This window comes from Zea mays, chromosome 3, assembly GCF_902167145.1.
Source record: "Zea mays cultivar B73 chromosome 3, Zm-B73-REFERENCE-NAM-5.0, whole genome shotgun sequence".
NCBI lineage: Eukaryota > Viridiplantae > Streptophyta > Magnoliopsida > Poales > Poaceae > Zea > Zea mays.
Window position 1 is genome coordinate 33,679,935 of NC_050098.1, and position 71,560 is coordinate 33,751,494.

A 71,560-nucleotide genomic window follows, 5' to 3' on the forward strand; every position below is an offset into this window, starting at 1 on the left:
TACTAAAATGACCCCCGAGGAAGTAATCGGGCATTTTGTAAGTTTTGAGTGCATGATCGAAGGCTCGAGGAAGATCAACGAGCTTGATGATCCCTCGACATCCGAAGCTCAACCCGTCGCATTCAAAGCGACGGAGGACAAGAAGGAGGAGTCTACACCAAGTCGACAACCAATAGACGCCTCCAAGCTCGACAATGAGGAAATGGCGCTCGTCATCAAGAGCTTCCGCCAAATCCTCAAACAAAGGAGGGGGAAAGACTACAAGTCCCGCTCCAAGAAGGTTTGCTACAAATGTGGTAAGCCCGGTCATTTTATTGCTAAATGTCCTATATCAAGTGACAGTGACCGAGGCGACGACAAGAAGGAGAGAAGAAAGGAGAAGAAGAGGTACTACAAGAAGAAGGGCGGTGATGCCCATGTTTGTCGGGAGTGGGACTCCGACGAAAGCTCTAGCGACTCCTCCGACGACGAGGACGCCGCCAACATCGCCGTCACCAAGGGACTTCTCTTCCCCAACGTCGGCCACAAGTGCCTCATGGCAAAGGACGGCAAAAGGAAGAAGGTAAAATCAAGATCCTCCACTAAATATGAAACCTCTAGTGATGAAAATGCTAGTGATGAGGAGGATAACTTGCGTACCCTTTTTGCCAATCTTAACATGGAACAAAAAGAAAAATTAAATGAATTAATTAGTGCTATTCATGAAAAGGATGACCTTTTGGATTCCCAAGAGGAGTGTCTAATTAAAGAAAACAAGAAACATGTTAAGGTTAAAAATGCTTATGCTCTAGAAGTAGAAAAATGTGAAAAATTATCTAGTGAGCTAAGCACTTGCCGTGAGATGATTGACAACCTTAGGAATGAAAATGCTAGTTTAAATGCTAAGGTTGATTCACATGTTTGCAATGTTTCAACTTCAAATCCTAGAGATGATAATGTTGATTTACTTGCTAGGATTGATGAGTTGAATGCTTCCCTTGCTAGCCTTAGAATTGAGAATGAAAAATTGCTTGCTAAGGCTAAAGATTTTGATGTTTGCAATGCTACCATTTCCGACCTTAGAAGTAAAAATGAAATATTGCATGCTAAGGTTGTAGAACTAAAATCTTGCAAACCCTCTACATCTACCGTTGAGCACACTTCTATTTGCACTAGATGTAGAGATATTAACATTGATGCTATACATGATCACATAGCTTTAATTAAACAACAAATAGATCATATAGCTAAATTAGATGCTAAAATTACCGAGCATAACTTAGAGAATGAGAAATTTAAATTTGCTCGTAGCATGCTTTATAATGGGAGACGCTCGGGCATCAAGGATGGCATTGGCTTCCAAAGGGGAGACAATGTAAAAATTAGTGCCCCTCCTAAAAGATTGTCCAACTTTGTTAAGGGCAAGGCTCCCATGCCTCAGGATAACGAGGGTTACATTTTATACCCTGCCGGTTATCCTGAGAGCAAAATTAGGAGAATTCATTCTAGGAAGTCTCACTCTGGCCCTAATCATGCATTTATGTATAAGGGTGAGACATCTAGCTCTAGGCAACCAACCCATGCTAAGTTGCCTAGAAAGAAAACTCCTAGTGCATCAAATGATCATAATATTTCTTTTAAAACTTTTGATGCATCTTATGTTTTAACTAACAAATCCGGCAAGGTAGTTGCCAAATATGTTGGGGGCAAGCACAAGGGCTCCAAGACTTGTGTTTGGGTACCCAAAGTTCTTGTGTCTAATGTCAAAGGACCCAAAACCATTTGGGTACCTAAAGTCAAGAACTAAACTTGTTTTGTAGGTTTATGCATCCGGGGGCTCAAGTTGGATACTCGACAGCGGGTGCACAAACCACATGACTGGGGAGAAAAAGATGTTCTCCTCATATGAGAAAAACCAAGATCCCCAAAGAGCGATCACATTCGGGGATGGAAATCAAGGTTTGGTCAAAGGTTTGGGTAAAATTGCTATATCTCCTGACCATTCCATTTCCAATGTTTTTCTTGTTGATTCTTTAGATTACAACTTGCTTTCTGTTTCTCAATTATGTCAAATGGGCTACAACTGTCTATTCACTGATGTAGGTGTCACTGTCTTTAGAAGAAGTGATGATTCAATAGCATTTAAGGGAGTGTTAGAGGGTCAGCTATACTTGGTAGATTTTGATAGAGCTGAACTCGACACTTGCTTAATTACTAAGACTAACATGGGTTGGCTCTGGCATCGCCGACTAGCCCATGTTGGGATGAAGAATCTTCATAAGCTTCTAAAGGGAGAACACGTTTTAGGACTAACCAATGTTCATTTTGAGAAAGACAGGGTTTGTAGCGCATGTCAAGCAGGAAAGCAAGTTGGTGCTCATCACCCACATAAGAACATAATGACGACCGACAGGCCACTGGAGCTCCTGCACATGGATCTATTCGGCCCGATCGCTTACATAAGCATCGGCGGGAGTAAGTACTGTCTAGTTATTGTGGATGATTATTCTCGCTTCACTTGGGTATTCTTTTTGCAGGAAAAATCTCAAACCCAAGAGACCTTAAAGGGATTCTTGAGACGGGCTCAAAATGAGTTTGGCTTAAGGATCAAGAAGATAAGAAGCGACAACGGGACGGAGTTCAAGAACTCTCAAATTGAAGGCTTCCTTGAGGAGGAGGGCATCAAGCATGAGTTCTCTTCTCCCTACACTCCACAACAAAATGGTGTAGTGGAGAGGAAGAATAGAACTCTATTGGACATGGCAAGGACAATGCTTGATGAGTACAAGACTTCAGATCGGTTTTGGGCCGAGGCGGTCAACACCGCTTGCTACGCCATCAACCGGTTATATCTACACCGAATCCTCAAGAAGACATCATATGAACTCCTAACCGGTAAAAAGCCCAACATTTCATATTTTAGAGTCTTTGGTAGCAAATGCTTTATTCTTGTTAAAAGAGGTAGAAAATCTAAATTTGCTCCTAAGACTGTAGAAGGCTTTTTACTTGGTTATGACTCAAACACAAGGGCATATAGGGTCTTTAACAAGTCCACTGGACTAGTTGAAGTCTCATGTGACGTTGTGTTTGATGAGACTAACGGCTCTCAAGTAGAGCAAGTTGATCTTGATGAGATAGGTGAAGAAGAGGCTCCATGCATCGCGCTAAGAAACATGTCCATTGGGGATGTGTGTCCTAAGGAATCCGAAGAGCCTCCAAATGCACAAGATCAACCATCCTCCTCAATGCAAGCATCTCCACCGACTCAAAATGAGGATGAAGCTCAAGTTGATGAAGTAGAAGATCAAGCAAATGAGCCACCTCAAGATGACGACATTGATCAAGGGGGAGATGCAAATGAGGAAGAGGATGAGGAACAAAGGCCGCCACACCCAAGAGTCCACCAAGCAATACAACGAGATCACCCCGTCGACACCATCCTCGGCGACATTCATAAGGGGGTAACTACTCGATCTCGTGTTGCCCATTTTTGTGAACATTACTCGTTTGTTTCCTCTATTGAGCCACACAGGGTAGAGGAAGCACTCCTAGATTCGGATTGGGTGGTGGCGATGCAAGAGGAGCTCAACAACTTCACTAGAAATGAGGTATGGCATTTAGTTCCACGTCCTAACCAAAATGTTGTAGGAACCAAATGGGTCTTCCGCAACAAGCAAGACGAGCATGGTGTGGTGACAAGGAACAAAGCTCGACTTGTGGCCAAAGGATACTCCCAAGTTGAAGGTTTGGATTTCGGTGAAACCTATGCACCCGTAGCTAGGCTTGAGTCAATTCGCATATTATTAGCCTATGCTACTTACCATGGCTTTAAGCTTTATCAAATGGACGTGAAAAGTGCCTTCCTCAATGGACCAATCAAGGAAGAGGTCTATGTTGAGCAACCTCCCGGCTTTGAAGACAGTGAGTATCCTAACCATGTCTATAAGCTCTCTAAGGCGCTTTATGGGCTCAAGCAAGCCCCAAGAGCATGGTATGAATGCCTTAGAGATTTTCTTATTGCAAATGGATTCAAAGTCGGAAAGGCCGATCCTACACTCTTTACCAAAACACTTGAAAATGATTTGTTTGTATGCCAAATTTATGTTGATGATATCATATTTGGGTCTACTAACGAGTCTTCATGTGAAGAATTTAGTAGGATCATGACACAAAAGTTCGAGATGTCTATGATGGGGGAGTTGAAATATTTTCTAGGATTCCAAGTGAAGCAACTCCAAGAGGGCACCTTCATTAGTCAAACGAAGTATACACAAGACATTCTCAACAAGTTTGGGATGAAGGATGCCAAACCCATCAAGACACCCATGGGAACCAATGGGCATCTCGACCTCGACACGGGAGGTAAGTCCGTGGATCAAAAGGTATACCGGTCGATGATAGGTTCTTTACTCTATTTATGTGCATCTCGACCGGATATTATGCTTTCTGTATGCATGTGTGCAAGATTCCAAGCCGACCCTAAGGAAGCTCACCTTACGGCCGTAAAACGAATCTTGAGATATTTGGCTTATACTCCTAAGTTTGGGATTTGGTATCCTAGGGGATCCACATTTGATTTAATTGGTTATTCCGATGCCGATTGGGCGGGGTGTAAAATCAATAGGAAGAGCACATCGGGGACTTGCCAGTTCTTGGGAAGATCCTTGGTGTCTTGGGCTTCAAAGAAACAAAATTCGGTCGCTCTTTCCACCGCCGAAGCCGAGTATATTGTCGCAGGCCATTGTTGCGCGCAATTGCTTTGGATGAGGCAAACCCTGCGGGACTACGGTTACAAATTAACCAAAGTCCCTTTGCTATGTGATAATGAGAGTGCAATCAAAATGGCTGACAATCCCGTCGAGCATAGCCGCACTAAGCACATAGCCATTCGGTATCATTTTCTTAGGGATCACCAACAAAAGGGAGATATCGAGATTTCTTACATTAATACTAAAGATCAATTGGCCGATATCTTTACCAAGCCGCTTGATGAACAATCTTTTAACAAACTTAGGCATGAGCTAAATATTCTTGATTCTAGGAATTTCTTTTGTTAACTTGCACTCATAGCTCATTTGTATACCTTTGATCATATCTCTTTCATATGCTATGACTAATGTGTTTTCAAGTCTGTTTCAAACCAAGTCATAGGTGTATTGAAAGGGAATTGGAGTCTTCGGCGAAGACAAAGGCTTCCACTACGTAACTCATCTTTCGCCGTCACTCCAAGCAACTCTCCATTCTTGGGGGAGAAAAGCATGAGCATCAAAGAAAAGGACTTTGTCTTTGGGGGAGAAAGAAAGAAGCCCAAAGCAAAAGGACCGGACTTCGTCTTTGGTATAATCTTAACTCATTTATTTATGACCAAAGAGGAAGATAGCACTTCGAGGGCTCTAATGATTCTGTTTTTGGCGATTCATGCCAAAGGGGGAGAGAGTAAGAGCCCAAAGCAAAAGGACCGCACCACCACCAAATTCAAAAACTTAAGTGTTGAATATTTTCAATTGATATCCTATTGTGTTCAAAAGGGGGAGAAAGTAGTATTTCAAAATGATATATCAAAACCCTCTTGAACACTAAGAGGAGGATCTCATTTAGGGGGAGTTTTGTTTAGTCAAAGGAAAAACATTTGATACAGGGGGAGAATATTTCAAATCTTGAAAATGCTTCGCAAAATCTTATTCATTTACCTTTGACTATTTGCAAAAGATCTTTGAAATAGATTTACAAAAGAATTTGCAAAAACAAAACATGTGGTGCAAACGTGGTCCAAAATGTTATATAAGAAAGAAACAATCCATGCATATCTTGTAAGTATTTATATTGGCTCAATTCCAAGCAACCTTTACACTTACATTATGCAAACTAGTTCAATTATGCACTTATATATTTGCTTTGGTTTGTGTTGGCATCAATCACCAAAAAGGGGGAGATTGAAAGGGAATTAGGCTTACACCTAGTCCCTAATTAATTTTGGTGGTTGAATTGCCCAACACAAATAATTGGACTAACTAGTTTGCCCAAGTGTATAAATTATACAGGTGTTAAAGGTTCACACTCAGCCAATAAAAAGATCAAGTTTTGGATTCAACAAAGGAGCAAAGTGGGAACCGAAGGCCCTCTGGTCTGGGAGCACCGGACTGTCCGGTGTACACCGGACAGTGTCCGGTGCACCACCGGACAGTGTCCGGTGCACCAGAGGACTCCAACTCGAACTCGCCACCTTCGGGAATTTCCAGAGGCACTCATGCTATAATTCACCGGACTGTCCGGTGTACACCGGACAGTGTCCGATGCGCCAAGGAAGAGCGGCCTCAGGAACTCGCCAGCTTCGGGAAACTCCAACGGCTAGTCCGCTATAATTCACCGGACTGTCCGGTGTGCACCGGACTGTCCGGTGCGACTCCGGAGCAACGGCTATCTCCGCGCCAACGGCTACCTGCGGAGCATTAAATGCGCGCGCAACGCGCGCAGAAGTCAGGCGCGCCCATACTGGCACACCGGACAAGAAACAGTGGATGTCCGGTGTGCACCGGACACCCAGGCGGGCCCACAAGACAGAAGCTCCAACGGTCAGAATCCAACGGCAGTGATGACGTGGCGGGAGCACCGGACAGTCCGGTGCACACCGGACTGTCCGGTGCACCATCGAGCAGACAGCCTTCCAACGGCCACATTTGGTGGTTGGGGCTATAAATACCCCAACCACCCCACCATTCATTGCATCCAAGTTTTCCACTTCCCAACTACTACAAGAGCTCTAGCATTCAATTCTAGACACACCAAAGAGATCAAATCCTCTCCAAATTCCACACAACGCCATAGTGATTAGAGAGAGTGATTTGCTTGTGTTCTTTCGAGCTCTTGCGCTTGGATTGCTTTCTTCTTTCTTGATCCTTTCTTTGCAATCAAACTCACTTGTAATTGAGGCAAGAGACACCAAACTTGTGGTGGTCCTTGTGGGAACTTTGTGTTCCAAGTGATTGAGAAGAGAAAGCTCACTCGATCTGTGGATCGTTTGAGAGAGGGAAGGGTTGAAAGAGACCCGGCCTTTGTGGCCTCCTCAACGGGGAGTAGGTTTGCAAGAACCGAACCTCGGTAAAACAAATCTCCGTGTCTCACTTGCTTATTCGCTTGGGATTTGTTTTGCGCCCTCTCTCGCGGACTCGTTTATTTATTACTAACGCTAACCCGGCTTGTAGTTGTGTTTGTATTTGTAAATTTCAGTTTCGCCCTATTCACCCCCCCTCTAGGCGACTTTCACTACCCTTGTACCGCCTCTTAAGGAAGGCCGAGCGCTTCACTTGGACCCCCGAGGTCGAGGAAGCCCTCGGAAACCTGAAGGCACTCCTTACAAATGCGCCCATCTTGGTGCCCCCCGCTGCGGGAGAAGCCCTCTTGATCTACGTAGCTGCAACCACTCAGGTGGTCAGCGTCGCGATCGTAGTTGAGAGACGAGAAGAAGGGCATGCACTGCTTGTCCAGAGGCCGGTTTACTTCATCAGTGAAGTGTTGTCCGAGACCAAGATCCGCTACCCGCAAATTCAAAAGCTACTGTACGCAGTAATTCTGACGCGACGAAAATTGCGACACTACTTCGAGTCTCATCCGGTGACTGTGGTGTCATCCTTCCCCCTGGGGGAGATCATCCAGTGTCGAGAGGCCTCGGGTAGGATAGCAAAGTGGGCAGTGGAACTCATGGGCGAGCCAATCTTGTTCACTCCTCGGAAGGCCATAAAATCCCAAGTCTTGGCAGACTTCGTGGCTGAATGGGTCGACACCCAATTGCCAACAGCTCCGATCCAACCGGAACTTTGGACCATGTACTTCGATGGGTCGCTGATGAAAACAGGAGCAGGTGCTGGCCTGCTCTTCATCTCACCCCTCGAGAAACATCTCCGCTACGTGTTGCACCTCCATTTTCCGGCATCAAACAACGTGGCCGAGTACGAGGCTTTGGTTAACGAGCTGCACATCGCCGTCGATCTAGGGGTTCGGCGCCTCGACGCTCGTGGCGACTCGCAGCTTGTCATCGACCAAGTCATGAAGAACTCCCACTGCTGCGACCCGAAGATGGAGGCCTACTGCGACGAAGTTCGACGCCTGGAAGACAAGTTCTACGGGCTGGAGCTCAACCACATCGCTCGACGGTACAACGAGACTGCGAATGAGCTAGCGAAAATAGCCTCGGGGCGGACAACGGTTCCCCCAGACGTCTTCTCCAGAGACAAACGTCAACCCTCCATCAAGATCGACGACACGCCCGAGCCCGAGGGGGCCTCGGCCCAGCCCGAGGTATCCCCGGCCGCCGAGGGTGAGGCCCTGCGCGTCGAGGGAGAGCGGAATGGGGTCACGCCTGACCCGAACTGGCAGGCCCCGTACCTGGAATATCTCCTGCGAGGAGAGCTACCCCTCGACAAGGCCGAAGCTCGGCGACTGGCGCGGCGCGCCAAGTCGTTCGTCTTACTGGGTGATGAAAAGGAGCTCTACCACCACAACCCCTCAGGCATTCTCCAACGATGCATATCTGTCGCCGAAGGACAGGAGCTATTGCAAGAAATACACTCGGGGGCTTGCGGTCACCATGCAGCACCTCGAGCCCTCGTGGGGAACGTCTTCCGACAAGGTTTCTACTGGTCGACTGCGGTGGCCGACGCCACTAGGATTGTACGCATCTGCCAAGGGTGTCAATTCTACGCAAGACAGACGCACCTGCCCGCTCAGGCCCTGCAGACAATACCCATCACCTGGTCGTTTGCCGTGTGGGGTCTGGACCTCGTCGATCCCTTGCAGAAGGCACCCGGGGGCTTCTCGCACCTGCTGGTCGCCATCGACAAATTCTCCAAGTGGATCAAGGTCCAACCCCTTACCAGCATCAGGTCCGAGCAGGCGGTAGCGTTCTTCACAAACATCATCCATCGCTTTGGGGTCCCGAACTCCATCATCACCGACAATGGCACGCAGTTCACTGGGAAGAAGTTCCTGGACTTCTGCGAGGACCACCACATCCGTGTGGACTGGGCCGCCGTAGCTCACCCCATGACGAATGGGCAGGTGGAGCGTGCCAACAGTATGATTCTGCAGGGACTTAAACTGAGGATCTACAACGACCTCAACAAATTCGACAATCTGTGGATGAAGGAGCTACCCTCGGTGGTCTGGAGTCTGAGGACGACGCCGAGCCGAGCCACGGGTTTCTCGCCATTCTTTCTAGTCTATGGGGCCGAGGCTATCTTGCCCACAGACTTAGAATACGGTTCCCGAGGACAAAGGCGTACGACGACCGAAGCAACCAGACCAGCCGAGAAGACTCGCTGGACCAGCTCGAAGAGGCTCGGGACGTGGCCTTACTACACTCGATGCGGTATCAACAGTCTCTGCGACGCTACCGCGCCCGAAGGATTCGGCCCTGAGGCTTCCAGGTGGGAGACTTGGTACTTCGGCTGCGACAAGACGCCCGAGGGCGCCACAAGCTTACCCCTCCCTAGGAAGGGCCATTCATCATCGCCAAGATTTTGAAGCCCGGAACATACAAGCTGGCCAACGATCAAGGCGAGGTCTACAACAACGCTTGGAACATCCAACAGCTACGTCGCTTCTACACGCGAAGCAGGTGGCGTGCAACAGCACCGCAAGTGGCGCACCCCTTTGGCTTCGACGCATCCGGCATGGAGGCCCAGGCCCACACGTCATGTAATTGGTGCGCCGGTTACTGCGTGCAAGAAACCGCACCGCCACTTGCGCCAATGCCGCGCCTTCTCGACTGCGAAACCGGTACCGCGACTCGAGGTAGCCCTGCGCATGACCCAACAGTGCCAATCGAGCACAACGATCACGGGTCAGTCAGCCGCGGGAGGAGGCGCGACGATTGATGTGGACAAAAGTGGACCGGTAGTAATGGCGGCAGCAGACGAGCGGAAGCAGCGGTCAAATCGCCTGCAGGCTCGCGTCCCCTCCTGAAGCGGCAGGGGAGCCCTCTCCCACGGCGTGAAGACGACGTGCCCGTGTTACGTTCCTCGAACGACCCGCGCACGCGGCCGCCCCGCGAATCGACCGTCCCGTCGCATTTACTCCTCGGCAGGGCAAGCGACACCTTTGGCACGCGAAGCGGGCGTCGTTTCACCTCCGCCATGATGATCACGTCAAAAAAGGTGTGCCACACCATTTAAATTCATATCCCTCTCTCTTGCTAACATGGACCGGGAAAGGGGATATTTCGAAAGGGATCCTTCTCCGCGAAGGAAGCGGACCCCGAGCCCTCCTACTGATCAGGGGTTCGAAGGCTGGCCCTTCGGAGGGTTCGACAGCCGCCCCAGAGCACTCGGGCTCCGCGCCCACTACTGATCAGGGGTTCAAAGGCTGGCCCCTCGGAAGGGTTCGACAGCCGCCCCAGAGCACGCAGAGTGAGGGATGACTCTGGGTACGTCCGTTACATGGCCGAGGCTCGAGCTACGCTCCCGAGGTACCCTAGGACATTTCCGAGACCAGCAGGAGCGATTTTGTAACGGAATCCCACCAGAGGGAGGCATCGAGCCCTCGGACCCTATCGAATGGGTCCGGGTCCGGCAAATCACCTGCAGGTACTTTTGGAGCGTGCCTCTGGGCCACTAGCCGACCCTTATCGAACGGGGCACAGGCGTCCACTCGGATCACCCGTTAGCAACTCACTGGAGACACCATGTCCGGCGCCCTCCGAGGGCAACATGGCGCTTTCCCCCCTTCCTCCTTGCGGAAAGGCGACGAAGGGGCATATAATAAAAGTCGAGACAGTCCTTGATCGTCCTCTCGCTCCGTGCAAAGGCTCGAGGGCTGCTCTCGCAACCCAGCTACGGCCAAACCGTTGACAACGTCAACAAACCAGCCTAAAAACTCGGAACCTGACCATGCACCCAGGCTACAATCAGGTCGCATGAGGGAACAACCAGGCCGGCCAGGGCAGCACGAAAGGCATTAAGACCTCAGAGGAGTCAAACCACTCCTCCGAGGCCTCGGGGGCTACACCCGGCGGGTGCGCTCGCGCGCACCCACCAGAACAAAGTATAACCGAGAAAGGTCGATCCCCTCGCAAAAAAGTACGGCAAAGCCTCCAAGCGAGTACCAACACTCCCTTCGAGGCTCGGGGGCTACTGTCGGGTACCGTAATTAGGGGTACCCCCAACACTCCTAAACACGGCTGGTAACCACCATCAGCACAAGCTGCAGAGACTGATGGGCACGATTCAGGTCAAGGCTTCGTCTACCCAAGGGACGCGATCTCGCCTCGCTCGAGCCCAGCCTCGGGCTGGAACTGTAGTCCCGGACGAAGTTACGTCTCGCCCGAGGGCCTCCTTAGGCAGTGGGCGCACCCTCGGCACGCCCGAGGCCCAACTCGGGCAGGCTTCGTCGAGAAGCAACCTTGGCCAAATCGCCTCTCCAACCGACCGTATCGCAGGCGCATTCAATGCGAGGATCGCCTGACACCTTATCCTGACATGCGTGCCTCAGTCGGCAAGGTCAAAGTGACCGCAGTCACTTCGCCCTTTCGCTGACCGACCTGACAGGAAAACAGCGCTGCTCACCCCGCTCCGACTGTTGTGCCAGCCACCCGGGCAAGGCTGACAACAGCAAGTTCAGCCTCAGGCGCAACAGGAAGCTCCGCCTCACCCGACCTTAGGCATCGGCCTCGGGAGGAGGTCTCCGCCTCGCCCGACCCCAGGGCTCGGCCTCAACCTCGGCCTCGGAAGGTGGTCTCCGCCTCGCCCGACCACAGGGCTCGGCCTCAACCTCGGCCTCGGGAGGAATCGCGTCCTCGCCCGACCCCGGCCTCGGCCTCAGGAGAAGTCTCCGCCTCGCCCGACCTTGGGCTTGGACCGACCGCGCCACGGGGGATACATCATTACCCTACCCCTAGCTAGCTCAGGCTACGGGGGAACAAAACCGGCGTCCCATCTGGCTCGCCCCGGTAACAAGTAATGATGGCTCCCCGCGTGTGTCCATGACGACGGTGGTTCTCAGCCCCCTACGGAAGCAAGGAGACGTCTGCAGGATCCCAGCAGCACCGCCAGCTGTGCTTCTACAGGGCTCAGGCACTTCTCCGACGGCCACGTTATCGCATACGCAGGGCTCAAGCACTTCTCTGACAGCCACGTTGGCATGTACACAGGGCTCAGGCACTTCCCTGCCAGACACGTTAGCGCCTAGCTACACCCCCCATTGTACATCTGGACCCTCTCCTTGCATCTATAAAAGGGAGGTCCAGGGCCTTCATGCGGGAGGGTCACGCGGGAGAACGAGCTAACGAATAGGCTCTCTCTCTCTCTCTCTTGCGAACGCTTGTAACCCCTACTACGAGCACACCCCTCTAGTGCGAGATAATACGAGCCGCGTTTCTCCCTTGTGTTCCATCTCGCGCCAACCCATCTGGGCTGGGACACGCAGCGACAAATTTACTCGTCGGTCCAGGGACCCCCCGGGGTCGAAACGCCGACAATACGTATTTGTCATACTCTCAAATGTACTGCACATATTTTAGTTTTGCTAAACCGGTTGTTTAAAGTATTCAAATGGATAGAGAACCGTTTAAATAAACTCTATATATAGAAGATCCAGCAACGTCCTCTAAATAAATTTAGAAGACCGTTTACAGGACGCTGCTGGAGGAAATATAGGACGACCTTATCCTCTAAATTTAGGGTACATAATCCTTTAGAGATTCTTGTTGAGCTAGTCGAAGTACACTATTCAATACCATGTCTAGTACCATGTCTAGTGTCCGGTAAGTACTTTATCTCTCACGTAATTTACAACCTCATTGGGTATCCTATCTAATACCATACCTAATGGTCCACCAAACATGTTTAATGAGTCTAAGAACTTATCTACAAGCTCTCTGGCTGGCCTGTCCGATACACCATGTCCAATGCACATTAGTGCTTTCACCTATTCTCATTAAGCCATTCCCCTACCTGATGCCCCATATCCAATACGCGCCGAACTCATATGATGCTACTATAGTACCACCGACTCATTTGTTTCCATCAATCTTCGAGTTGATCTTTATTTTTATTTCATTTTTCTCATGGGTTTACCTAACACTAGTTACCACAAGTGTACATTATTTTTAACTACGATCGAATCCTCTGCAGTCACTGCAGCAAAGGGCTATCGTGACTGCAGGTGTGTCCTGGCACCCTCGTCGGCGAGAAATTTGCTATTTTGCCACTCTCAATTTTGGCTGTCTGTTATTATGCCATCCCGTGTCTATGACTAGTGGGACCGTCTGTGTCTATGATTTGTGGGTCCGATGGCATACTGGCGAAGCCCACAAATGATAATGGCAAAATTGCCAATGGCTCGTCGTCGGCCCACCTAAAAGCCTATGCATTTGACTGCAAAGGATCTCAATCCCTTCTAACTATACTGATCAAGTTACTCGTGCACGCGTCCCTTTATAGAACTACCAAAGATCATATCACTACTACAAATATAAAGGTCATATCCCTTTATATAAAAGTCATATCACTACTACAAATATCAAATAACTCCATTGACACTAGAAACTAGCAAATACTTAACCTTTCCGTTCAACCGTTAAAATCCAACAATTGATTAGAGGCACAAAGACCATATAAGCCAATCAATCTATATTATCGTGACCTAACTCATTCTTTCTACGAACACACTTTAGTCATTATAATTCAATAATCTTATATTACTATTAATCACCAAAACTCAACTAGGAGCTAGACGCCTAGACACTTTCACTTTTCATTCTTTTATAGGCGTGGTAGGCATGCCATGCACAAGCCACTCTACCGTCAAACCCTCGATATCATAAATACAGTAATTGAGGACATGATACCCTGCCAAATGGGAATAAAAAAACAATGACACCACCAGAAATACAACCATTCAGTGGACTTGATTTCTTTTCTTTAATTCCACAGCTTCATCTGTTGTTTTCAAGTATAATATGTACAGATTGCCTGAAACAAGGCAACCACAGATACGTCAACCATCTGCTATATATTCCCACCTATAAGATGTACAACAGAACCATTGCGTGCCCAGCCCAGTCTGCCAGCAAATTGACGCACAATGTCAGAAGATGCACAACATACCTTGCAATCCTGAATAATGCCGGATCTTGGACATGTACCATACTTCAGGTCAATACTGATCCAGCACACCTAGATAGCAATGCATGATGGAGAAATATCTAGTTTTTTCTACAAGGGAAGTGCAGGTTCTTCAGCTTTCTTTATCATCACTAGAGCCACCTTTCAATGACTGTGCTTCAAACATAAAGGTAGAACACTCAGAAACCACCTTAAAGTGGACAGTGCAGATGTTTAGAAGAAAGAACTAAACGAATGAAAAACTACTAAATGTGTGTGTGTGTGTGTGTGTGTGTGTGTGTGTGTATTAAAAAAAATAATTACCTTGTACAAGTACTTCTTCCTTAGCTTGATTGCCAAGCGTACACATCTTTTTACATTTATTTTGAGCACATTATCATTGAACATCTAAGAAAAAAACATGAAAATAAATAACTATAACTACCATTACATAGATGCAATGATTAAAATAAAATGGAATAAATTACCACTTGAACTTGCCTTGATCGCATCATCTATTGAGTGAGTCCCTCTTATTATCTTCTGGCGGTTAATTATCAAGATAGCCGCCACACAGAATATAGGAAGTTCATAATCTCCACCCTTTGCTAGCACACTTGCACTTGGATGTGGCATCTGCTGAGGTCTTGCCCATATTGTAGCACCGGACAAGCCACAGAGATGATTTCTTGTACTAGATTTCATTCCAGGGTGGCAAGCTCCACAGATTTCACCATTTCTACTATGGCATTTCCTGGTTCTGGGTTTTCTTCTTGTGGAACTGTTGATCCGATGCACTTCTTTGACTTCAGATGATAAGCCATTGCTCAGATCTACTAGCAATGGTTCTAGGCAGTTCTCTTCTAAATGCCTGACTGCTTCTTCATCAAAATCAGCAGCCCACATCATCTGAACAAGAACACCATTTGTCAAACATAACAAGATTCTGATTCAATAATACAAAAAGGGACAGACCCTGAGGCTCCCACATGAGTAGGTTCTGGAAAAAGGATAAGCCGAGGCAAGCCTTTCCCGCAGATGCGGAGAGGCTGCTTCGAACCCGCGACATGGTGGCTCAGTGAGACAGCTCTCACCACTGCACGAGGTCTACCCTTCTTGATTCAATAATATAATCATCAAAATAAAACAACCATTTTAAAAAGCCATTTCATTGTGGCTATATCTGGTACCAAACATCACATGGTCTCATACAATATCTCCACGTTATACAGTTCAAGTAAATTACCGTAGCTATATTGCTACAAAGCTATATATCTTCTTTTGAACTATTTAGGCATCTTGAAGATTTTAAGTACAAAACTACAATTAAAGATTCACCAAATTTCACCTGCCTGTTTCAAAGAACACTCATGTTAACTTAACGCAACAACTAGTGCAGTAGTTCACTACAAAATGTCCAAAATAAGACGAGTATCTTGAAGAGCCAGACCTCCCACATGATAAGTGATTCCTCAAAGGACAGCTCTCGACGAAAAAGGACTAGCAGCATCCGAAAAGCAAAATGAAGGCTTTCAGCACCAATTGCCGAAAAATGTTCAAATAATTCAGCATCTGTCAGTTCCATTATCTTCCACAATGCTTGCAATTGCTTCATAACTCCTGTTGGTCCCTCCATCTGGAAATTTTCACGCTGAGGAGCAGCAGAGATTTACATTATTCATCATGATTATTAATGTAAATGCCAAATAAATGGACATTGTACTGTAATTTATGTCAGAGGCAAATTACCATCCTTCTCAGTAGCATCTCAAAGCACCAAAAGGCATCTGCATCATCCTCATATATGACAACAAAAGGTGACAGCAGATCACTCATACCTATAATTACTTAGAATTTTAGATACATCAAGAATAATCAAATAATAGTACAAAATAAGGCTCCTCGAAATATGCAAACCTTGACAGTATCCAGTGGAAGGATCAACCCATGCATAAACAGCAAGTATATCAGACATTCTAGCCATATTCCTTGATTCTCCATAGAAATCAAGGTGGCTATCTGTTCTCACCACATCAACCACTGCATCAAAAGTTTTTTTTATCCCTAACTAGAATACAATCACAAGAGACCACTGCAATTGTGTGAATTAAGAATATAAACATACCAATTCGATGCAGTGTCCAAAGCCATTCAGAGACTCTATCTTTGTCAGCTATTGAACCATTTGATTTCATTCCATCAACTAAATCTGATTCTGGTGCATCAGATATCCTCAAGGAATCTATAATTTCTTCACTATAGCCAGTATCGTCTAACCATCTATCATGCTTGTACGCATCTGAGTGAAAGATGGCTGAGTCACTACTGCTAGGTCGAAATATATCATTGGAGAATGTATTTGACTCTATTATGAGATCTATGTTATTATTGATCTGGAAGCTGTGCATGTGTTCATCATGGGGCCTTACTCTATGTTCAGAGACCAAGAAATTGCAAGGATTTTCTTCAACTCCATTGCTATCCCCGTCACCATTTGCGACCAAGTTTGTACCAGTTAGGGAAGGAAAATCGATGAAGGCATCACTGTCATACCTTGGTTCACCAATGACATCACAATCTCCAGAACCTCTAGAGTTATCATTATGTTGATTGAAACCAACTGTTTCAGCTGATTTACTACAAATTTTCCTTTTATGGGGCCGCGTTGTGCAACCAGAACCATAAATCAAATTCGAATTTTCTGCTAAACTGCAAGGCACTTCATGTTCAGCTTGCTGACTTGTGCTGACTTCTCCACCTTCAGTTTCTTTGGGCAAGGTCCTGACATCCATCAGCTTTGATCCAACAGCATATGCAAGCTCACCTGTACCAATGCTTGTATGCATGCTCTGGCATTGCTTAATTAAATAACGATATTTCTCCCTAAATAGAAAGGAAAGAAGCACAATGTTAGAGCCTTCAAGATTTCCAATAATGCACACAGGTGTAGAACCACAAAGGAAAACACTGGTCTCCAAGGTTAAAATCAATACTGCTAATCAAAAGTGGGGACGAGAGAAAGGGAGGTGTTCCAAAAACATTAGGACAATATCACAATAGCAAAGAATATGAATAAAATAGAGTTGTGATAGTTACATCAAATGGGTCAGAGAAGTCAAAAAAAAGTTGAGTGGATTGACAAAATCCAATTTATCCCCTAAAGAGTGTGCATAGGAGGTGTATTAAGGAAAATGGAAGGAGAAATATGAGCAAAATGAGAGTATCTTGGAAACTAGTTCAGGCCTTGTTCGGTTACAAAGGAGGAAATCCCACCATGGATTTAATCTGGGTCTGGATTGGGTGAATCCATACCTCACACTCAATCCTATGGTGGGATTAAATCCATCATTTAATCCATGTATCTCCCAGAGCTAGTTATTATTTTGATCCATGGATTCTAATATAAACTTGTGCAATATCTTCATTGATTTGTTCCATACCTAATGAGCTATGGATAGGATCAATGCCTTCCATAGTTTAAAAAAACTCCCAAACCCTTGAGTTATAATCCATGATGGGTTTCACCAAATAAAAAATTGTGTAGGCTTCGATTATTTTGGGGCATGGATTGTGACATGGATTTAATTCCAATCCATGCTAATCCAGAGCTAGATTGGTGTAACTGAACAAGGCCTCAAAGGGTCAATACTTAATCCAGAGACCACACAAGGATGGTGAGACATCATTTTTTACTACAGTTTCCTATGTTCTGCAGTAGCTGTAAATGTAAGGTGAACACTAATTTGGCACTAAAGCTTATGTTTCATATATAGGTGAACATAAAAATAAGAAGGCTAGGATTTTTTTGTTACAGCAGTTTATTTACCAATATAAAAGTAACCAAACTGATGCCTACCACAAGATTCTTTTTTAGAAAATAAAATGTAAACATCATATTACGAGAAGACAAAAGAGAAAACTTCAAACCTTCGAGCAGCTCTTAGTTTTCCCCTATATTCCGCTGTAGTACTTAAGGTGTAGCAGCCAATAAGAAATTCCCAAACTTCCGCTCGAATAGAAGGATCCACACCCTGCACATCATCAATAGAGATAGAACTTATTACATGGCCATTTTCATGCATTTTTCATAATTCAGCATTCTGTTGATAACAAAAAAAAACACTGATGCAAGTGGCAACACCAATGGGTAGATTTGAGTCAATTTATTAGTTCAATACTTCAATTCTATCCCATATCCCCATTTACTTGCCTTTAAATCCAGATTAGTGCAATTAAATTAGTTTTGAGTTGACCCAATGGCCCAGAGAAAGCAAAAAATGACCTTAGCTACAAAAGAACTGATACTAGTATGTGAATCTAAAGCTTGAAGGACGAAACAACAAAAAGAATATGAAAAGGTAAGTTCCTGAAATAAAGTATATAGTTAACTCACTCCTAAGACAATGAACTTAAGGGCTTTACGGAAACATATAGCCTTCCCGTCACTGTCAAAACACGCGTGCCATCTTTCTGGTTTCAGCATTCTGTTTCCCTGCACGGTTGCGGATAGAAGAAAACATTGTCAATAGTGAAGGAGAGAAGTTAAATGATGTGACATGTGTTGATACTTGCTAATAGTTTCATGTACTCCTGTAGCCAAATTGATGTGACCATTCTTTTATTATGGTTTATAGTTCACCTAGATTATAATTTAATTGGATGATGGATACTATTGTCATCCTCAGCTTTCTGGTTCCAGATTAGTAGTGTTCAAGATGTGCCCTCCTTAAAAATTGCAATTCATATTAAAATATGAATTATAATAAAGGGATGAAGCGAGTGCATCATTGATCCCACAACACTCTATTTGGGGTTACAGATGAATGGGAGAACATCTATAACATCCTAAATAGCAATTCAAATTTAGGAATGATTTTACCCTGCGAGGTATCTTATGCCGCAATAAATGTTGTAAGTGATCAGTGATTCTATAAGCAGCACAAATGCTATTGTAAACAAGGCATGATGTCTCAATAGTGTCATGGAAAAATACTAAATATAGGCAATACAAGTATGAACTCAACGATAAAAAGAAGGTTGTAAGGCTGTCTCCAGCAACGAACCCTAAATAGTCCTGTACTCTAAATTTAGAGGATGAGACGTCCGCTATCGGCTCCAGCAGCAACCTGTAAATGGAACTGTAAAATAGCGGACGACTTTGACGAGCGCTAAAGCCAGAGCGTACTTGTTCATCCGCTATCCTGCTCTCACATGCAGTCCAGCCTCTTCCTCTCTCTACTTTTTCTCCTGCGCTTGTCAGATGCCGTGCAGATGCCATGCAAATTTGTCTGCTATTGCTTGGTTGTAGTCGGTTTTAAAAATTAATTAGTCTCTAATTAATTCTTGGATCACATGAATGATTTTTTGTTTCCGTGCGTATGATAGGAAATACATAATACATTTTTTTGTAAATAATATGATCGATGAGTAATTTGTATATAAAATGAAAATGTATTGTAAGAAGTATTTTTATTTCGCAACATAAGTTAATTAATTTTTTATAAGTGACATGTAAAAATAATGTGTATTATAAAATCCGGTACACTATAGATATAGAGGACCGAATTTAGGGGACGTTGTTGGAGATGAAAAAGATATAGAGAATAGAATCTTTTAGAGCGTGCTGTATAGGACAGAGAATATTCCTTTAGGGGATAGAATTTAGGGGACGTTGCTGGAGATAGTCTAAACCCTGCTACTCTAGGCACCATCTATACCATGCGCACTGATTACCAAATAGTAACAATGAGCTATCACTATGCAAGATGTGATTAGTGCCATGTCATTAAAGGAATGTGACCAATACATTCCTTGCCGAGAATGATCATCACACAAGGCTTACAAGCGGTGTAGTGGCACCGGTTGGGGGTGTCAGCCAATGTCACTGACAAGGGAGCAACAGATACATTGGCATTGTCACCGGCATGGAGTATTGATACCTATCAAGCAATCCATAGTATATAGTACTACTACTAAACAGCAGAACTAATTTACTATAAGGGTCAATAGCAACCTTAACTGGGGAGGGATTGAGGCAGGGGTCGCTGATGTCACGAACAAGGGAGCCCACCCCGCGGTGGAGGCTGGCCATGGCGCCGCCCGGGCGGCCGCCGGCGCCGCACATCCACTTAATGTAGTCCCCGCCGGCGCCATCGTAGCTGGACTTCACTTGGGGCATCGGGGTTCCAGTAACTCTAAAAGCCTCCGGACAGCCAAACCGCGCCCGGCACCTCGGCTAAACTGATCTTGAGCGCTGAAGACGAAGGCGAAGCGAATCGAACCCAAGCAGGATTGTTTGGATTGCCGGGCGGCGCACCAAAGTAAGCAAATCCGCAACCAACTCTGAATGGTGAGAGAAGAAGATTTAGATTAGGTTGCGAGAAAGCCAGTCCCTAGTGCAATCCGTCCAAGCAACCTCGAGGGGCGGTTACCGACACGAGAAGGAAGAGATCGTGGCAAGTGCGGGTGGATGGATCTCCACTCCACGCCAGTCCAGGCGCAGCAGAGGGCAGCGACGAAGTAGAGGACGGGGATGCCTCCCCACAAGAGAAGGCTGTAGCTCAAAGCCCCGGTTAGCTGTATAATAACCGCGTGGTCCGCGCCGCAGGCGGCAAGGTCGCCGACGACGCCGCACGACTGATTATAGCGGCGTAGAATAGAATCGCGGGGAGGGGCAAGAGAGAGAAGACGGAGAGGAAAACCCTCGTGTCGAGTCGAGTCGAGTCCCCCTCGGACTCGCAGAATTCCGGTTTTGTCCCTATGTCCACGGCATAACAATGGTGCAGAGGTTAGTGGGTGTAGGGGGGTTTATGTCATGAACAGATCCACACAGCACCCATGGTACGGTTCGGCCAGATTGGTCTGGCCGTCTGGCTGGTCCGAGCGCGTGGTTCACTTCTCGCTGTCGTTGGGAGTTTTTTTTTCTTTTTGAAAAAGACGCGACAGATAGTTAGGAACTACTATCCGCAACGATTTCTCTATGTCGGTCTCTAAATTTTATATCATCCTCTCAAATTCAGTCCTCCTAAAGCTCCCGCAGCTTCCCTCTAAATTCATCCCTCTACACAATGCACTATATTTCTAATACCTTTTAAAATATATTTTTCACATATATTTGTTATAGTCTGAAATGGTGTGTACATATTGATATTGGTTTTCTTTTTAATTCATAGTTTAGAGTATAAAAAAATTAAGGGGAAAACAACACCTTAAGGGCTAGTTTGGGTACTCTAGTATTGAAGTGGTTTTGAAGGATCGAAGAGTGTATAAATCCCTAATAGATCAAAAACTCCCACAATACATCTGAATCCACTCTAATCCCTTTTATTAATAGAGTACCCAAACTAGACCTAAAGGTTGGTTTAATGACAAGTAAATTGCATGGGTCATCACTTACTATTCAATTGAGGAGGGCATACTCCTAAATTTAGCTAAATTTAGGATATTCTTTATGACCAATTGATGCGACTTTAGTATGGCCCTAGAGCTTTAGGTTCTTTTGAGGTTTTGTGGTTAAATATAAAGTATATAAGTTATGTTAGTCTACATATTATCATATTAGAACATGGTCAAAATGACAAAATTATGTTTATCATATATATAGACATATATTATATTTAAAATTCTATATCGACGAACAAACATGGTATGTGCGAGAAGTATCTATAACCTGCATTGAATCATGGCACAAAAGAAGTGCCTCGGTGCGGGTTTCATCTGCTCTTCCAACGGTTGAGAATCATTATGTCTTCCTTTTCGTTCTCTATAAAACTCTTATCTTCCGTCTTTTATTAATATTGTTGTGAATTGCTATTTTTATGAACTGTCAATCTATTTAATGTCCACTAGTACAATACATGTATATTGCGACGGCATACCAATGTATAGTGTAACAGGCGAGAAGATATGAGTTGAAAAAAAATCACGTGCCCCTTTTTATAACTCGATTAACCGCTCATCCTTCTTCAGCTAGCAAAGTGATACTATATAGGAGTGTTGTGTTGTGTTGCGTTGTGTTGTGTGTGACTTTTTTATCGGGTTAGGCTTAAGTGTTTTCAAGTGAAATCTAGTAGGTAACAACCCACGTCATTTGATGATGCACGACAATGGTGGCATGTGGAAACTAGTGCTTTATAGGAGTATTAGCAAAGTATTTGTACGTTGCTATGTTTTTTATTTATGCTTAAGTATAGTATATAAAATTCAAAGAAATATGTGTTGTGTTAGCTAGGTAAGTGTGGATAAGTTTGGAGCTAAAAATTATGGTTCGAATCTTTATTTATATATAATTTTATCTTTTTATCATTCAAATGCAGGGGGCACAATAACAGTGGACGTCAAACATAAAAACTGGTGTTACATATAATGTTTTATATAGTAGAGAATGACACTTTCACTAAGATCGGTCCAATCATATATACTTTGCAATTGTCTACCGCTCAATTCTTATTATGCTCCATTTGCATATCGATAATTAGAGGACGTGGAATTGAATTGGGTTCAATTACAAATCAGTCATGGTATTGAAATGAGTTGCAATTTCAATTCTGTTGTTTGGATGTCACTGAATTGGAGTTTCGGATTGTGTTCCTTGTGCAACCAAATAATAGAATTCTAGAAAGCCTATTCCAATTTATAATTCTATGCTTCAATATCTACATCCAAACAAGGTTATATACTTTTTGTGGCAACAGTATTCAGATACTATACTACTCGAATTTTGTTTTGACTTTGGACCCATGCTATGAACATAAATGTATGTGCAAAGTAAAAAATTAATAAACTATTTGTATACATAGACAAGAACTATTATAAATCAAGTTTGCTATACAATTGCTATATAATTAGGCCACCAAGAATTATTAAAAATTCTTTAAAAATAATATAGATCTACTTTACTATTTACTCTACTAATATATCAAATCTTAAATTCTAACTCATCTTATATTAGCAGATATAAAAGGAGATATTATATCCAATATATAATTAAAAAATTAAAACTTTATTTTTTATATCTCAACATATAACGAACTTGAACTATTTGTGCCGTAAATAATAAAACACATCTATAAATATTTTGAGACTTTTTTTTGACTTTTGATGGTTTGGTTTCACAACGATTATACAAAAAGATAGATTCCATGACAGTTTTTTCTATTAATATATATACATGGAAAGACAACAAAAATCCAAGCACCATGAGTATCCGGATCGGACATATTTCCAGGCTCACGTAAAAGACTTCACGGACATGTGTCATCAGCCGTGCAAATTAAGGCATACCCATAACATGCTCATTTCTATCCAGGTGAAAAATTGCAGTGTACGAACGTCCATTAGACGTGCGTCCAGGTCATTATCAGGAGGGGAGAACGGCGCAGAAATGGATATGCACACTAGCTGCTCCCTTCTGTCACGCCTTGTCGTGCTTGCCATATGCCAACATTCAGATGCATAACGCTGCCATACATCATCCTCGTTCCATCATGTGACACTTGTTTGAGATGCATAATGCTGTGATAGCGACACGCAAAAAAAATGCATATAACATATATTCAGCTGATTCAGCCAACTGACTTTGTTTGACTTCAAAGATTCAAGGACAAGTTGTTTACAATTACCAATCAAATCAGCCTGAATCGTATAGACAATTCAGAGGTGTAATCATTTTGTTAATGGAAAGCAATTGGGAGAGTCATGGATATTTCTCACACGCCTGATTAGTTCCGGTCATAGAGGCAAAAGGATAGCGTGAGCATGGGCCAAATGATACCAATTGGAGCACACTAATGGTGCCCACGCATCTTATTCCAGATACATTTATTATGCTGTTTAAAGTGACGGCTCCGTCATGGCTCAGGCTGCATGTTCTCGCATTCTTCTCTTATGGACTGATAGAGGACAGATGAAAGGTACCTCTCGCCAAAACTCGGAAACACAACCTGAACCAAAACAATGTGAGAACATAAATTTATAATCTAGCCAGGTGTCAACATCCATACTTCAGGTAATGTTAGTAATCACAAAAGGGTTATAGAAGAGGCATTTCTGCACTTGCCACTATCAACTTTCCAGCATTTTCTGGTCTTTTCGCAACCTTTATGGCAGCGGCAGCAGCTGCTCCAGAGGAGATTCCAACCTACAACAGTATTCACTCATCTTTATATGGCACCAGATTTTTTCTGTTTCATTTCAAAAGAAAAATTGATGCTCTTGGCTGAAACAAAGCTACCGAACGAGACATTACTTGAAGATGGCTGTTATGGATGGCCGTGTGCTACAGTACCCACGGTGATACAGTAGGTACTGTCCAAAAGGTGGGGGCTGCGCTGGTTAGAGGGCGACGGCTAGGGTTAGGGACGCTAGGGACGCTGGCCGCAGGGATTTTCTCACGGACGGCAAGAGAGAAGGGATTTCCTTCTAATCTCTTGTTTACCTTCAATTGATACAATTCCTCTCCATATATAGAGAGGGTTACTTGATCTCTAAGCACTAGATCTAATCTTATCGCTAATTCTAATATTATCCAAAACTAGTCTTATCTTTATGTAACCAACCTGAGGGTGTGCTACAGTACCACCGCCACTGTAGCGAGCCCTCTTGGGCCCTGACAATACACCCCTCTAACCCTCTTGGACAAGCAGGTCGTCCTCGAGCTGCAACCTAACGATGACTCCGCTAGACACAAACCCGACATCTAAAAATAAGTCTTTTACATCTCGGCTTATTTTATTATTATGAATCTGAATTAGACCACGACTCTTTATTTTTGACCCTTTAAGATAAGGTGGACACCCTCCGTGCATGGACCTGCACGTGTGCAGCCACCTGGATTCCATGGACACCATCTGGACTAAAGGGGAGCACATGGATGGCCAACTGGAATAGGTCGCAACAATGACCAGCGCAGGCGCCCTCGTGGCGGCCGGTAGTGGAATGTGGTGGCGCTAAGCAGTGCACCCTTGCCGATGACAAGGAGGGGAGCGCCTTCCCTACCGTCGTTGTCGTAAAGTTAGACTTCATCGCCTGCGAGACACGCACCATGCTCGCACTTGGAGACAGCAGGCCTGCGCGGCTACTGATGGCCGTCCGACAGGGCGAGGTCGCGCCCCTGTGTGCAGAGGTCAACCGCCACCAAGGTTGCCTCGAGTATCTGCCGGCGCACACCCTACAGCTGCCAACGCACTAGGAGGCCACGTGCCACAGCTTGCAGCAGCACCGTCGCTGACACCTTGCAGGCACTCGCCCGCACAATCGCCTTCCTCTCCGTGAGCTGCTGCAAGGTTGATGGGTCGACTGGGCGCCGCCGCTTGAAGATGGGGCACTTCCTTGCCGGCGCGCTAGGCAGCGTGCCGCCGCCTATAGCTGCGTCGTCGATGCCCGGATGCCATCCACACCCCTATAGAAGACGTCATCGCAGTGCTGTTGTGGCGGCACAGACATGGGGGCAGTGAATGATGGGGTCGATGAAGGAGACGTTGCCATCGTGAATTTCGGCGCCACCATTGATGAGAGGGCGTACGATGGAATTGACGATGGTGATGGTGGCATGGAGATGAGGTAAAGGGGTAGGCCACCCTAAGGGATGATTGTGCCTGATGTCACAATCTGTGTTAGCGGCAAAGACATGGTGTACCAGGCCCCCCCCATGCCATGGCGTATGATGGAATAGGGGAAGGCGACGGTGGCATGTGCAACAAATGAATGGGCAGGCATGGTGTCACCGGGCGCTAGTACGCGGCATGCCATATGATGCCAGCGGCAGTGGCTGATGCTGCGAAGGAAGAAGGGCGGCTGCCAATGTCGCCTGCATGGTTGCCACGGATCGTGTGAGCTCATGGACGGCTGCTGCCAAGGACTCTCGCGTGAGGGGAGGTGGAGGTGCCATGGATGAGGATGTGACGGGTCTGGGCACCGACGGTGTGGAAATTGGCAGCGTGGCGGAGAAGGCCGACGACTGGATGGTGGTGGACAAAGGGCCTGACATATCCGATACCAGATTGTTATAAATGGTTGTGGTGCTACAGTACCCACGGTGCCATAGTGTCGCGGGTGCTGTTCACAAGGTGGGGGTTGTGCGGGTTAGAGGGTGACAGCTAGGGTTAGAGGGCGACGACTAGGGTTAGGGGGCTGGGGAGGCCGGTCACAGGGATTTCCCCACGGCCGACAAGGGAGAAGGGATTTCTAGTTCTAATCTCTTGCTTAACTTCAATTAATACAATCTCTCTCCTTATATAGAGAGGGTTACTTGACCTCTAATCACTAGATCTAATCTTATCGCGGTACTGTAGCGGGCCCTCTTGGGCCCTGGCAATGGCTCTGTTAGTTCCTAAGTTCATATAATGTCACAGATCTTGCTAGTCAATTCCAACTGTTCTACTTTGTGTTTGTTTTTAATATAACAGTGAAAATTGACAAGAGAACCCTATAGTTTTAACAAAATATCAGGTTTGAGCAAGTTAACCATTAAAAATACTGTTTTTAAATAAACACATAAGGTAAGGCTAAAAAATGGTGCCCATAAATTGATTCAATCCACATATTTGAGAAGCGAGTGCATGCACTTAAATTCAACACAAGGAGAAGAAGGACATTAGCAGGCCTGTGTTGCCTGCACCTAAAAATATGAATGCTTGTGAATCAGGGATGATGCCTCAAAAAATCAATGATATGTCAAAACAATGTCCTAGGCACAATACAAAAAGAAGCAACATTTCAAAATTATAATACCAGTAATCCTTCCTGAACAGCCAACTGTTTTGCTGTCTCAACAGCTTCATCACTTGATATCTGCAACATAAACAGTAAGGTATAAACGACTAGAAGTAAAGAGGAACAAACATAACCTTGTAACAATCCACACAACTCTTCTGTACAAGGCAGAGTGAAAGGATAGGATTGTTACCCTACCCCAAGGGAAGAACCATAACAATGTAGTTAGCTTAGGCGAGTATACTTCTGTAAATACTGTTCTACGGCATATGCAGATATAGTGCAATATCAGAAACGGATAAGTTGATTTTGACAAGAAAATTAACTCTGTTTCGTTCTTTTGCATTAAAAAACGTTCAAGAAAAGAAAAGATAAGAAAAGAAAAATGTCAGATTATACACAACAAATATAACATTGGTTTAAGCTCATACCTCAATTACTTCATCAAGAATATCGCTATCCAAGTTCCTTGGAACAAATCCTGCACCAATTCCCTGAATCTTATGTGGACCTACAAAAGTGGATAAACAGATACAATTTGTAAGTAAAGAACCAAAAGTTTGACAGCTATTAAAAAACAATACTCACAAACATACCAGGTTTTCCACCGGAGAGTATGTTACTTTCAGAAGGCTCAATACCAATAACCTAAATACATGTGACCATATATAATGATAAGGACTACAAAGCACATATAATAGCGGAGATTTTACTGAGTGAAATGTAAAGAAACCTTAATTCCAGAATTTTTCTCCTTGAGGAAACGGCCAGCACCAGATATTGTCCCACCTGTTCCAATTCCGCCAATGAGTATATCCACCTTCCCCTTTGAATCCTCCCAGATCTCTGGGCCAGTGGTCTCATAATGTACCTGTTTTTGAAAACAAATGAAGACAAACAATGGGCAGGCAGGTTAGAAACAGAGTGCACATATAGGTAGAGCCAGACGGTGGTTCTCATCATTACCTTAGGGTTGGCAGGGTTATCAAACTGTTGAAGCATGTAAGAATTGGGTGTCTTATTTAAAATCTCTGTAGCCTTATCTACGGCCCCTTTCATCCCTTTTGCAGCATCAGTAAGGACAAGTTCAGCACCAAAAGCTCTGAGTAGGACTCTTCTCTCCATGCTCATTGATGAAGGCATTGTTAATATCAACTTATATCCTTTGGAAGCAGCAATAAAGGCAAGACCAATGCCTGTATTTCCACTTGTTGCTTCCACTAAAACACTCTGAGAAGAAACATAGGACAGGAAAACAAGTCATCCAGAGTACAAGGAAAGGCAGAATGAGAGGCTGTTGTCATGATCCTATTTTCAACAGTGATCAGAAACATCACTGAGGCACCTGTGGCTAGCTCTATACACCAATTCCACATTGGACATGTGTCTTCACATTTGGTCAGTACTCTTGTTTCAATGATGAGTATAAAATATTTCGACAATTCTACTCATATCAGTATAACTAAGCAAGGAAATATGTGAATGAAGCCAAAATGTGCCTATGCTTACAAATCACCTTTCCAGGAGTAATCAAGCCCTTCTGTTCAGCATCATTTATCATACTGTACCCTATCCTGAAACCAAATGGGTTTGGAAGTGTTTAGTTATAGCAAAAGATTGGCTTCCAATAGGAGAGGACGACAAAAGGATACCTGTCCTTGACGCTACAACAGGGCTCCATAATCTCAAGCTTAGCAGCAACATTGGCGACAGAGCCCTTGACGACATTGTTGAGATATACCATTGGTGTCTTGCCGATGAGCTGCAATTGGACAGTCAATCGTCAGAACAAAATTTTGATGTACCCTTCTTATTGCTACATGTGTGGCATCTAATGGTCAAAATTTTGAGCTGCAATTTTGATGTACATGTGTGGCATCTACAGGGTGCCACCGCCCGTGTCAGTCAGCGTGAAGTACCGTGGACCGTGCCAGTTGCCATCATCATGCTCGTGTCCCCTAGAGTGCCTTGGACTTCCAAGAGTTCTCTGTCACAGCATCGATCACATCGCACTCCAGCAGCAGCTCATCCAAGTGACACGCCCAGGCCAAGGCAGCGATCTCCTCCATCTCTAGCGCGGCAGCCGTGGTCGTCACCACCGTGGCGCCGTGAGTCGCAATCGTGTCACCAAGCTTTACATCAGCATCAAAGTGTGTGCTCTAAAACCATGTCAACTCACTCTGTTCATTTAATTTCTTGTTTATCTTGCAGATTTTGGATTAGTCTGTTTGTTGCAGATAGGCTTAGTAACTTAATTCCAATTGAAATTCCACTGACTGAACATTGTCAATATATTTACTGAATTCAAACTAATTCTGAAGTTTTGCTAAATTGAACCTAACTGATTATTCCATGAACACTCACACAATTGAATATTATGTGGACTGAAATTTTGCCAGATAATATCTTAACCCCAATAAGGTTAGGTTGAAAGTTGAATTGTTCTCATAGCACCACAAAGTAATGATAGTTTAAGCTCATTTCACAAGTGTATTGAAAGATAAACAGACATGACTGCAAATAAACATTCTTAGTTCGTACCCCTATATAATTTACTAGAGCGTTGTGGTCTCTTCACAGAACAATGAGCTGATAGAGCCATTTGTGCATTTTTCTGATGTACTCAATAGGGAGACAGCTAGCTTCAGTTGGTAGCAACAGTGAAATAATTCATCTGAACAGAAAGAGCATTTCCTATAACTACAGTTCTGAAGGATAGCTTCAGTTGTAGGGATGTTGATTTCGAATGCTACTAAGTTAGTATAGTGAACATTAGATCAAAACAGCCTGCAGCTGTGTGAGTTTAAAATATGTTAGCAAGGTTGCCAGAGCTCAAAAAGGGGCCGCACAAGTTTCATTCTAGGATCAGGAGCTACATGGATTTGCAACTGCAAAATCAATTCCTTTTATTAGGTGTCATTCAAATAGGAACACTACAAATTATTGTGGTATATGACTGGGAAATCATTTATCCAACAAATCAGACTACTGCACATGAGCCTTAGGCATGGTGATTTTAATGGACTGTTCTATTAGCATATGATTACTTTTGATCACTTGCTTTCTTTTAGATCAAATCTACACGTGCCTTAGCCAAAGTCGTGCCGTCGACTTGATGCTATATATCTCCATAAGATACCTACCTCCCTAAGTCTGTCCCAAGATGCGGTCGATCTTGGCGTTCATCTCACAGGATCGAACAGGGTGCTGACATGGAAGTCATTGATACCAAATTGATGTGGTGCTAGCGATATGAAAAGCAAAGGGGAGAATGAAGGAAAGATGGGACTAAGCTTGAGTGCAGAGGGCAGCGAGGCAATAGTGTGGTGCTGTGGTGGTTTCAGCGCCGGTGACCACTGCTGAATCGCCGGCAACCACCGTCGAAAAGAAACCCACCCACCTAGGGAGGTTTATTCCTTCTTCGATAATCCAATTACATTCCTAAGGTTCCCTTTATATACTAGGTGCACTTTCCTAACAAACTCAAATCAATCTCCTAAATATCATCCATCTATTCCTCTTTCTAAAACAGGCCAACCTCCACATTTGGGCCTTGCTGGACGCCTAGGCCAGCGCCTGTACTAGCGCCCTATCAAGGCGTCCACAACACATTGTGTGTAGCCATGTTTACTAGGTCTATGATTTTTCTTTTAAGTTAATTTTGTGTTTATGAAGTTACCACCTTGCTTTATCATGTTTGAAAACTACTGCGATTACTAAAATCCTGTCAAGATGCAGCATGTGGTGTTTATGTGATCTCTTTAGTGCCATCGAAGTGGCACTGTGGCTGCAGATGAAGACCTTGAGCACTATCATGTAGTGATGTGATGCTAAGGTAGGAGCATGGCAAGCCATCTCTAACGTTCTCTAGTGTCTGGTGGTCACAAATTTATAACGGCTATCCAACGTTTGTGCTATTAGTGATAACACCTGCATACCTTACCACTCAGCCTTCAGTGCCCTCGAGATGTTTCATAAAATGGACATGCAATGTATGTGTGTATTTTGGGGGGGGGGGGGGGGGGGGGGGGGGGGGGGGGTGCATACACAGTGGCACCGTACCCATGTGTGACGGCACATTGACGTTCTTTGGCAAATAATGTCTTTTGGATTTTATTGCGTTGAAAATTTGTTTCGTTCCTGTGGCAACGCACGGGCAAAAAAATAGTGAATCATGCAGGCGCTGAAGATTGTATGTAACCTGGCTGACGTGGTTGGCGATGTTGAGGCCCTCGACCTCGGCGGCTACGGCGCGGCACCGCGAGGAAGAGGAGCCGGTGTGCGCGAGGTGGCCATGGCCACGGCCGTCCGGGTGGGGCCTGAGGACGAGCGTCGAGGCGGGGGTTCCGCGGGCGAGCGACGGATACGGCACGAGCCGCTGCGCTCGGCTCGGGAAGGGGCCGAATCGGGCGCCCGAGGCGGCGGCGGCGGATGAGGGCGACGACCACGACGACATCCTTGTCGGCGTGCGGTAAAGGTGACTGTGACTCGCGGCCTCGGGGGCTATGGTAGGCTGCAGTGTTTTAGTTTTGGGGTCAAGTAGAATAGCGGAGTGTAGTGGACCGGGGTGGCTGCAGCGTTGAGTGTTCCGTTATTGGGTCAAGTCAAATGGCCCTTTCGCTAGCGACCGGCCGGGCACAAATATCCTTTGGATGACAATAGGTACTCCAAACCACATATTCGGTTGGTAAAAACTCGATTAAAACAAGAATATGACAAATTTTAATGTCTATGAATATTTTATTGAATCATTTACTATACCTATGGTATATGTGGTTATGTATATATTCTCTTATATCCCATACCCGCTACTCGATAAAAACACATCAACATATGTCATGTGAGCTCAGAATATTAAGTATCCTATATAAAAATAAATGCCAAAACCCTAGCCCTAAATTCAATAGCTTACATGTCTTAAATATTAAGTATTATGTACTAAACAATTAGATAATTATCCTAATGTTGTATGTCATCATTGAAAACTCTATTTTGGGCTATGAATGCTATATTTTATATGATTGGATGGCATGATGCTACTATTTAATGTTAAATGTTGCTGAATTTATGATAAAATTATGTTGAGTTCGATAAATTTGTCATGTTGGACACAAAGTTAACATGCTATTTTAGTATCTTTCATTATTGGTGAGGTATGTGGCTTCAATATTTTATATTTGGTAATTTTGCGATTAAAATAATCATGTATACAAGAATGTCTTAGGTATGGGTATTTGATGGATATCCACTACCCGATGGTGGGTGTCGGGTACCATAATTAGGGATACCCCCAATGCTCCTTAATCCGGCTGGAAAACATCTTCAGAACAAACCATACACGGCTGATAAAGTGCGGTTCAAGTCAAGGCCACGTCTGCCGAGGGACGCGACCTCATCCGAGCCCAGCCTCGGGCGGGAACAGTAGTCCCGGACGGATTCACGCCTCGCCCGAGGGTCCCTCAGTCAGCAGACGCACCCTCGGCTCGCCCGAAGCCCAGCTCGGGCAGACTTTGTCGTGCAGCGACCTTGGCCAAATCACCTTACCAGCCGACCGTATCGCATGCGCATTTAATGCGGGGATCGCCTGACACCTTATCCTAACACGCGTGCCTCAGTCGGCAAGGTCGAAGTGACCGCAGTCACTTCGCCCCCTTTACTGATCGATCTGACAGGAAAACATCGTTGTTCGCCCTGCTTCGGCTACTGTGCCAACCACCAGGGTAAAACTGAGTCACGATCTCCCACGAGTTCGGCCTCGGGCGCAACAGGGAGCTCCGCCTCGCCCGACCCCAGGCCTCGGCCTCAGCCTTGGCCTCGGGAGAAGGTCTCCGCCTCGCCCGACCTCAGGCCTCGGCCTCAGCCTCGGCCTCGGGAGAAGGTCTCCGCCTCGCCCGACCTCAGCCTCGGCCTCAGGAGAAGCCTCCGCCTCGCCCGACCTGGGCCTCGGACCGACTACGCTACAAGGGATACATCATTACCCTACTCCTAGCTAGCCGCCTCAGGCTACGAAGGAACAAGACCGGTGTCCCATCTAAGGTTACTCCGGTAACAGGTAATGATGGTTCCCCGCGTGCGCCCATGACATCGGATTGCTCTCAATCTCCTACGGAAGCAAGACAACGTCAGCAGGATCCATGCCACACCGACAATTGTGCTTCTACAGGGCTCAAGGCACTTCTCCAACGACCACGATAGCTCGTGTACAGGGCTCAAGGCGCTTCTTCGCCAGCCACGTTAGCACATAGCTACACCCCATTGTACAGCTGGGCATCTCCTTGTGTCTATAAAAGGGGATATCCAGGGCCTTCCTAAGGCAGGTTGACGAGGGACAACGGGGGGTTGACGTTCACGTTAACACACGTCTAGGTGGGGCAGACGAGACATGCAGAGATGGACGCACGCAGGGACTCTTTCCCTCTCTCTCGCTCTCGCCCTCGCTCCCTCGCGACGCTTGTAACCCCTACTACGAGCACCCCGGTGCGAGATAACATAAGTCTCATTTCCCTCTTGTGTTCCATCTTGCATCAACCCATCTGGGCAGGGACACGCAGCAACAAATTTACTGGTCGGTTGACGGTCCTCGCGGGTCCGAAACGCCGATAGTTGGCGCGCCAGGTAGGGGCTCGCTGCGTGTCAGCGAACACTTTCCCGTTGAGTTCCAGATGGGTAGCCTCCAGTAGCCTCTTCAGCCAGGGACGGTGCTCCGCTTCGGAAGTCTCGAGTTCATGTCCCTTGACGGCAGCTACGACATGGTACTCCTCCCCCCGCAGCGCGACAGCAACAACGGTCGTCGACTCGCCCGGCGGTGGCGAACTCGACGATGACTTCCCACCGTGGCAGAACAGGAACACCCGCGTCTGGCCCGCCACCCTCCTCGCCGGAGGAGGAGGAGGAGACGGGGCAACCGTGGCCATGTAGGAGGCGGCACCTCATCGGCTGTCGGGCCAGAGCGAGTCGACAACGCCGGCACCCCTGCGGGGGCCATGTCGGGTGTTGTCCTCGCACCTGAGACAACGACGGGTGTCGCTTCCCCGCAACGTGCCAACCCCAAGCGGACTGATGACGCCAGCACCCTCGCAAAGGACTCGCTTGGCGTTAGCCTCGTACCTGAGATAACGGTGCAGTCCGTCCCCGACGCGACTTCACCATCGTCCATCGACCGAAAGGTACCGTCCGTTTTCCACCCTGTCCCTTTTAGATTCAGCTTCGACCCACCAAGCGACCCCGCTTCGGTGAGCGCTTTCGCAAGGGCATACCCTGACCTTCCAGGGTATCATATGTGGTCATCTTGGGACCGACTGACGGCCGTCTCATCCTCCAGACCCGCGGGTTCCGAGGAAGACGACGACTCCGACTTCGGTTGGGATTTCTCCGGACTCAGTGATCCCAGTGCCATGCGAGACTTCATGTATGCATGTGACTACTGCCTCTTCGGCTGCTCTGACGATGGCCACAGCCTCGGCGACGAGGGTTGCGACCCAAGTCGCGAGTGTTTCCACATCGATCAGGGGGATCACGGCGAAGACAACCACCTCGGCATGCCGCAAGAAGACAACGCCTCTGTGCCTGCGTCTCGCGTTGACATCCCGCGGGAGCTAGCTGTGGTCCCAGTCCCTGCGGGGGGTCAGGACACACAGCTCGAGCAATTCTGCGAGATGCAGGCCAAGCTCGACGAAGAAGCGGGGCGGCTTGTGCAGCTCTGACAAAACATCGAGCAGGAGTGGGCAGGCCGAGCACTTGCTGGAGGAGCTCCTCATCAGGCCCAAGACGTCCAGCGCCGTATCGTTGATGACGCCAGGGCAGGGCTGCCCTAGCCTTCAGCGGGGTCGGCCATAATCTAGCTGCAGCGGCGATGCTACTCCGAGCGATGCCGGAGCCATCCACCACCGAGGGGCGGCGTATCCAGGGCGAACTCAAGGGTCTCCTGGAAAACGCAGCAGTCCGACGAGCCGAGAGCTCTGCCTCTCGTAGGCAAGGGTGCCCCTCGGAGCATCGCGCAACGTCCTCCCGACTCATGCGGGAGGCCTCGGTCCACACTGGGCGCACGCGGGACGGGACGCCTGCAGCCCCGGATCACCTCGGTGACGAGCACCACCGACGCGACCGTTGAGCCCGCCTCGATGAGAAGGTGCGTCGAGGCTACCACCCTAGGCGCAGAGGACGCTACGACAGTGAGGAGGACCGGAGCCCCTCGCCCGAACCGCCAGGTCCGAGGGTCTTCAGCTGGGCCATACGACGGGCGCCGTTCCCGGCCCGGTTCCGAGCCCCGACTACCATCACCAAGTACTCAGGGGAGACAAGGCCGGAGTTGTGGCTTGCGGATTACCGACTGGCATGCCAGTTGGGAGGGACGAATGACAACAACCTCATCATCTGCAACCTCCCCCTTTTCCTCTCCGATGCTGCCCGGGCATGGCAGGAGCATCTTCCTCCTGCGCAGATCTCCGACTGGGACGACCTGCTCAAGGCCTTCGCGGGAAACTTCCAAGGTACGTACGTGCGCCCTGGGAACTCATGGGATCTCCGAAGTTGCCGCTAGCAACCAGGGGAATCCCTGCGAGAGTACATCCGGCGGTTTTCAAAGCAGCGCACCGAGCTGCCCAACATCACCGACTCGGACGTCATCGGGGCATTCCTCGCCACCACCACGTGCCGGGACCTGGTGAGCAAACTGGGGCGCAAGACTCCCACCAAGGCGAACGAATTGATGAACATCGCCACCAAGTTTGCCTCTGGTCAGGAGGCGGTCGAAGCCATCTTCCGAAAAGGACAAGCAGCCTCAAGGAAGACAGAAGGAAGACACCCCCGAGGCATCTGTCCAACGTGGCTCGAAGAAGAAGGCCAAGAAGAAGGCACAAGCAAAGCGCGACGCCATTGACGTGGATCTCGTCGCTGCCGCAGAGCACAGGAATCCTCGGAAGCCTCCCGGAGGAGTCAACACATTTGACAAGATGCTCAAGGAGTCGTGCCCCTATCACATGGGTCCCATCAAGCACACCCTTGAGGAGTGCGACATGCTCCAGCGTTACTTCATCAAGGCGGGACCCTCGGCAGAAGGTGGCAAGGACCAAGGCAACAACAAGAAGGGAGGCGACAAGGAAGAGGAGTTCCCGGAGGTCCGCGACTGCTTCATGATCTATGGCGGACAGGTGGCAAACGCCTCGGCTCGGCACCGCAAGCAGGAGCGCCGGGAGGTTTGCTCGGTGAAGGTAGCGACGTCGGTCTACCTAGACTGGTCCGACAAGCCCATCACCTTCGACCAAGGCGACCACCCCCACTACGTGCCGAGCCCAAGAAGGTACCCGCTCGTCGTCGACCCCGTCATTGGCAACGCCAGGCTCACCAAGGTCCTCATGGACGGAGGCAGCAGCCTCAACATCATCTACGCCGAGACCCTAGGGCTCTTGGGGATAGATTTGTCCATGATCCGGGCCGGTGCAGCACCCTTTCACGGGATTGTCCCCGGTAAGCGCGTCCTGCCCCTTAGGCAACTTGATTTGCCCGTCTGCTTCGGAACTCCCTCCAACTTCCGCAGGGAAACCCTCACGTTCGAGGTGGTCGGGTTCCGAGGAACCTATCACACGGTGTTGGGAAGATCGTGCTACGCCAAGTTCATGGCCGTCCCCAACTACACGTACCTCAAGCTCAAGATGCCAGGCCCCAAGGGAATCATCATCGTCGGATCCACGTACCGCCACGCTTACGAGTGCGATGTGGAATGCGTGGAGTACGCTGAGGCCATCGCCGAGTCCGAGGCCCTCATCGCCGACCTAGATTGCCTCTCCAAGGAGGCGCCTGATGCGAAGCGCCATACTGGCAACTTCGAACCAGCCGAGGCGGTTAAGACCATCGCCCTCAACCCCAACAACAACGCCTGCAAGCAAGTCAGGATCGGCTCCGAGCTCGACCCCAAATAGGAAGCAGTGCTCGTCGACTTTCTCCGCGCAAATGCCGAAATTTTTGCGTGGAGTCCCTCGGACATGCCGGGCATACCGAGGGATGTCGCCGAGCACTCGCTGGATATCCGAGCTGGTGCCCGACCCATGAAGCAGCACCTGCGCCGTTTTGATGAAGAGAAGCGCAGGGCCATAGGCGAGGAGATCCACAAGCTGATGGCTGCAGGGTTCATCAAAGAGGTATTCCATCCCGAATGGTTAGCTAACCCTGTGCTTGTGAAGAAAAAAGGTGGGAAATGGAGGATGTGCGTAGACTACACTGGTTTAAACAAAGCATGTTCGAAGGTTCCCTACCCTCTGCCTCGCATCGATCAAATTGTGGACTCCACTGCTGGGTGCGAAACCCTGTCATTCCTTGACGCCTATTCAGGTTATCACCAAATCAAGATGAAAGAATCCGACCAGCTCGCGACTTCTATCATCACACCCTTTGGCATGTATTGTTATATTACTATGTCATTTGGCTTGAGGAATGCAGGTGCAACCTACCAAAGGTGCATGAACCATGTGTTCGGAGAGCACATCGGCAGAACGATCGAGGCTTACGTCGATGACATCGTTGTCAAGACAAGAAAAGCCTCCGACCTCGAAGTGACTTTCGGGTGCCTACGCGCAAAGGGCGTAAAACTCAATCCTGAGAAGTGTGTCTTCGGAGTCCCCCGAGGCATGCTCCTGGGGTTCATCGTCTCCGAAAGAGGCATCGAGGCCAACCCGGAGAAAATTGCAGCCATCACCAACATGGGACCCATCAAAGATTTAAAAGGAGTACAAAGGGTCATGGGATGCCTTACGGCTCTGAGCCGCTTCATCTCGCGCCTTGGCGAGAAAGGATTACCCTTGTACCGCCTCTTAAGGAAGGCCGAGCGCTTCACTTGGACCCCCGAGGCCGAGGAAGCCCTCGGAAACTTAAAGGCACTCCTTACTAACGCGCCCATCTTGGTGCCCCCCGCTGCAGGAGAAGCCCTCTTGATCTACGTAGCCGCAACCACTCAGGTGGTCAGCGCCGCGATCATAGTCGAGAGACGAGAAGAGGGGCATGCATTGCTCGTCCAGAGACCGGTCTACTTCATCAGTGAGGTACTATCCGAGACCAAGATCCGCTACCCACAAATCCAGAAGCTACTGTACGCAGTAATTCTGACGCGACGAAAGTTGCGACACTACTTCGAGTCTCATCCAGTGACTGTGGTTTCATCCTTCCCCCTGGGAGACATCATCCAGTGCCGAGAGGCCTCGGGTAGGATAGCAAAATGGGCAGTGGAACTCATGGGAGAAACAATTTCATTTGCCCCTCAGAAGGCCATAAAATCCCAAGTCTTGGCGAACTTCCTGGCTGAATGGGTCGACACCCAATTGCCGACAGCTCCAATCCAGGCCGAACTTTGGACCATGTACTTCAATGGGTCGCTGATGAAAACAGGAGCAGGTGCTGGCTTGCTCTTCATCTCACCCCTCGGGAAACATGTGCGCTACGCGCTGCGCCTCCATTTTCCGGCGTCAAACAACGTGGCCGAGTACGAGGCTTTGGTTAACGGGTTGCGCATCGCCATCGAGCTAGGGTCTCGGCGCCTCGACGCTTGGGGCGACTCACAACTTGTCATTGACCAAGTCATGAAGAACTCCCACTGCCGCGATCAAAAAATGGAGGCCTACTGCGGCGAAGTTCGGCGCTTGGAAGATAAGTTCCACGGGCTAGAACTCAACCATGTCGCTCGGCGGTACAACGAGACCGCGGACGAGCTGGCTAAAATAGCCTCGGGGCGAACGACGGTTCCCCCGGACGTCTTCTCCAGGGACATATATCAACCCTCCATGAAACTCGACGACGCGCCCGAACTCGACGAGACCTCGGCCCAGCCCGAGGTACCCTTGGCCGCCGAGGGTGAGGCCTTGCGCATCGAGGGAGAGCGGAATGGGGTTGCACCAAACCAAAACTGGCAGACCCCGTACCTGCAATATCTCCTCCGAGGAGAGCTGCCCCTCGACAAGACCGAAGCTCGGCGACTGGCTCGGCGCGCCAAGTCGTTCGTTTTACTGGGTGATGAAAAAGAGTTGTACCACCGCAGCCCCTCAGGCATTCTCCAACGATGCATATCCGTCGCCCAAGGACAAGAGCTCTTACAAGAAATACACTCGAAGGCTTGTGGTCACCATGCAGCACCTCGGACCCTCGTCGGAAACACTTTCCGACAAGGTTTCTACTGGCCGACCGCGGTGGCCGACGCCACTAGGATTGTACGCTCCTGCCGAGGGTGTCAATTCTACACGAGACAGACGCACCTGCCCGCTCAGACCCTGCAAACAATACCCATCACTTGGTCGTTTGCCGTATGGGGTCTGGACCTCGTCGGTCCCCTACAGAAGGCACCCGAGGGCTTCAAGCACCTGCTGGTCGCCATCGACAAATTCTCCAAGTGGATCGAGGTCCAACCCTTAACCAGCATCAGGTCCGAGCAGGCGGTGGCGTTCTTCACAAATATTATCCATCGCTTTGGGGTCCCAAACTCCATCATCACCGACAATGGCACGCAGTTCACTGAGAAGAAGTTCCTGGACTTCTGCGAAGACCACCACATCCGTGTGGACTGGGCCGTCGTAGCTCACCCAATGACAAATGGGGCAGGTGGAGCGCGCCAACGGTATGATTTTGCATGGACTGAAGCCGAGGATCTACAACGACCTCAATAAGTTCGGCAAGCGGTGGATAAAAACGCTACCCTCGGTGGTTTGGAGTCTGAGGACGACGCCGAGCGGGGCCACGGGTTTCTCGCCGTTCTTTCTAGTCTATGGGGCCGAGGCCATCCTACCCACGGACTTAGAATACGGTTCCCCGAGGACAAAGGCTTACGACGACCAAAGCAACCAGACCAACCGAGAAGATTCGTTGGACCAGCTGGAAGAGGCTCGGGACGTGGCCTTACTACACTCGGCGCGATATCAGCAGTCTCTGCGACGCTACCACGCCCGAAGGGTTCGACCCGAGGCTTCAAAGTGTGAGACTTGGTACTTCGGCTACGACAAGACGCCCGAGGGCGCCACAAGCTTACTCCTCCCTGGGAAGGGCCCTTCATCATCGCCAAGATTTTGAAGCCCGGGACATACAAGCTGGCCAACAACCGAGGCGAGGTCTACAGCAACGCTTGGAACATCCAACAACTACGTCGCTTTTACCCTTAAAATGTTTCAAGTCGTTTATGTACCTCGCTTTCTTTACATACATAAATAAAGTATAACCGTCAAGGAAGGATCAGCCTTGCCTCGGCAAGGCCTGACCCTCCCTTGGGGACTAGAAGGGGGAACCCCCTCTGCGTCAAAATTTTCCTCGAAAAAGTCTTTTGCCAGAACGTCTTTCGCGCTTTTCGACTACGTCGATAACAGAATCCTAAAGACGAGCGAGAGAGACCTTGAACGGCAAGGCCGACCGAGCTGAGGGACTCCTACGCCTTCGGGATACAGATTCCTCACTCATCACCTTCCGCGAAAAGTAACTCACGCTCGGATAAGCGATTCTGCTACCGAACAAGTCCTAACGCTCGAAAACTTTTCTGCCAGAACGACTTTCGTGCCGTTTCGACTGCGTCGATAACAGAATCCTAAAAACGACGAGGGACCACGTAAGCGGCAAGGCCGACCGAGCCGAGGGACTCCTACGCCTCCGGGATACGGATACCTCACTCATCACCTTCTGCGAAAAGTGACTCACGCTCGAACAAGGGATTCTGCTACCGAACAAGTCTTAACGCTCGAAACGAGAGGAAACGAAACACAGCTTTATAATCCAACGTTAAAATGTTTTAGGCCTCAGCGGCCACAAAAAACATACGCATACTTCAAACAAACTGTTCTTGCAGGCTCAGACATCGGCAGGGGGAGGAGCGGCACCCTCGGCGTCGTTTCCACTCTCGGCAGAATCTGGCACGGCCTCAGACGGCGACACGGGCGGAAGGATCTCCACCTCAAAGGAGGAAGCCAGCGCCGCACTCAGGCCCTCGACAGCCGCGTCAAGCCTCTGGACCTCGTCTAAGGCAGCCTCCTCATCGTCGGGTAAGCAGTACCCCTCGCTAACCCGCTCCAGATCCACATCATAGTGGGAAGCGAGCACGGCGAAGGCCCACCTAACGTCGTGGTGCAGTGCCCCACGGAGTCTGCTGCGCACATGGCCGCCCAAGGCCCGCAGATGACTCTAGGGGGAGCTACCCGAGGGGATGCCGTCGAGGCCAAAGGCCTGGCAGAAAGTCGAGATGGCCTCGGACATGGCCACATGCTCGGCCTCGCTGCTCAGCCGCCTCGGCAAGCGCCTTGCAGTTCTTGACAGCCTCGTTAAGAGCCGTCTCGAACCCTGCAGACAGCAGGACAACATTCTTCAGATGGAAGGAGAAGAATGGAGACAAAAACAAAGTCGCAGAGCGGGCAAAACATACCCTCGGCCCGAGCACGCTGTTGTGAGGCCATGGCTCGGGCAGACCGGGCAGACCCGACGACCACGGCCAGACCCTCCGCAAGGGTCCTGGCCCGAGCGGTCGCCTCGGGTCTAGAAAGGGGGAAGCACCCTCTGCGTCAAAACTTTCCTCGGAAAAGTTTTCCGCCAAAACGACTTTCGTGCCTTTTGACTGCGTCGATAGTGGAGTTCTAATGACGAGCGAGTGAGACCTTGAACGGCAAGGCCGACCGAGCCGAGGGACTCCTACGCCTCCGGGATACGGATACCTCACTCATCACCTTCCGCGAAAGGTACCTCACGCTCGGATTAGTGATTCTGCTACCGACGAACAAGTCCTAATGCTCAAAACAAGAGGAAAGAAACACGGCTTTATATCCAAATGTTCAGGCCTCAGCAGCCACAAAGAACAAACACACGAACTTGGGGGTAACAATGGTACCTAGACTCAGACGTCGGCAGCACCCTCGGCAGCTGTCCCAACCTACGTCAGATGTCTTAGTACTTAAAGCTATTACATCTTGCTCTCAAGAGGGTACCATTACAAACCGGGCTCCGGGTCCATTCCCGCAGGAATGAACAACCTTCACACCAGGAGGCCTGCGGGATAACAAACTCCAGGTGGCTCGCCGGCGACCACTGCACCAGCAGCGCGACAACGACCTCCGCCTTGGACGGCTAGACAGCAGCAGCGATGGCCTCAGGGCAAACACTACTGCTAAAAGGCCCTCATTCACGTCCCCTCACGGGGGACGAGAACCAGCCATTAAAGCCAAAGAGCCGGAGGCCCCGAGCGCAGGTGGCACTGACGATCTCGTCGGTGGAGGCAACCGCTTCGGTAGAGGAAGCCTCACCTATGGCGACCACCACCTCAGCACCGACGACAGCGGCCACCTGCCCACCAACACCGCATCGGCGAGCGGCGGCCGCCCCAAAGCGCACCGGCAGGTCCTCACCCCGTCCTCACCACAAGAACGAGAACGGGACCGTCCCAGAACACAAGTACCGCCCTCGCGGCGTACGACGTGTTGTGCAACCGCCTGCTGCAGCCGACAGCGCAAGGAGGACCTGGACGTGGCCGGCTCGCGCACGGCGCGACCGACACCCGAGCGGTGGACGGGCAGCCGCGCTCCGCCCCAGCGGTAGGAGGTGGCACCGGAAGCAGCGCCAGAGCTGCTCAGGCCGGGGAGCCAGACACGCGGCAGCTGCCAGCGCCACGGACGACGGACGCTCTTTTCCCCCGATCATTGAGGGAAGGAGCGGGCCGCTGCCCACGCGGAGGCAGGCCCCGACTCGGCGCACCCTCCTCCCCAGCACGGACGATGACGTCCTTGAAGCCGAGGACAGGGGGGAGGCCACGGCCCGGCTCGCTCTTCCCCACCACGAGGCCTGCGGTCATCATCCTGGGTGACCGCCGGTGGGGGACTGCAGCCGGCTGCGTGATGAAAATCCTTGAAGCCGAGCGGTGACTGAAGAGCGCCAACCCCCACGGGGTCGCGCTCCTCAAACAGCAGCAAAAAGAAGGCAACGCAGGTGCACCCCATCTAGGGGCTCGGAAGGTGGAAGGGCACGATGAATGCGAGAAGTTTGAAGGCATGGCTACTGCACGGGGAATCGACCCCTTTTTAAAGGCAGACCTCCTCACTCGCACCCCTAAGTGTCACGGGCAGAGTCTCCACCGACGCGCTCCAGGGTTCTCACCCCCGCCGCGGGGGCCGGGTCCCACACGTCATGCGAGCTGACCCGAAACAGAAGAAGCCAAATCGCCGCACACGAAGCGTGTAACCGCCCTGCGGTTATAAGCATTCCCTCATCCTCACCAAAACTAGCGGTCAAAAGGGTGGACCGTCACGCGGGGAGCATGCAACCGCACCGCGGTTGTGCACCCTTTCGGTTTCGTCGCATCCAGCGGTCCAACATGGAGGCCCGGGCCCACATGTCATGTAACTGGCGCAACGGTTACTACGTGCAAGGAAACCGCACCGCCACTCGCGCCAATGCCATGTCTTCTTGACTGCAGAACCAGTGCCGCGACTCGAGGCAGCCCTGCGCGTGACCCAACAGTGCCAATCGAGTGCAACGATCACAGGTCAGTCAGCCGTGGGGAGAGGCGCGACGGTCGATATGGCCAGAAGCGGACCGGCAGTAATTGCAGCAGCAGATGGGCGGAAGCAGCGGTCCAATCACCTACAGGCTCGCATCCTCTCCTGAAATGGCAGGGGAGCCCTCTCCCATGGAGTGAAGACGACGCGCCCGTGTTCTGTTCCTCGAACGGCTCGTGCACGCGCAATAGACGCCCCGCGAATCGCCCGTCCCGTCGCATTAACTCCTTGGCAGGGCAAGCGACACCTCCGGCAGGAGAAGCGGGCGTCGTTTCACCTCCGTCATGATGACCGTGTCAAAAAAGGTGGGCCACCTTATTTAAATTCATATCCTTTTCCTTTTCCTCTCTCTCTCTTGCCACAGGGACCGGGAAAGGGGATATTCCGAGAAGGATCCTTCCCAGCGAAGGAAAAGGGCCCCGAGCCCTCCTACTGATCAGGGGTTCGAAGGTTGCGCCCTCCAGGGTTCGGCAACCGCCCCAGAGCACTCGGGCTCTGTGCCCTCTACTGATTAGGGGTTCGAAGGCTGGCCCCTCAGAAGGGTTCGACAGCCGCCCCAGAGCACGCAGAGTCAGGGATGACCCTGGGTACGTCCGTTACATGGCCGAGGCTCGGGCTATGCTCCTGAGGTACCCTAGGACATTTCCGAGACTAGCGGGAACGATTTTGTAATGGAATCCCACCGGAGGGAGGCATCGAGCCCTCGGACCCTATCGAATGGGTCCGGGTCCGGCAAATCACCCGCAGGTACTTTTGGAGCGCGCCTCTGGGCCACTAGCCGACCCTTATCAAACGGGGCTCGGGCATCCACTCGGATCACCTGTTAGCAACTCACTGGAAACACCATTTTCGGCGCCCTCTGAGGGCAACATGGCACTTCCCCCCCCCTTCCTCCTTGCGGAAAGGCGACGAAGGGGCATACAATAAAAGTCGAGACGGTCCTTGATCGTCCTCTCGCTCCGTGCAGAGGCTCGGGGGCTGCTCTCGCACCAGCTACGGCCGAACCGTTGACCACGTCAACAAACCAGCGTGAAAACTCAGCGCCTGACCGTGCACCCGAGCTACGACCAGGTCGTATGAGGGAACAACAAGGCCGTCCGAGGCATCGCAAAAAGAATTAAGACCTCAGAGGAGTCAAACCACTCCTCCGAGGCCTCGGGGGCTACACCCGGCGGGTGCGCTCGTGCGCACCCACCGGAACCAAACATGACCGAGAAGGGCTGGTCCCCTCGCAAAAATCCAGCAGAACCTCCAAGCGAGTGCCCGCACTCCCTTCGAGGCTCGAGGGCTACTGTCGGGTACCATAATTAGGGGTACCCCCAATGCTCCTTAATCCGACTGGAAAACATCTTCAGAATAAACCATACACGACTGATAAAGCGCGGTTCAAGTCAAGGCCACGTCTGCCGAGGGACGCGACCTCATCCGAGCCCAGCCTCGGGCGGGAACAGTAGTCCCGGACGGATTCACGCCCCGCCCGAGGGTCCCCTCAGTCAGCAGACGCACCCTCGGCTCGCCCGAAGCCCAGCTCAGGCAGACTTTGTCGTGCAGCGACCTTGGCCAAATCGCCTTACCAGCTGACCGTATCGCATGCACATTTAATGCGGGGATCGCCTGACACCTTATCCTGACACGCGTGCCTCAGTCGGCAAGGTCGAAGTGACCGCAGTCACTTCGCCCCCTTTACTGATCGATCTGACAGGAAAACAACGATGTTCGCCCCACTTTGGCTACGGTTCCAAGCACCAGGGTAAAACTGAGTCACGATCTCCCACGAGTTCGGCCTCGGGCGCAACAGGGAGCTCCGCCTTGCCCAACCCCAGGCCTCGGCCTCAGCCTTGACCTTGGGAGAAGGTCTCCGCCTCGCCCGACCTCAGCCTCAGCCTCGGCCTCGGGAGAAGGTCTTCGCCTCGCCCGACCTCAGCCTCAGCCTCAGGAGAAGCCTCCGCCTCGCCGGACCTAGGCCTCGGACCGACTATGCTACAGGGGATACATCATTACCCTACTCCTAGCTAGCCGCCTCAGGCTACGAAGGAACAAGACCGATGTCCCATCTAAGGTTACTCCGGTAACAGGTAATGATGGTTCCCCGCGTGCGCCCATGACGTTGGATTGCTCTCAATCTCCTACGGAAGCAAGACAACGTCAACAGGATCCATGCCACACCGACAGTTGTGCTTCTATAGGGCTCAAGGCACTTCTCCGACGACCACGATAGCTCATGTACAGGGCTCAAGGCGCTTCTCCGCTAGCCACGTTAGCACATAGCTACACCCCATTGTACAACTGGGCATCTCCTTGTGTCTATAAAAGGAGATGTCCAGGGCCTTCCTTAGGCAGGTTGACGAGGGACGACGGGGGGTTGACGTTCACGTTAACACACGTCTAGGCGGGGCAGACGAGACAGGCGGAGACGGACGCACGCAGGGACTCTCTCCCTCTCTCTCGCCCTCGCCCTCGCTCCCTCGTGACGCTTGTAACCCCTACTACGAGCACCCCGGTGCAAGATAACATAAGCCTCATTTTCCTCTTGTGTTCCATCTTGCATCAACCCATCTAGACAGGGACACACAGCAACAAATTTACTGGTCGGTTGACGGTCCTCGCGGGTCCGAAACGCCGACAGTGGGAATGGGTATATGGTAATTTTGTACCTATGATGGATATTAGGTATGGGTAATATAATACTTTATCTCTGGTGGGTATGGGTATGGTCTTATATGCACACCGGGTATCTTAACATTGTCATCTCTAATCCCAGTACATGCTAGTGTACCGCATTCCAGCTAGTATCTTATGTCTGTTCGAGTTTTTTCAGGGTTTTATATAGATACTAGTTAGTGTCTGTATGTTGCAACGATTTTTATATATTAGATAACGGCTACCAAATTAGTGTCACAGATGACTACGAGCATAGCATGGGACTAACATCTCGAAGAGACAACGAAACTAACTTCCACCTAGGAAGCAGTAATGCATGTAGCATTGTTTAAGTAGATGTTGATGTAGGGTTTACATTACTTTGTATCCTTGGGCAGTTGTGCATACTGCATGGTCATATGTCTAGACCAAAATTTGCCGACATCCAATCCTAGTCTGTAGACTCTAATAGTTGTAGTCTGTAATGTGTTGTGCAGTTTTTGCTAGTTCATGTGAACTCATAAGCTGTCTTGTACTCATAGCAAGTTCATCTCAAATACATTTCAATTTATAATAAAAACCTAGGATGAAGGGTAATATTGTGTGATCTGATTATTTTTCAAAAGAAAACAATAGGTTATGTGCAGAAATTTTCGGTAACAAAGTTCATGTCTTCCAAAAAATTACTAATTGCACTGGAAATTCACTATATTGGACATATATATATAGAAAGATACAATGAAGACGTAGAATTCAATGTTATAAATGCACAGTTCATATTAGTGAGGTAAATTTTATATCATTAATAGAATAATGTCAAGCTAGTAATTATGTTCCATGTAAGGGTACTTAGAATTCCTTACTTGTATAGAAGCAACTGCTTCTATTCCACCAGCTGCTCCTATAAGATGCCTAGTCATTGATTTGGTCAATGTTGGGGCGAAGGCGTAACGCCCCCCTCGCTCGATCGTCTCCACGGCAGAAGCAGAACGTATCGGAGGGAAAGCAAGAGCAAGCGAAGACTGAAAGAGCGAGAGCCCCATGACGCAGGGAACGTACGGAACGGACGAAGGCTTTGGCATTTCCTGCGCCGGGAAAGGCGAAGGCCTCCACGACTACCGAAGGCTCGGCGCATGGAGCGCGAAGACTACATGTTGTTACTGAAAGGAAATGTGCCCTTGGGCCATTTCTAAGTATTTTGGTGATTAAGTGTCCAACACAAGTGCTTAAGTGTAAATTATGCCAAGGACTCAAGAAGTGCAAATCAAGAGTAAATGTATGTTTCTAAGACTTAGTACATTGTTTTGGAGACTAATGTATTGTGTCTAAGTGCTAGAAATAGGAAAAGACCAAGTTGGAAAAGACTTGGCTGAGCAGCCAAGACTCTGCGCAGTCTGGGTGCACCGGACTGTCCGGTGGTGCACCGATCAGTGTCCGGTGGTGCACCGGACAGTGTCCGGTGCGCCAGGCTGGCTCTGGCGAACTGGCTGCTCTCGGGTTTCGTCGGCGACGTATGGCTATAAATCACCGGACTGTCCGGTGGTGCACCGGACTGTCCGGTGAGCCAACAGTCGGCCGGGCCAACGGTCGGCCGCGTAATCCGCGCGTGACGCGTGGCAGAGCCAACGGTCAGAAGGGGGCACCGGACTGTCCGGTGTGCACCGGACAGTGTCCGGTGCGCCAACGGCTCTGAATCTCCAACGGTCGGCTGCGCCAAAATAGGAAAGAAATCCGCACCGGACTGTCCGGTGCGCCAGACGACAGAAGGCAAGAATTGCCTTCCTGGAATGCTCTCAATGGCTCCTAGCTACCTTGGGGCTATAAAAGGGACCCCTAGGCGCATGGAGGAGCACACCAAGCATTCTCTAAGCATTCCTAAGCACCAAGACTCCAATTCCGCGCATTTGATTCTTTGTGATAGCAACTAGAGCTCCATTTGAGTAGAGAACTCCTCGGGTTGTGTTTTGAGCTCGAGTTGTGACTTGTGTGCGTGTTTGTGCTCTAATTTTGTGTCTTGTGTGCGTTGCTCATCCCAGCCTTATTTCCGTGCTTCTTTGTGAACATCAAATTGTAAGGGCGAGAGGCTCCAAGTTGTGGAGATTCCTCGCAAGCGGGATATAGTAAAACAAAGCAAAACACCGTGGTATTCAAGTGGGTCTTTGGACCGCTTGAGAGGGGTTGATTGCAACCCTCATCCGTTGGGACGCCACAACGTGGAGTAGGCAAGTGTTGGACTTGGCCGAACCACGGGATAAACCACTGTGCCTATCTGTGTTGATCTTCTTGTGGTTATCGTGTCTTGCAAGAACTCCTGTCTAGCCACTTGGCTTTATTGTGCTAACTCCTAATCAAGTTCTGTGGCATTAAGTTTCAAGTTTTTATAGGATCACCTATTCACCCCCCTCTAGGTGCTCTCAATTGGTATCAAAGCCGTTCTCTTCTAGAAAGGGACTAATCGCCCGAAGGGATGGATCCTAAGGGAAAGGGTATGGTGGTCAATGATAAGGAGAAGGAGACCATCTTCAACAAGCCGAGGGACAACAAAGCTACTGACTCCGGCTCGAGTCAAAAGAAGAAGGAAGGAAAGAAGAAGAGGCGCATCAAGAAGATCGTCTACTACGACGACAGCGACGAGTCCTCTTTTTCCCAAAAGGACAACGACGACAACGACTACGAGAAAAAGAAGACGGTTAACTCTAATTTTTCTTTCGATTACTCTCGTATTCCTCAAAGTACCAATGCTCATTTACTCTCCATTCCACTTGGTAAACCTCCTCACTTTGATGGAGAGGACTACAGATTTTGGAGTCACAAAATGCGTGGTCACTTGTTCTCTCTCCATCCAAGCATATGGGAGATAGTAGAAAGTGGAATGCAATTTGATAGTACTGATAGTCCCATATTTATCAATGAGCAAATTCACAAAAATGCACAAGCTAATACTGTTCTTCTAGCATCATTGTGCAGGGATGAATACCATAAGGTGAGCGGCTTGGATAACGCCAAGCAGATCTGGGACACCCTCAAGATCTCGCATGAGGGGAACGACGTCACCATGCTCACCAAGATGGAGTTGGTGGAAGGCGAACTAGGAAGGTTCGCAATGATCAGGGGAGAGGAGCCAACCCAAACGTACAACCGGCTCAAGACCCTCGTCAACAAAATAAGGAGCTATGGAAGCACGCGATGGACGGACCACGACGTCGTCCGCCTAATGCTAAGGTCCTTCACTATCCTTGATCCACATCTTGTAAACAATATTCGTAAGAATCCTAGGTACACCAAGATGACGCTCGAGGAAATACTTGGGAAGTTTGTAAGCGGGCGGATGATGATCAAGGAGGCAAGATAGTTTGATGATGCGTTGAATGGCCCAATCCACGAGCCTCAAACCGTTGCTCTCAAAGCAACGAGGAGCAAGGAAGTGCTACCTAGCAAGGTGGCACAAGTTGAGGCGGCGGGGCTCAATGAGGAAGAGATGGCCCTCATCATCAAGCGTTTCAAGACGGCGCTAAGGGGTCGCAAGGAGCATCCCAACAAGAACAAGACGAAGGGGAAGCGCTCATGCTTCAAATGTGGTAAGATTGGTCATTTTATCGCTAATTATCCCGATAATGATAGTGACCAGGAACAAGAGAAGAAGAGGGAAAAGAAGAAGGCCTACAAGAAGGCTAAGGGCGAGGCACACCTTGGTAAGGAGTGAGACTCGGATTGTTCGTCATCCGACTCCGACAACGAAGGACTCGCCGCCTCGGCCTTCAACAAATCGTCCCTCTTCCCCAACGAACATCACACTTGCCTCATGGCAAAGGAGAAGAAGGTAAACACTCGAAATACTACTTATGCTTCTTCTAGTGATGATGAATCTAGCGATGATGAAATAGATTATGCTAGTTTGTTCAAGGGCTTAGAAAGAACTAAGATTGATAAGATTAATGAATTAATCGATGCCTTGAATGATAAGAATAGATTGTTAGAAAAGCAAGAGGATCTTTTGTATGAAGAACATGATAAATTTGTAGAGGCACAAAAATCTCTTGTTTTAGAAGTTAAAAGGAATGAAATGCTTTCTTGTGAACTATCTACTTGCCATGAGACCATTTCTAGTTTAAAAAGTGTTAATGATGATTTAAATGCTAAACTAGAAGTAGCAAACAGATCTAACTCTTGTGTAGATCATGTTGTAATTTGCAATAGGTGTAAAGACTTTAATGTTGATGCTTGTAGTGAACACCTAGTTTCTATTGCAAAATTAAATGATGAAGTGGCTAGTCTTAATGCCCAACTTAAGACTAGCAAAAATGAATTTGATAAATTAAAATTAGCAAGGGATGCCTACACGATTGGTAGACACCCCTCAATTAAGGATGGGCTTGGCTTCAAGAGGGAAGCTAAGAACTTAACAAGTCATAAGGCTCCCATCTCCGTCAAGGATAAAGGGAAGGCTCCTATGACTAATAGTAGTCAAAAGAATCATGCTTTCATTTATGGTGATAAGAGATATTCAAGAAATGTTCATTATGATAGGAGTTGTAATGCTTATGATTCAAATGCCATGTTTGCTTCAAGTTCTTCTATTATGCATGATAGAAGTGTGACTAGGAAAAATGTCATTAATCATGTGCCTAGGAGAAATGTTCATGTTCCTAGGAAAATTAATGAACCTTCTACAATTTATCATGCTTACAATGCTTCTTTTGCAATTTGTAGAAAAGATAAGAAGGTGATTGCTAGGAAATTAGGGGCAAAATGCAAGGGAGATAAAACTTGCATTTGGGTCCCTAAGACCATTGTAACTAACCTTGTAGGACCCAACATGAGTTGGGTACCTATGACCCAAGCCTAAATTGCCTTGCAGGTTTATGCATCCGGGGGCTCAAGCTGGATTATCGACAGCGGATGCACAAACCACATGATGGGGGAGAAGAAGAAGTTCACCTCCTACGTCAAGAACAAAGATTCCCAAGACTCAATCGTATTCGGTGACGGGAATCAAGGCAAGGTTAAAGGACTAGGAAAAATAGCTATTTCTTCCGAGCATTCTATCTCTAATGTGTTTTTAGTTGAATCACTCGGATATAATTTGTTGTCCGTTAGTCAATTATGTAATATGGGATATAACTGCTTATTCACAAATGTAGATGTGTCTGTCTTTAGAAGGAGTGATGGTTCATTAGCTTTTAAGGGTGTATTAGACGACAAACTCTATTTAGTTGACTTTGCAAAAGAGGAGGTCGGTCTAGATGCATGCTTAATTGCTAAGACTAGCATGGGCTGGCTGTGGCATCGCCGTTTAGCACATGTGGGGATGATGAACCTTCACAAACTTCTAAAGGGAGAACACGTGATAGGTCTAACAAACGTAACCTTCGAAAAAGATAGACCTTGTGCAGCTTGTCAAGCAGGTAAACAGGTGGGAAGCTCTCATCATACCAAAAATGTGATGACCACATCAAGACCTTTGGAGTTGCTTCATATGGACCTCTTCGGACCCGTCGCCTATCTAAGCATAGGAGGAAGTAAGTATGGTCTTGTTATAGTTGATGATTTTTCCCGCTTCACTTGGGTATTCTTTTTGCAGGATAAATCTGAAACCCAAGGGACCCTCAAGCGCTTCCTAAGGAGAGCTCAAAATGAGTTTGAGCTCAAGGTGAAGAAGATAAGGAGCGACAACGGGTCCGAGTTCAAGAACCTTCAAGTGGAGGAGTACCTTGAGGAGGAAGGGATCAAGCTCGAGTTCTCCGCTCCCTACACACCACAACAAAACGGTGTGGTAGAGAGGAAGAACAGGACACTCATAGACATGGCGAGGACAATGCTTGGAGAATTCAAGACACCCGAGCGGTTTTGGTCGGAAGCCGTGAACACGGCTTGCCACGCCATAAACTGGGTGTACCTTCATCGCCTCCTCAAGAAGACTTCGTATGAGCTTCTAACCGGTAACAAACCCAATGTTTCGTACTTTCGTGTATTTGGGAGCAAATGTTATATTCTAGTAAAGAAAGGTAGAAATTCTAAGTTTGCTCCCAAAGCTGTAGAAGGGTTTTTGTTAGGTTATGACTCAAATACAAAGGCGTATAGAGTCTTCAACAAATCATCGGGTTTGGTTGAGGTCTCTAGCGACGTTGTATTTGATGAGACTAATGGCTCTCCAAGAGAGCAAGTTGTTGATCTTGATGATGTAGATGAAGAAGACGTTCCAACGGCCGCAATACGCACCATGGCGATTGGAGATGTGCGACCACAGGAACACCAAGAGCAAGATCAACCTTCTTCCTCAACAATGGTGCAACCCCCAACCCATGATGATGAAACGGTACCTCAAGAGGAGGCGTGTGATCAAGGGGGAGCACAAGATGTCCAAGTTGAAGAGGAAGAAGCACAACATGCCCCTCCAACTCAAGTTCGAGCGATGATTCAAAGGAACCATCCTGTCGACCAGATTTTGGGTGACATTAGCAAGGGAGTAACCACTCGCTCTAGATTAGTTAATTTTTGTGAGCATTACTCTTTTGTCTCTTCTATTGAGCCTTTTAGGGTAGAAGAGGCCTTGCTAAATCCGGACTGGGTGTTGGCCATGCAGGAAGAGCTCAACAACTTCAAGCGTAATGAAGTTTGGACACTGGTGCCTCGTCCCAAGCAAAATGTTGTGGGAACCAAGTGGGTGTTTCGCAACAAACAAGAAGAGCACAGGGTGGTGACAAGGAACAAGGCACGACTTGTGGCAAAAGGTTATGCCCAAGTCGCAGGTTTGGACTTTGAGGAGACTTTTGCTCCTGTGGCTAGGCTAGAGTCAATTCGCATATTGTTAGCCTATGCCGCTCACCATTCTTTCAGGTTGTTCCAAATGGACGTGAAGAGCGCTTTCCTCAACGGGCCAATCAAGGAGGAGGTGTACGTGGAGCAACCCCCTGGCTTTGAGGATGAACGGTACCCCGACCACGTGTGTAAGCTCTTTAAGGCGCTCTATGGACTTAAGCAAGCCCCAAGAGCATGGTATGAATGCCTTAGAGACTTTCTAATTGCTAATTCTTTCAAGGTTGGGAAAGCCGATCCAACTTTATTCACTAAGACATGTGATGGTGACCTATTTGTGTGCGAAATTTATGTCGATGACATAATATTTGGTTCTACTAACCAAAAGTCTTGTGAAGAGTTTAGCAGGGTGATGACGCAGAAATTCGAGATGTCGATGATGGGCGAGTTGAACTACTTCCTTGGGTTCCAAGTGAAGCAACTCAAGGACGACACCTTCATCTCCCAAACGAAGTACACACAAGACTTGCTAAAGCGGTTTGGGATGAAGGACGCCAAGCCCTCAAAGACTCCAATGGGAACCGACGGACATGTCGACCTCAACAAAGGAGGTAAGTCCGTTGATCAAAAGGCATACCGGTCTATGATATGGTCTTTACTTTATTTATGTGCTAGTAGACCGGATATTATGCTGAGTGTATGCATGTGTGCTAGATTTCAATCCGATCCAAGGGAGTGTCACTTAGTGACAGTGAAGCAAATTCTTAGATATTTAGTCGCTACGCCTTGCTTCGGGATCTGGTATCCAAAGGGGTATACCTTTGACTTAATTGGATACTCAGACTCCGATTATGCTGGATGTAAGGTCGATAGGAAGAGTACATCAGGGACGTGTCAATTCTTAGGAAGGTCCATGGTGTCGTGGAGCTCTAAGAAACAAACTTCTGTTGCCCTATCCACTACTGAGGCCGAGTATGTTGCCGCAGGACAGTGTTGCACGCAACTACTTTGGATGAGGCAAACCCTCAGGGACTTTGGCTACAATCTGAGCAAAGTCCCACTCCTATGTGATAATGAGAGTGCTATCCACATGGCGGATAATCCTGTTGAACACAACCGCACAAAGCACATAGACATCCGACATCACTTTTTGAGAGACCACCAGCAAAAGGGGGATATCAAAGTGTTTTATGTTAGCACCGAGAACCAGCTAGCCGATATCTTTACCAAGCCTCTAGATGATAAGACCTTTTGCAGGCTGCGTAGTGAGCTAAATGTCTTAGATTCGCGGAACTTGGATTGATTTATAGAATACATGTGTTTTATGCTTTGATCATGTTCCTTATGCATTTTGTTGCTTATTTATGGTGCTCAAGTTGTACAAACACTCCCCGGACCTCACAAGTCCATTTGCAAGTGATGCACATATTTAGGGGGAGATGTGCTACAACTTGACCCTTTGAGACTAACTGTGTGCTTGAGTTTGCTTGATTTAGTCTCAAAGGTGAATTGAAAGGGAAAAGGTGGACTTGGACCATGCAAGACCTCCACTGCACTCCGATGAGAGGGTCACTTATTCCAAGTTCATCTCCATGCTCTTATTGCCTTTTTACTCTTAATTGAAGATTTTGGTGAGGCAATGGGGTTCGAAGGCCATACATGATCCCGTTTTGGTGCTTGATGCCAAAGGGGGAGAAATTTAAGGCCAAAGCAATAAATGGATCAGCTACCACTTGAGAATTTTGAAAACAGTAGAGTTAGAGTTTTTGTTTTGTCAAAATACTCTTATGGTCTCTTTTTGTCAAAAGTTGGTCTCTTGTGGGGAGAATGTTTGATTATGGGAAAAAGGGGGAGTTTTTGAATCTTTGATCAATTTCTCTTGAAATACCTCTCTTTATGTCTCAACAAGTGTGTTTGACTTAGATATAGGAAATTGAGTTTGAATTGCAAAAACAAACCAAGTGGTGGCAAAGAATGATCCAAATATGCCAAATTTGAATCAAAACAAATTTGTGTTCTTTTTGCATTGATGTTGCACTTGTTCTAGCTGCTTTGTGTTATGTTGGCATAAATCACCAAAAAGGGGGAGATTGAAAGGGAAATGTGCCCTTGGGCCATTTCTAAGTATTTTGGTGATTAAGTGTCCAACACAAGTGCTTAAGTGTAAATTATGCCAAGGACTCAAGAAGTGCAAATCAAGAGTAAAGGTATGTTTCTAAGACTTAGTACATTGTTTTGGAGACTAATGTATTGTGTCTAAGTGCTAGAAACAGGAAAAGACCAAGTTGGAAAAGACTTGGCTGAGCAGCCAAGACTCTGCGCAGTCTGGGTGCACCGGACTATCCGGTGGTGCACCAGACAGTGTCCGGTGCGCCAGGCTGGCTCTGGCGAACTGGCTGCTCTCGGGTTTCGTCGGCAGTGTACAACTATAAATCACCGGACTGTCCGGTGGTGCACCGGACTGTCCGGTGAGCCACCAGTCGGCCGGGCCAACGGTCGCCCACGTAATCCGCACGCGACGCGTGGCAGTGCCAACGGTCAGAAGGGGGCACCGGACTGTCCGGTGTGCACCGGACAGTGTCCGGTGCGCCAACGGCTCTGAATCTCCAACGGTCTACTGCGCCAAAATAGGAAAAAAATCCGCACCGGACAGTGTCCGGTGGTGCACCGGACTGTCTGGTGCGCCAGGCGACAGAAGGCAAGAATTGCCTTCCTGGAATGCTCTCAACGGCTCCTAGCTGCCTTGGGGCTATAAAAGGGACCCCTAGGCGCATGGAGGAGCACACCAAGCATTCCTAAGCACCAAGACTCCAATTCCGCGCATTTGATTCTTTGTGATAACAACTAGAGCTCCATTTGAGTAGATAACTCCTCGGGTTGTGTTGTGAGCTCGAGTTGTGACTTGTGTGCGTGTTTGTGCTCTGATTTTGTGTCTTGTGTGCGTTGCTCATCCCAGCCTTACTTCCATGCTTCTTTGTGAACATCAAATTGTAAGGGCGAGAGGCTCCAAGTTGTGGAGATTCCTCGCAAGCGGGATATAGTAAAACAAAGCAAAACACCGTGGTATTCAAGTGGGTCTTTGGACCGCTTGAGAGGGGTTGATTGCAACCCTCGTCCGTTGGGACGCCACAACGTGGAGTAGGCAAGTGTTGGACTTGGCCGAACCACGGGATAAACCACTGTGCCTATCTGTGTTGATCTTCTTGTGGTTATCGTGTCTTGCAAGAACTCCTCTCTAGCCACTTGGCTTTATTGTGCTAACTCCTAATCAAGTTCTGTGGCATTAAGTTTCAAGTTTTTACAGGATCACCTATTCACCCCCCTCTAGGTGCTCTCAGTTACCCGCGCGTTACTGTAATGGGGGGCCATGTAAAACCGACCCCATGCCGCAGGGTTACACTTGTAAGCCGCTGTGTGGGTAGAGTTGTTAGTGTGCCCGTCCGTGGGTGTACTTAATCAGTAATCACGTTGTAATGACGCGCGATAACCCCTGGGAGGGGAATATTGTAGGGAAAACGTAGGTAACCAGGGATATAACCGTTTTTGACAGGGTGGAATCACCCCTGGTTACCTATAAATACCCCTATACAGCACCATTGCGGGGGACAGAAAAAACACTGTTGCTCTAATACATTGTGTTAGCAGGCATCAAACTGTTTTCATTCTCCCACTATTTGAGCTAGCTTGACCACATGTCGACCAATTCCAACAGTCGAGTTTACCCTCAGCTTCCTAATAAAAAAGGGATTTAGATGGTTCACAGTATGATGGTTTGCAATAAAAATTTGTTGTACAATTGCTTGCATCAGATAGCATACTTGAGGGTTCTGACGAAAAACAGCGCACAATAGCATCGTACTCCTGCAACTACAAGTCATCTACTCATGTAGATGTTGCTTGAACATCCTGTTAGCGCCGATCCGAGCGCCAATTATTGCGTTGAGAACCAGCGGCGGTGCTCTATGTGGAGGCGCAGACGGTCCACGGCCAGGGGCCGAACGGTCCGCGACCTGGCGCAGAGGCTGGTTCCCTACCTGACGGGGCGGACGGTCTGTGTCTGATGGCCGGACGGTCCGCGCGTGCGCAGGGGCGGCAGAGTTCGCCGGTAGCGTCTTTATCTCGCTCCCGGGAGGGACCCCGTCGGGGAGGAGAGGTCCTAGGCCTTGTCTAGGATCGGTAGGCCACCCTAGACACCTCTAATTGACATAGAGCCGAAGAGAAGCGGAGAATTTAAGGAACAGAAAGGCTAAGCTAGAGCTAAACTAGAACTACTCCTAATGGCTAAGGTAAAAACGAGATGTAAATTGGTTATTGATTCGATTGTTGATGATTAATTGGCCTTATTCCTCCATATATTTATACATGGGAGGTCTGGACCCATTACAATCCGTATTCCTGAAAGGGAAATGTGCCCTTGGGCCATTTCTATTATATTTTGGTGATTAAGTGACCAACACATAGTGAGTGAGTTAATATATGCCAAATGAAGAGAGAAGTGCAAATCATGTAACAAGGTACGTTTCTAGACTTAGTACATGGTTTTGAGCACTAATATATGTTGTCTAAGTGCTAGAAACAGAGAAAAAAAGAACCAAAAGACTTGGCTCGGTGCAGCCAAATCTCTGCTCAGTCTGGCACACCGGACTGTCCGGTGGTGCACCGGACAGTGTCCGGTGGTGCAGGCTGGACTCCGGTGAACAGGCCGCTCTCGGGAGAATTTGGCGGCGTACGACTATAATTCACCGGACTGTCCGGTGAGCCAACGGTCGCCAGCGCCGGTCGGCCAGACAATCCGCGGGCGACGCATGGCCCGCGCCAACGGTCGGTAGGGGGGCACCGGACTGTCCGGTGTGCACCGGACTGTCCGGTGTGCACCAGACAGTGTCCGGTGCGCCAACTGCCACGAATCTGCAACGGTCGGCTGTGCCAGAATTGGAAGGAGATTGCACACCGGACATGAACAGTGGTTGTCCGGTGGTGCACCGGACTGTCCGGTACGCCACCCAACAGAAGGCAAGGATAACCTTCCTTGTTGGCCTCCAACGGCTCCTAGCTGCCTTGGGGCTATAAAAGGGACCCCTAGGCGCATGGAGGAGTCACCCAAGCACACTCTAAGCATTCCAAGACTTCTAGTCCTCACTTTCACGCAATCGTTCATCGTTCTTAAGATTATAGCACTTTGCGAGTTGTAAACTCCCCGCGCGTGTTTTGTGTGCTCATCTTCTCACTTGTGTGCATGTTTGCGGTGTGGATTTAATTCTAGTGTGCGTTGTTCTTCCCAACCTTACTCCGTGCTTTCTTTGTGAACAATCTTGTATGGGCGAGAGGCTCCAACTTGTGGAGATTCCTCGCAAACGGGAAGAAAACTATAAGGAAGAATACCGTGGTATTCAAGTTGATCATAGGATCACTTGAAAGGGGTTGAGTGCAACCCTCGTCCATTGGGACGCTACAACGTGGAGGTAGGCAAGTGTTATACTTGGTCGAACCACGGGATAAACCACTGTGTCTCTTGTGTTGTCTTTCTCTGTGATTATTGTGATTCGCAAGAGCTCGCTCTATAGCCACTTGGTTCTATTGCACTCACATCTTTATAACCAAACTTATGGCTATTTAGTGTTGAATTTTACAGGATCACCTATTCACCCCCCTCTATGTGCTCTCAATTGGTATCAAAGTCGTTCTCTTCACTTAAGGGACTAATCGCCCGAAGAGATGGATCCTAAGGGAAAGGGGATGGTGGTCAACGATAAGGAGAAGGAGTCCATTTTCAACGAGCCAAGGGACGACAAGCCCACTGGCTCTGGCTCAAGTCACAAGAAGAAGGACGGGAAGAAGAAGAGGCGCATTAAGAAGATCGTCTACTACGACAACGACGAATCTTCTTCTTCACCAAGAGACGACAACGACGAGAAAAAACCGGTTAATTCAAATTTTTCATTTGATTATTCTCGTATTCCTTTTAATTCCAATGCTCATTTGCTTTCAATTCCTCTTGGTAAACCTCCACACTTTGATGGATAGGACTACTCTTTTTGGAGTCACAAAATGCATAGTCACTTATTTTCTCTCCATCCTAGTATTTGGGAGATAGTTGAAAATGGAATGCAATTTGATAGTACAGATAACCCCGTATTTATTAACGAGCGAATTCATAAAAATGCACAAGCTACCACTGTTTTGCTAGCATCTTTGTGCAGGGATGAGTATAACAAGGTGAGCGGCTTGGACAACGCCAAGCAAATCTGGGACACCCTCAAAATATCACATGAGGGAAACGACGCCACCATGATCACTAAAATGGAGTTGGTGGAGGGTAAGCTAGGAAGATTCGCGATGATCAGGGGAGAGGAGCCAACACAAATGTACAACAGGCTCAAGACCCTGGTCAACAAGATTAGGAGCTATGGAAGCACAAGATGGACGGACCACGATGTCGTCCGACTTATGCTCAGGTCTTTTACTGTTATTGACCCTCATCTTGTGAACCTCATCCGTGAAAATCCTAGGTACACAAAGATGATACCCGAGGAGATACTCAGAAAGTTTGTGAGCGGGTGCATGATGGTGAAAGAAGCCCGATATGTAGACGACGCGCTTAATGGTCCATTACCCGTCTACGAGCCTCAACCCATTGCTCTCAAAGCAACAAGTAGCAGAGAGGCGCTACCAAGCAAGGTGGCACAAGTTGAGGCAGCCGAGCTAAACGAAGATGAAATGGCTCTAATCATCAAGCGTTTCAAGACCGTGCTAAAAGGATTCAAGGAGTATCCCAACAAGAGCAAAGCAAAGGGAAAGCACTCCTGTTTTAAATGCGGTAAGACTGATCATTTTATAGCACAATGCCCCGATAATAACAATGACCAGGAACAAGAAAAGCATGGGAAGAGGGAGAAGAAGAAGGCCTACAAGAAGGCAAAGGGCGAGGCGCACCTTGGCAAAGAATGGGATTTGGACTGCTCTTCTTCCGACTCCGACGACGAAGGACTTGCTGCCTCAGCCTTCAACAAGTCCTCTCTCTTCCCCAACGAATGCCACACTTGTCTCATGGCAAAGGAGAAAAAGGTAAGCGTTCGAGAAACCCCCAAGTATACTACTTCAAGCGATGATGATTCTAGTGATGATGAAGTAGATTATACCGATTTCTTTAAGGGTTTAGATAGAGCAAAAATAGATAAAATTAACGAGTTAATTGATGCTCTAAATGAAAAAGATAGATTTCTAGAGAAGCAAGATGACATTTTATATGAAGAACATGACAAATTTGTTAGTGTACAAAAGTCTCTTGCTTTAGAAACTAAAAGAAATGAAATGTTATCCTCTAAATTGTCTGTGTGCCATGAATCAATCTCTAGTTTAAAGATTTTGAATAATGATTTAAATGCTAAGCTAGATGTAGCCAATAAATCTAGTTCATGTGTAGAACATGTTGCCATTTGTAATAGGTGTAAGGATTTTGATGTTGATGCTTGCGTTGAACACCTTACTTCTATTACTAAATTAAATGATGAGGTGGCAAGTCTCAATGCTCAGCTTAAGACTTGCAAAAATGATTTTGATAAGCTAAAATTTGCTAGGGATGCCTACACCATTGGTAGACAGCCCTCAATTAAGGATGGGCTTGGTTTTCGAAAGGAAGCCAAGAACTTAACAAGCCAAAAGGCTTCCATTCTCGCCAAGGAGAAAGGGAAGGCCCCTATGGCTAGTAGCGTTCAAAATAATCATGCTTTCATGTATAATAGAAAAATTGCTAGTCATAATAGGAGATATGATCATGATGCTTGCGAGTCACATGCAATGTTTGCTTCAAGTTCTAATTTTAATGGTAGGCCTAGGAGAAATTTTGTGTCTCATGCTCCTAGGAAAATGTGTAATAAACCTACTACTGTCTTTCATGCTTGCAACACTACGTTTGTACTTTCATGTAAAAATGAAAAAGTGGTTGCTAGAAAATTGGGATCCAAATGCAAAGGAGACAAGGATTGCATTTGGGTACCAAAAGCTATTGTGACTAACCTTATAGGACCCAACAAGAGTTGGGTACCTAAAACCCAAGTCTAATTTGCCTTGCAGGTTTATGCATCCGGGGGCTCAAGCTGGATTATCGACAACGGATGCACAAACCACATGACGGGGGAGAAGAAGATGTTCACCTCCTACGTCAAGAACAAGGATTCCCAGGATACAATCATATTTGGAGATGAGAATCAAGGCAAGGTCAAAGGTTTGGGAAAAATAGCCATCACAAGCAAGCACTCTATTTCCAATGTATTTTTAGTAGAGTCGCTAGGCTATAATCTCCTGTCTGTAAGTCAATTGTGCCACATGGGCTACAATTGTTTGTTTACAAATGTTGATGTATCTGTCTTTAGAAGGAGTGATGGTTCATTAGCATTTAAGGGTGTACTAGATGGCAAACTCTACTTAGTTGATTTTTCGAAAGGGGAGGCCGATCTAGATGCATGCTTAATCGCTAAGACTAGTATGGGCTGGTTGTGGCTTCGCCGTCTAGCACATGTTGGGATGAAGAACATTCACAAACTTCTAAAGGGAGAGCATGTGTTAGGACTAACCAATGTATGTTTCAAAAAAGATAGACCTTGTGCAGCTTGTCAGGCAGGGAAACAGGTGGGAAGCACTCATCACAGCAAGAATGTGATGACAACATTAAGACCGCTGGAGCTTCTTCACATCACATGGACCTCTTCGGACCCATCGCCTACCTTAGCATCGGAGGAAGTAAGTATGGTCTAGTAATTGTTAATGATTTTTCCCGCTTCACTTGGGTGTTCTTTTTGTAGGATAAATCATAAACCCAAGGGACCCTAAAGCGCTTTCTAAGGAGGGCTCAAAACGAGTTTGAGCTCAAGGTGAAAAAGATAAGAAGCGACAACGGGTCTGAATTCAAGAATCTGTAAGTGGAGGAGTACCTTGAGGAAGAAGGCGTCAAGCACGAGTTCTCCGCTCCCTACACACCACAGCAAAATGGTGTGGTAGAGAGGAAGAACAGGACGCTTATCGACATGGCGAGAACGATGCTTGGAAAATTCAAGACGCCCGAGCGTTTTGGTCGGAAGCTGTGAACACAGCTTGCCATGCCATAAACCGGCTTTACCTACATCGCCTCCTCAAGAAGACCTCCTACGAACTACTCACCGGTAACAAATCCAATGTTTCCTACTTTCATGTATTTGGGAGCAAATGCTACATTTTGGTAAAGAAAGGTAGACATTCAAAATTTGCTCCCAAGGCAGTAGAAGGGTTTTTACTAGGGTATGACTCAAATACAAGGGCATACAGAGTCTTCAACAAATCATCGGGTTTGCTTGAAGTCTCTAGCGACGTTGTATTTGATGAGACTAATGGCTCTCCAAGAGAGCAAGTTGATCTTGATGATGTAGATGAAGATGATGTTCCAACGGCTGCAATACACACCATGGCGATTGGAGATGTGTGACCACAGGAATAACAAGAGCAAGATCAACCTTCTTCCTCAACGATGATGCATCCCCCAACTCAAGATGATGAACAGGTTCCTCAAGAAGAGGCGCGTGATCAAGTGGGAGAACAAGAAGAACCAGCTATGGAGGAAGAAGCACCATGGGCCCCTCCAACTCAAGTCCGAGCGACGATCCAACGGAATCACCTCGTTGACCAGATTCTGGGTGACATAAGCAAGGGAGTAACTACTCGCTCAAGATTAGCTAACTTTTGTGAGCATTACTCGTTTGTCTCTTCTATTGAGCCTTTCAGGGTAGAAGAGGCCTTGCAGGATCCAGACTGGGTGTTGGCCATGCAGGAAGAGCTCAACAACTTCAAGAGAAACAAAGTTTGAAGCCTGGTGCCACGTCCAAAGCAAAACGTTGTGGGAACCAAGTGGGTGTTCTGCAACAAGCAAGACAAGCACGGGGTGGTGACAAGAAACAAGGCTCGACTTGTGGCAAAAGGTTATGCCCAAGTCGCAGGTTTGGATTTCGAGGAGACTTTTGCTCCTGTGGCTAGGCTAGAGTCTATTTGAATATTATTAGCCTATGCCGCTCACACTCTTTCAGGTTGTTTCAAATGGATGTGAAGAGCACATTCCTCAATGGGCCAATCAAGGAGGAGGTGTATGTGGAACAACCCCCTGGCTTTGAGGATGACAGGTATCACGACCACGATTTTAAGCTCTCTAAGGCACTCTATGGACTTAAGCAAGCCCCAAGAGCATGGTATGAATGCCTTAGAGATTTCTTAATTGCTAATGCTTTCAAGGTTGGGAAAGTCGGTCCCACTCTTTTCACTAAGACTTGTGATGGTGACCTTTTTGTGTGCCAAATTTATGTCGATGACATAATATTTGGTTCTACTAATCAAAAGTCTTGTGAGGAGTTTAGCAGAGTGATGACACAGAAATTTGAGATGCCGATGATGGGCGAGTTGACATACTTTCTTGGGTTCCAAGTGAGACAACTCAAGGACGGCACCTTCCTCTCCCAAACGAAGTACACTCAAGATCTTCTCAAGAGGTTTGGGATGAAGGACGCCAAGCCCGTGAAGACGCCGATGGGAACCGACGGACATGTCGATCTCAACAAAGGAGGTAAGTCAGTTGATCAAAAGGCATACCGGTCTATGATAGGGTCATTGCTTTATTTATGTGCTAGTAGACCGGATATTATGCTTAGCGTATGCATGTGTGCTAGATTTCAATCCGATCCAAGGGAATGTCACCTTGTGGCCGTTAAGCGAATTCTTAGATATTTAGTTGCTACGCCTTGCTTTGGGATCTGGTATCCAAAGGGGTCTACCTTTGACTTGATTGGATACTCAGACTCCGATTATGCTGGATGCAAGGTTGATAGGAAGAGTACATCAGGGACGTGCCAATTCCTAGGGAGGTCCCTAGTGTCTTGGAGTTCTAAGACAACCTCCGTTGCCCTATCCACCGCTGAGGCCGAGTATGTTGCCGCAGGACAGTGTTGCGCGCAACTACTTTGGATGAGGCAAACCCTCTAGGACTTTGGCTACAATCTAAGCAAAGTCCCACTCCTATGTGACAATGAGAGTGCAATCCGCATGGCGGATAATCCTGTTGAACACAGCCGCACTAAGCACATAGACATCCGACATCACTTTTTGAGAGACCACGAGCATAAGGGAGATATCGAAGTGTTCTATATTAGCACCGAGAACCAGTTAGCCAATATCTTTACCAAGCCTTTAGATGAGAAAACCTTTTGCAGGCTGTGTAGTGAGCTAAATGTCTTGGATTCGCGTAACTTGGATTGATTTATAGCATACATGTGTTTTATGCCTTTGATCATGTTACTTTATGCATTTATGAGATTTGTTATTTATTTATGGTGCTCAAGTTGTGCAAGGGATCCCCGGACCTCACAAGTCCATGTGTGAGTGATGCACATATTTAGGGGGAGAAGTGCTACAACTTGACCCTTTGACACTAACATTTGTGTTTGAGTTTACTTAATGTAGTATCAAAGGTAAATTGAAAGGGAAATGTGAACTTGGACCATGCAAAGACTTCCACTGCACTCCGGTATTAGTGTACTCACCTCCAAGTTCATTCTTAAGCTCCTATTGCCTTTTTGCTCTTAATTGACATTTCTGGTGAGGCAATGGGGTTAAAGGGCCACTAATGATCCCGTTTTGGTGCTTAATGCCAAAGGGGGAGACATTAAGGCCAAAGCAAATGGATCAGCTACCACTTGAGATTTTTTTGAAAACAATAGAGTTAGAACTTTTGATTTGTCAAAATACTCCTATTACAAAATTTGGTCTCTTGTGGGGAGATTTTATGATTATGGGAAAGGGGGAGTTTTTGGCACTCGATCAATTTTTCCATTAGAATATCTCTCCTATGCCTAAAACAAGTGTGTTTGACTTAGAGATAGGAAAATGAATTTGATTTGCAAAAACAAACCAAGTGGTGGCAAAGAAGGATCCAAATATGCCAAATTAGAATAAAAAACAATTTGGTCTTCAATTTGAATCGATGTTGCATGTTTTGCATTGCTTTTTGATGTGTTGGCATAAATCACCAAAAAAGGGGAGATTGAAAGGGAAATGTGCCCTTGGGCCATTTCTATTTTGGTGATTAAGTGACCAACACATAGTGAGTGAGTTAATATGTGTCAAATGAAGAGAGAAGTGCAAATCATGTAACAAGGTACGTTTCTAGACTTAGTACATGGTTTTGAGCAATAATATATATTCTCTAAGTGCTAGAAACAGAGAAAAGAACCAAAAGACTTGGCTCGGTGCAACCAAATCTCTGCTCAGTTTGGCACACCGGACTGTCCGGTGGTGCACCGGACAGTGTCCGGTGGTGCACCGGACAGTGTCCGGTGCGCCAGACTGGACTCCGGTGAACAGGCCGCTCTCGGGAGAATTTGGCGGTGTACGACTATAATTCACCGGACTGTCCGGTGGTGCACCGGACTGTCTGGTGAGCCAACGGCCGCCAGCGCAATGGTCGGCCGCGCAATCCGCGGGCGACCCGTGGCCCGCGCCAACGGTCGGCAGGGGGCACCGGACTGTCCGCTGTGCACCGGACAGTGTCCGGTGCGCCAACTGCCACGAATCTGCAACGGTCGGCTGCACCAGAATTGGAAGGAGATCGCGCACCAGACATGAACAGTGGCTGTCCGGTGGTGCACCGGACTGTCCGGTGCGCCACCCGACAGAAGGCAAGGATAGCCTTCCTTATTGGCCTCCAACGGCTCCTAGCTGCCTTGGGGCTATAAAAGGGACCCCTAGGCGTATGGAGGAGTCACCCAAGCACACTCTAAGCATTCCAAGACTTCTAGTCCTCACTTTCACGCAATCGTTCATCGTTCTTGAGATTAGAGCACTTTTCGAGTTGTAAACTCCCCGCGCGTGTTTTGTGTGCTCATCTTCTCACTTATGTGCGTGTTTGCGGTGTGGATTTAATTCTAGTGTGCATTGCTCTTCCCAACCTTACTCCGTGCTTTCTTTGTGAACAATCTTGTAAGGGCGAGAGGCTCTAACTTGTGGAGATTCCTCGCAAACGGGAAGAAAACTATAAGGAAGAATACCGTGGTATTCAAGTTGATCATAGGATCACTTGAAATGGGTTGAGTGCAGCCCTCGTCCATTGGGACGCCACAACGTGGAGGTAGGCAAGTGTTATACTTGGCCGAACCATGGGATAAACCACTGTGTCTCTTGTGTTGTCTTTCTCTGTGATTATTGTGATTCGCGAGAGCTTGCTCTATAGCCACTTGGTTCTATTGCACTCACATCTTTATAACCAAACTTGTGGATATTTAGTGTTGAATTTTACAGGATCACCTATTCACCCCCTTTAGGTGCTCTCAATTCCGAGCTAAATCCGCGATTTTAGCTAACAAATCTCGCAAGAAACTCAAAACCCTAACTGAATTGCGCGCGTGTGGACCGTCTAGACCGCAGACCGTCCGACCTAGTGTCGGACTGTCCGGTCGTCCTTTTTTGGTGCTCAACACATCCATGTACTATGATGGAGGCGAGGGCTAGAGAGCATGGCGTCCTAGCGCTGGTCGCCCCCGGCGTCCACCGGTGCGCTGTGGCTTGGCGCCCCCTGCTCGTGGCCATTGGGGGCCCCTGGCAGGTTCGTCTGCTTCGTCCTTGGTCTTCTTCGACGGTCTCCGCTTTCAGGATTGGATTTTCAACAAGTTTAACCGCCCGATCAACCCCATCCCGGGTAAATTTGATCGTCACGAGTTCTTTTTAGTCGTCTCCTTTGGCAGATGCTCCATGCGTTTGTGCCCAGAATCTGTGGGTCTTCTGCTTCAATCGTTTGTTGGTGGTGAGGCTGTCTTATTCAGGGTTTCACAGCTCGCGGACCGGGTTTTTCGTTTTTCGATCTCTTGCAAGGTTGTTGGTTTTGCAGTTTATCATTTACGCTCCTATTCCTGCTCCGTATTCAAGGCGTACCTGCACCTTTGGAATTTTGGCGGCCCTAATTGGTTCATTGAGTGGCAGCGTTATTCAGTGGAAGAATCCAAATCCTGGAAATTGGTTTCTCATCACCGTTCTTCCCCGGCTCCGTTTGCTACTATGTCTCGTAAACCAGCTCTGTCAGGTGCAAATTTGGTCCCTTTGGGTCATCAGAAGAGGTCTGTTCGTGCTCCCGCAGGTTTGATGCAGCGGCTTTCGGTTTTTGATCGGATTTCCTTCCCCCTTCGCTCTATCAGTGATCATGAAGCTGCTGTTCGTCCACATTTTCAAAATTATTCAAATCGCAGAATTGACCGCATGGTTCGCTCAGGATTTCGGTCATCTTTGGAGGCCCCTCGCGTTTCCCCATGGGCCCCGCGGATGTTGGTTTGGAGGCCCAAGAAGATTTTGGAACAGTGCCCGGAGAATTTTGGACAAGATTCTGTCCCCGACATTAATGGCTCTTCTGTCCCTGCGGCGTCGGGTGACCAGCATTTCCGGGATCTTTCTCTCTCTGGAAATAATTCTCAAATATTTGGTATCTCGGGTCAGAAGTGCAATCGACCGGTTGGCTCTTTTCCCGATAAGTTCGCGAATGCCTCCTGGGGGTTTCCTCCGCGCTTATGGTTTAGGCCTCCTCTACTATCGCTTACAGGTGGGCCCCCTCACCCGCCCTCTTTTAACAACTTTGGTGAGTTCTCTCAGGCGGTTCTTTCGAGTGCCGACACTTTGCCTTCCACGGAACTTGCACTATTCACAAAACCCCACTCCACTCCGCTGCCCTGGAAGAATCAGTCGCCGTCGTGCTCTCTTTCGAGTGTGGGGCCTCCGCCACCTTCGCTTTCCAGCATTCTTGGTGCTGCTGAAGAAATGGCTTTTTGTAGAGTTGATCCTATGCCGTTCCTCCCCCATGGCTTCGTGGCGCAGCAAGTCGATCATCGCGAGATAATGGTACGTACTGTTACTCGTCCTCAACCTTCGTCGCATGAAGATTGGGGCATTGTGCTTGTTCATCCTTTACCGGAGCATGAGGTAAACTTCCACATCTTCGATGATATCATCCGTGAGTATTTGGTGGAAGTCTGGCGGGTTCAAGTCAGGAGCATCCAACGCTCTCATCTGGGACAGGCTTTGGTGCGATTCAGGTTCGCGTTTGACAGAGACAACTTTGTGGCTTTGGGCCCCCAGCAAGCCCTAGGATTTTCTTTTACTGTCATTCATCACAATGAGGGCTGGAACCAGCGTGCCCTAACCTTTAATCACGAATGTTGGCTGATTCTTCTTGGTTTTCCTATGGATTTCTGGACTCATGAACACATTCAGAATGTGGTTGGCGCCTTTGGAAGGGTTCTCATGTGGGACCCTGATCCTAACAATGCTACTAGGTTGTTGGTCCGAGCAAGAGTGACTTCTTTGCAGGAAGTGCCATAGTTCATAGTCTTCTCGGTGGCTGAAGGTTTTCAAGGTGTCTCTTGGACTGTTCAATGTGACATTGTGCAACAGTTCATGCTTGGCGCCCAACCTCAAGATGAGGACCCCGTGCCTCCTTACCCTCATGATGGTCACCAGCTCCCTGTTGAGTTTTTTGGAATGGGGCAGCCGATGCCCAACTTCCATTTTCAGTTCGACCTCAATATTCCTCCTGAGGAAGGAATCAATGCTGAGGAAAATGTTGCTGCTAATGCTGATGATGGCTGGGACCCTTGGCCTATTGAGCAGGCTCATCCCCCTGTGCCAGAGGTTTTACCAAATAATGTTAACGCTGCGATCAATGAAGAAGAACAGTTCAACTATCAGCTTTCAGGTCTTGAGGATCGCCCTTCTGACGATTTGGTGGGCTATTTTAACGACATCATTATCCCTCAGGGAGTCCAGCTCCAGCAGGAGGAAGCCCCGGCGCCGACTGAAGCGGTTCTCGCCTTGCCTGCTTTCCCTCCTAAAAACATAAATTTGGAGGGAAACAATGTTGAGGGACAGGACGACATGCAAATTGAAGATAACATCAATGTGGGCCTCATGTTGCACTTGGATCAAACCATCCCTGATCCTGCTTTTGAAGATTTCATGGCCAGAAAGCGTTCCTCCACTTGGGCTGATTTGTTCCCTGACAATGATGGCTCAGTTTCTATTCCAAAGGTTTGGGCTGCTTTCTTCATGGGCCTTTTAATGAGGCCGGATTCGTTTGACTGGGCTAGAAAATTCCTATTGTCGGGAGCTATCTCGGCATTCGTCGCACCCAGCATGGACACCATTTCAATCAGGATTCCCTCTAACTGTCTCCCTCCACCCAGTCAGGACTCCCCTGCTAAGCCTCAACCCTCTCCCCAGTCAGAGGCAACTTCCAGAAAAAGGCAGCCTATCTCAGTCGACACGACAGTCAGAAGGAGTGCCAGGCTTAGGGCAAAGGCCAAGGGCTTCAAAAATTGCACTGTGATTGGTAAAAAAATTGCTCATGCTGCACCCAATATGCCCCTCCTACTATGCATCTTGACGTCATCAAGAAATTGGGTGCTGAGTTCTGTAAGATGACCCCTTCCAAGCTAAATCCGGAGGATTTGAACAGATCCAAGGCCACTGGTACTGCCATTCAGAGACCGGTTGCTCCCCCCGACAGCAAGGATGATGAATCCGAATTCTCTGATGAACAGGTGGGGGACCCTCACTTCAATGATGACAATGATGATGAATCTAATACCTCGGCGGGGTTGTAAGGCTTTGGCCTCCCCCTTTTGGGCCGAATGGTGTTTTCTGTACACTGGTTGGCAATTATTTTGTTGGTTAACGGTTGGAGTTGGCGCGCATGTAGCGCTTTTTGCATTTTCTGAAACTAACTCTGGTGGAATCAAGGTTTATTTCCTGTTTGATACAATTAACTCTGATGGAGTCAATGACTCTTTGTTGCTTGAAATGGTTAATTTTGATGTCTGGAGCTTCTGTTATTTTTTATGTGGGCTCTCTTTGCAAATTTCTTGTTGGGCCCATTTGAAGCCTTATTCCCCTCACGTCATGCTGATTATGTGGCCCTTTAAATTCTCCTGTTTATGGACTTATACTGGAGGAAGGATCTATTGGTGTATGCTATGCATACCGGAATTCCTTAATTTTAAGACTGATAGTTTACCATGACTTCCGGCCCTCAGAACTTACACCGCTCCCCGAAAATTCTGTCTCATAACATTAGAGGAATTAACTCAGAGACCAAATGGAATTCCTTACGCAATAACATCTCGGACTCTAAATGTGATATCATATGTATTCAAGAGACAAAAAAAGAGTCCTTTGATGATTCCTACATTCGTCGCTTCTGCAGCAGATCCTTTGATAAGTTTGAATTTGGACCTTCTATTGGCGCTTCTGGGGGCTTCATAACAATTTGGAAAGGTTCTCTTTTTGATGTGGAGATTATTGATCAAAATTCTTTCGGTCACACGATCTGTTTCCATACAAAGCTTACCAATCAAACCTGGTGGCTCACCAACATTTATGCCCCTTGTACTCCTCAAAGGAGAGAAGAATTTCTCTCTTGGTTTTCCAGCATTGAGATTGATGATAACAAATTATGGATCTTCCTTGGTGACTTTAATATGATCAGATCTTCTGATAACCGCAACAAGCCGGGTGGGGATCACCTCAGAATGATGAGTTTTAATTTGGCAATCAGTCAGCTGGGGCTTCAGGAAATTCCCCTCAAAGGACAAGCCTACACTTGGTCAAATATGCAACGTCACCCGCTTCTCGAAAAACTTGATTGGTGCTTTGTTTCACAGGCTTGGTCGGTCACCTTTCCAGCTACCTCTGCACTCTCGCTTCCTAGAGGAACCTCGGATCATATCCCTTGGATGGTCAATGTCCAAATCAATGTTCCCAAACCACCCATCTTTAGATTTGAAAATTATTGGCTTCAACTTGATGATTTCCACTCTATCTTTCAAGACTCTTGGAATCAGCCTATCTTTCAACCAGAACCTGCTAAAAGGCTCATGGCAAAGTTTAAAAGAGCACGCAAGCACATCCATGTCTGGTGTAAGTCTCTCCCCAACTTAACAAAATTGATTGATAAGGTCAAGTTGGTGGTGCAGCTGTTAGACTTCATTGAGGAGAGCAGAGACTTAACCATTCAGGAATGGAACTTCAAAGAAATCCTCCTTCTCCATTTACAAGATCTTTTAGCTAAGCAACAGATTTATTGGAAACAAAGAGGTCAAATCTAATGGGCCACCCTTGGAGATGCCGGCACTAAATTCTTTCACGCCAATGCCACTGTCAAGCACAGACATAACCTTATTTCTTCTCTTAGAGATGATAATGGAAATATGGCTCTCTCTCATAATGAAAAAGAAGTTGTGCTTTTTAATGCCTTCAAGAACCGTTTGGGGACTTCTCAGCAAACTTCTATGGTTTTCAACTTACCTGCTTTGATTCAACCGATTGGTAATTTATCCGAGCTTGAGCACCCTTTCTCTAGCCTTGAGATCGATCAAATCATTGCATGTCTGCCTTCAAATAAATCGCCAGGTCCAGATGGCTTTAACACAGACTTTGTTAAAAAATGCTGGCCGGTAATTGCCCCTGATTTCTATGACCTATTCAATAATTTTTTTGAAGGATCTCTCTGCATGCATAGCATCAACGAATCATATGTGACCCTCGTTCCCAAAAATGGCTCTCCTGATTCAGTTGGTGACTATAGACCCATCTCCCTCCTTAACACGAGTGTCAAAGTTCTAACAAAAATCTTAGCCAATCGCTTGCAGCTGGTGATCACAAAGCTCGTCCATCAGAATCAATATGGTTTTATCAAGGATAGATCGATCCAGGATTGCTTAGCTTGGGCTTTTGAATATATTTCCCTTTGTCACAAATCCAGAAAAGAAATGGTCATTCTAAAGCTTGATTTTGAGAAGGCATTTGATAAACTGGAGCATGCTGCTCTTTTGGAGA

General features: G+C 47.8%; 2 protein-coding genes across 18 annotated transcripts; both read right to left on the bottom strand.

The window, feature by feature from the left end:
* Nucleotides 1–13,480: 13,480 nt before the first annotated feature.
* Nucleotides 13,481–21,043, bottom strand: LOC103649936 (small G protein signaling modulator 1). Of its 15 annotated transcripts, none has more exons than XR_004857105.1 (12): nt 20,511–21,043; nt 20,089–20,417; nt 18,469–18,567; nt 18,003–18,106; nt 16,201–16,958; nt 15,993–16,115; nt 15,825–15,913; nt 15,526–15,726; nt 14,577–14,984; nt 14,400–14,483; nt 14,079–14,247; nt 13,481–13,943 (listed from the first exon to the last, which is right to left on the bottom strand). XR_004857105.1 is itself a non-coding variant. In XM_035966181.1 (11 exons), exons 2-11 carry the CDS (start codon nt 20,251–20,253, stop codon nt 14,241–14,243), a joined length of 2,043 nt encoding a protein of 680 aa, XP_035822074.1. In that variant the 5' UTR covers nt 20,254–20,417; nt 20,507–20,851; the 3' UTR covers nt 13,481–14,240. The 15 variants fall into 15 exon arrangements, 5 of the variants coding, with proteins under 5 accessions (XP_035822074.1, XP_035822075.1, XP_035822072.1 ...); XR_004857106.1 differs by having other exon boundaries at nt 20,095–20,417; nt 20,507–20,851; XR_004857112.1 differs by having other exon boundaries at nt 14,564–14,984; nt 20,095–20,417; nt 20,507–20,851.
* Nucleotides 21,044–23,148: 2,105 nt separating this feature from the next.
* LOC100272829 (Cysteine synthase mitochondrial) lies at nt 23,149–31,358 on the bottom strand. 3 transcript variants are annotated; one of them, NM_001147282.1, is made up of 10 exons: nt 30,988–31,257; nt 28,439–28,548; nt 28,303–28,360; nt 27,753–28,016; nt 27,520–27,657; nt 27,383–27,434; nt 27,218–27,297; nt 26,805–26,864; nt 24,133–24,213; nt 23,149–24,016 (listed from the first exon to the last, which is right to left on the bottom strand). In NM_001147282.1, the coding sequence occupies exons 1-10, from the start codon at nt 31,240–31,242 to the stop codon at nt 23,924–23,926; spliced, it is 1,191 nt and encodes a 396-aa protein (NP_001140754.1). In that variant the 5' UTR covers nt 31,243–31,257; the 3' UTR covers nt 23,149–23,923. The 3 variants fall into 3 exon arrangements, with proteins under 3 accessions (NP_001140754.1, XP_020405140.1, XP_020405139.1); XM_020549551.3 differs by lacking the exon at nt 30,988–31,257 and adding an exon at nt 28,706–28,940 and having other exon boundaries at nt 23,598–24,016; XM_020549550.3 differs by lacking the exon at nt 24,133–24,213 and having other exon boundaries at nt 23,638–24,016; nt 30,988–31,358.
* Between the last annotated feature and the right edge of the window lie 40,202 nt (nt 31,359–71,560).

Bases quoted from the DNA above. Each gene is read 5' to 3' on its own strand.
- LOC100272829 (NM_001147282.1), bottom strand. From the start codon at position 31,242: ATGTCGTCGTGGTCGTCGCCCTCATCCGCCGCCGCCGCCTCGGGCGCC. The intron at 28,361-28,438 runs GTATCCTTTTGT...ATTTGGTTTCAG, and splicing joins TGTTGTAGCGTCAAGGACAG to GATAGGGTACAGTATGATAA. The intron at 27,298-27,382 runs GTATGTTTGTGA...CCACTTTTGTAG, and splicing joins ACTCTCCGGTGGAAAACCTG to GTCCACATAAGATTCAGGGA.
- LOC103649936 (XM_035966178.1), bottom strand. From the start codon at position 20,253: ATGCCCCAAGTGAAGTCCAGCTACGATGGCGCCGGCGGGGACTACATT. The intron at 18,107-18,468 runs GTGAGTTAACTA...GATGATGTGCAG, and splicing joins TTAAGTTCATTGTCTTAGGA to GGTGTGGATCCTTCTATTCG. The intron at 16,959-18,002 runs GTTTGAAGTTTT...CTTTCTATTTAG, and splicing joins AAACTAAGAGCTGCTCGAAG to GGAGAAATATCGTTATTTAA.